General features: G+C 37.7%; 1 protein-coding gene and 1 long non-coding RNA gene across 4 annotated transcripts; one reads left to right on the forward strand and one right to left on the reverse strand.

The window, feature by feature from the left end:
* Positions 1-630: 630 nt before the first annotated feature.
* On the reverse strand, positions 631-45,001 carry RAB3IP (RAB3A interacting protein). 3 transcript variants are annotated; one of them, XM_073900676.1, is made up of 12 exons: positions 44,792-45,001; positions 30,649-30,924; positions 29,439-29,697; positions 19,239-19,334; positions 12,886-12,963; positions 11,836-12,039; positions 10,112-10,183; positions 8,921-9,049; positions 7,553-7,665; positions 3,350-3,449; positions 3,197-3,266; positions 631-992 (listed from the first exon to the last, which is right to left on the reverse strand). In XM_073900676.1, the coding sequence occupies exons 2-12, from the start codon at positions 30,897-30,899 to the stop codon at positions 910-912; spliced, it is 1,455 nt and encodes a 484-aa protein (XP_073756777.1). In that variant the 5' UTR covers positions 30,900-30,924; positions 44,792-45,001; the 3' UTR covers positions 631-909. The 3 variants fall into 3 exon arrangements, with proteins under 3 accessions (XP_073756777.1, XP_073756776.1, XP_025739181.1); XM_073900675.1 differs by lacking the exon at positions 44,792-45,001 and adding an exon at positions 43,955-44,684; XM_025883396.2 differs by lacking the exons at positions 10,112-10,183; positions 44,792-45,001 and adding an exon at positions 43,955-44,671.
* A 76-nt stretch (positions 45,002-45,077) lies between these two features.
* LOC141374113 (uncharacterized) lies at positions 45,078-53,473 on the forward strand. The gene is made up of 3 exons (XR_012380707.1): positions 45,078-45,782; positions 50,288-50,397; positions 53,409-53,473. It is a non-coding gene; the product is annotated as an uncharacterized lncRNA (long non-coding RNA).
* Positions 53,474-72,089: the final 18,616 nt, after the last annotated feature.

Below are 72,089 nucleotides of genomic sequence, written 5' to 3' on the forward strand. Positions count from 1 at the left end.
ACAATGCTGCTGTAAAAATAAATTTGTTCAACTTCTGTAGAGGACAATTGGCAAAACAGATCAAATATTTTAAGATACACATATACCCTGACCTAACAATTTTACTTCTAGGCAAGTGTACATGAAGGAAACAACCCAACACTGTGCAAAGAAGTATGCATAAGGATATTCATCACAACATTATGATATGAAAAAAAATTAAGCTAATTTCCAAACAAATTATATTAACATCCTATAATCAAAACCATGTAGTGAGTGATTAAAGACATGTAGAAAAAATATTTAAGAAGAAAGTCTACTTTTTGTTTCAGAAATATGCATATGTAGGTAGAAAATATCTGAAAGCTGGAAGGTTCTTCAGAAATACTAACAGTAGCATTCTCTAGATGGAGAGATTAAGCACTTTCTGGTTTCTTCTTTTTGCCTTCTTTAAATAAAATCCTTCTTTGAAGCCCAATCTACAAAACAGACAAAAATAGAGCCATTCTTGCAGGGGGACAGAGCTGATCCTGTCTGCTTAGCCTTCTTCCTTGCCTCTCAAAGGCTGCTGTGCAGTTTGAAAACTGTAATTCAATACATTCAGTTTACCCTACATGCCATGTCAGAGCTAGAAGAGAAAGCAAAAACATATTCAATCTAACACTGACGTATTTTATTTAGCTTTTTTTTTTGCAACTCTAAATTACAATCACTAGTACACCTATAATTCTTTATAGTGTGTTCAACTAGAGAGTAAGCAGACACAGCAGAGGTCAATTTAAAAGAAATCACAGTACTTCTTAGTGTAATCTGCAAAAGAGAGAAAACGTCTTGGGCCCACTCCTTGGAAATAAATATCAAGTAACCATAAAAATATTCAGCCATTTTCCAGGTATTCAGGGAGGTTCATGCATGGTCCCAGGCAGAGCATCAGAGTTCCTCTTTGAAATATCCCAGCTTTGCCAATGACATCTCTTTTCTCAACTGCATAACTTCCCAAAACATCTGATCAACTATACAAATAGAAAAGGAGACACGTAAATCATAAAGTATCATTTTAATTATTTTTTAGCTGTTTTTAAAATTTAACATTTGCTGAAGTGCCAACTGGGCATTTCCTAACGACATACCTAATGCCTCACCATTTTACTGCTAATTCACAGAAATTTTTTCAGGTATTTGTGAGCATACCAGTTTTATCAATAAATGAACAATATTCACCTATTTGTTAGATACATCCATGACCGCTTTAGCCCAGCAGCATCTGCTTCAGTGCCCTGAGTAAACGGCGATCATGTTGCCGTTTTAAGTAATTACACTCAATCCTCAATTATTCTAACTTAGGGGTCTTCTTACGTTAGTTTGCTACATCTTGGCCATTCCACTGTTTATTAACACCAACACAGAGTAAAACAGGAAAAAATGGAAAACAAAAGACAGTCCAGGGAACTCAGTAACATTCTTTTTGAGAAATAACCGAGAAAATGGTTTTGTATGTGGCTCAAATTAGAAATAAAAATAAATGTAGAGGCATTATCTCTACTTTGGCAAGCCCTCCCTGTAAGTGGAAAAAAGTTGGCTTTATATTTCAGATAAAAAGTCTTCCTTTGACATATCACCAGATTAGAGATTGATTTAGATCAGTGGTTTTCAACCAGTGGAGATTTTCTTTCCTCGAGGATACATCTGACAAAACGTCTGGATACATTTTTCATTACTGGCATCTACTGAGTAAAGCTCAGCAATGGTGTTAAACATCCAACAATGTACAAGATAGCACCCCCCCACAACCGCCCCCAACAAAGTTTATCCAGCTCAAAATGTTAATAGTACCAAGCTTCAGAAACCCTGCTTTAGATTTAGCTGCCCTAAGTCCTTTTTGGCACAAGGCATGGATAATACACATATTTTAAAATTAGTAATATTTATCTCTACAAACCCACACATTATATGAAATGTAACAAGTACCATGAAGTGGAAGAGTAACAGAAACCAGAGAAGAGGCCACTTTTATCACCATCACCCCCAGTACTACTCATGACAGTTTCTCCCTATTTTCATAGAGGAGATTATCTTTCATCTTCCCTACAAAAACTTATTTTAACAAGGAGAAAAAACACACTTGACAATTTAACTTAACGTAAATCATCTGTTCTGTAGCTTAAATCCTATTTATTATCCACCAACAGGTATTCAAAAATATTTCAATTTTATTAAAGTCATAAAAAGTATTGTACACTTTAAAGACTACGTTATGCTACTCAGCCTTTTGAAATTCAACATTGAGAGGTTTCACTCTCATTCTTTTAGGCATTAAAAATCTAATTATATGGGATTCTAAATAAATATAACTCTTCTCAACATACCAGACCTTTGAAATGCTAAATTAAGTTTTTATCAGCATGACTAACCTTTCCACAGAATTAAGATTCACTGGTTTACATGGTGGAAGATAGCAGGCTCCTTCTAGTTTTTAAATATAAAACTACTTTCAGTCCCTGAAAAAATATGAATAGGAAATTTCCTACAACTTCAAATACAAAATAGGTATGGACTTATCCCTAGCTTAGGATCTGCTACTTGTTTTAAAACAATCACGTGTATTCAAGAAACACTGCTTTGGAGTTGTTGGGCCATATTCATTCTCATGCCTGGCATTTAAGACATTTGGCTTCAGAATCATCAGTAAACATGAAAGACTATATTAAAAATATTCAAACACTTGCATGAGGTTGGCTCTCTCGGATATATCATCTATATGTTTCAGCTGATTCAGAATATAGTAATCTTTATTCCATTCGGACCTATCCTCATCACTGCTTTATTAATTCACATGTAAAAGTACAAAATACAGAAAAAATTATTGTTAGAGCAATAAAATAAATCTGACCATGTCTAGAGCTTACTCATTTTTATTTCTTAGGAGCAATTTCAATAAGCTTTTTACTCCCCTTTCGCCATGTGGTTTATCAATATACTACCCTTAAGAGTTACAACTGATTCTGCTTAAAACTCCTATCAGAGTAAAATGAGGCAGTTTTAAGGGTTAAATACATTTTAAAAGACATTAGTTCCCAAATCCTCCATACATTTTATAACTATGAGAGATTCAATATGAATGTACCAATAATAAAGTTTATTTGAGCATTACTACTGTGTTCTATACTTTTTGCTGAAGGTTTATGTAAATATTTTGTAACCAATGAAGAACACTCACCATCCTGCTGTTTCACGAGCCCCTGCTGAATATATCGAATGTATGTAAAAAAGTTACATACAGAGGTGATCTAGGCCGAAAGGGAAAAAGTCATAGTCAAACTTCTCATATCAAAATGAGTTTTGTTCCTATCAAAGTGGTTCAGTTACTTACCCTGTATCTGCAAAAAGGAGAAATATAATAATAGTTGCTTGAGTCCCCTAATTTAATTCTGTGTTTACAGGATTTACTCTGGCCAGTTAGAGCGCATTTTCTGTAAAACAATGACAAAATTTTAGTTTTTTTAAATTGAAAGGGGTGCCTGGGTGGCTCAGTCGTTAAGCGTCTTTGGCTCAGGTCATGGTCCCAGGGTCCTGGGATCCAGCCCCACATGGGGCTCCTTGCTCAGCGGAAAGCCTGCTTCTCCCTCTCCCACTCCCCCTGCTTGTGTTCCCTCTCTCGCTGTGTCTCTCTCTGCCAAATAATTAAGTAAAATCTTTAAAAAACATAAAATAAAATTGAAAGCATTCTGCTCCTACCTTCTGTAGAAGTTTCATACTAAGACAACAAATATTTGAGACCTAGTACATACCAGGCACTATTCTAGATGCACACGGGCCTGAGAAATACAAAGGAATAAGCCACCTTACAAAAATACTGACTCTCAATAATTATATAAGGGGTGCACTATATTCAGACATACCATCCTTTCTGTTTGCACACTACCACAGACTCTCAGACTTGGTATGATGGCTTTCTGGTTGGAATGAGGCTATCAGTCTCTAAAGGGCAGAGACTGTATCTAATTCAACTTTAACTGCCAGGCACTGAGCAGGTGCCTGGTACACACCAGATATTCAATGACTGTTGGTTAAGTGACGAGCCAGCCGTCACTCTACTGCTCAATACAGTGATGCTGGCTTGTCTATCAGGGCAGACTGTGAAGCAGCCCAGCTATTACCCTCCTAAGCTAGGACCATGGCTGAATACAACTACCATGCACTATCAAGCCAAAATGAGTACAGCTGTAACTAAAATAAAGTGGCCAACAGGATTTTAAATAACATTATAGGGGGTGCCCTGGGTGGCTCAGTTGGTTAAGCATCTGCCTTTGGCTCAGGTCATGATCCCAGAATCCTGGGATCGAGTCCCGCATTAGGCTCCCTGCTCAGTGTGGAGTCTGCTTCTCCCTCTGCCTGCCGCTCCCCCTGCTGGTGCACTCTCTCTGTCAAATAAATAAATAAAATCTTAAAAAATAAATAAATAACATTATATTTTTTTATTTTTTATAAAGATTTTTATTTATTTATTTATTGAGAGAGAGCGAGAGAATGGTAGGGAGAGAGCATGAGAGGGAAGAAGATCAGAGGGAGAAGCAGACTCCCTGCTGAGCAGGGAGCCCAATGTGGGACTCGATCCTGGGACTCCAGGATCATGACCCGAGCCGAAGGCAGTCACTTAACCAACTGAGCCACCCAGGCACCCAATAAATAACATTATAAATTACAAAGAAAAATATGTTACATGAACATTAAATTTCAGCTATACTTAAAAGAAATGATACAAATGTGCCCCCATATTAAGAAAACAAATGGAGACTGTGTATTTAAAATAGGATGATTCTGGGGGTGCCTGGGTGTCTCAGTTGGTTAATCGTCTGACTCTTGGTTTCAGCTCCGGTCATGATCCCAGGGTTGTAAGACTGAGCCTCATGTCAAGCTCCATGCTCAGGGTGTAGTCTGCTTGAGATTCTCTTCTCTCTTCCTCCTCTTTCTCCCTCCCCCAGTTCACACGCTCACTCATTCTGTCTCTAAAATGAATAAAATCTTAAAAAAAAGAAACTTTATAAATAGGATAATTTTGGAGATGGCCATTCCGACCACAAAAGAATTCTCATATTTTCAAAGGAAGTTTGCTTCATTGTTCCTTTCTTAGAAAATTCCTTTAATGATCTACAACAATATTTTTAAAACACTACTAGCTTAGGAAGGATAGAAGATCAAGAAATTAAAAAATGGCACAAGTGTTGGAAGTCCTTGGAACTTCCAAAAGTACAATTTACACAAGAAGGAAAAGTAAGCACTTAACTGATAAAAATCAATGTATACACTACTCTTCTGGAAAAAGACATATACCTATCTGTCTAGTATTCTAATTTTGAAAGGGCTTTGCTAAAGTCGTATTAAGCATCAACTTCTGAAATAATGAAAGTGTTTCTTACCTCATTTCTAAAGCCATCTTTGAACTGTCACGGCCAACACATTCTTATTTCAGCTAAGGTTCAATGTCAAGTCTTCTGATCTCCAAGGCCAGAGTTCTGTTAACATGCTACACTTCCTCAGTACCTCTTAGCAGCTCTAGTCCCCAGATTTTAAACCCTTACCTGGCATTTTCACTTGGTGATGTCAACATTGTCTAAATCTAGACCTGCCCAAACCAGAGCCCTTCCCACTAAGTTCCGAAATGTCACACCATTCTTCCAGTCGGCCATCTTTAACTCCTTTCCTGTTACCATCCCCACCTGAATCTCTTCCTCTCCAAAGTTCTCTTCAGATTTGTCGTATCTTTCCCTCCATACACTCACCAGCCTCTGAACACAGTTTGTTTCCAGGCCTTCAGTCGTATGTACTCTTCTTTACCCAAATTCCACTCCTGCTTCAAAAACCCAGATCAGATTTTCCTCCGAGAACACCCCTGATCACCACCCACGGGATGGGTCTTGGCTTCCCCAAAGTTCCTACAGCATGTGCCATTCACATTGTGATTATCTTCCCCACCTAGTCCATGAGAGCCTTGGCCAGGGCCGAACTTCACATTTCAGAGAAGAGAACATCTTCCTGAAGTTTCTCCAACATGTACTCCAAACACCTTGGCATCTAACCCCATTCCTTTAAGCACAATATCCCTAAACTACCTAAACTGTTCCCTAAACCTAATCTATGTGATTATTTTACTAAAATACTATATAAATCCACTAACTGATATCCTCATTTGTCATCATTTGATATTTGCACATGTGTTTTATATAATGCAAGTAGAAATTTAAAATTCTATAATAAAAACTGCTATATACTATATTTAAAGTAAGGTATACAGAGACCTTAAAAGCACAAAAACTGTTATCACTGATGATCAGAATAAAAATATTCGGGAGCTTGTGGAAAGAGTAGAATTTAAAGATTTTATTTATTTGACAGAGACAGCGAGAGAGGGAACACAAGCAGGGGGAGTGTAGAGGGAGAAGCAGGCTTCCTCCTGAGCAGGGAGCCTGATGTGGGGTTCGATCCCAGGACCCTGGGATCATGACCTGAGCTGAAGGCAGACGTTTAACTGACTGAGCCACCTAGGTGCCCCAAAGGAGCAGAATTTAGAAATTGTAAATCCCTTCCCCTAGATTCAGAGGGCACTGTGCCACAGTCATGGCATGGAAGGAGTGTGGCGGATGTTTGGCTCAGAAAGCAAACATGTGACCAGGTACTCCCCACAGACAGCTACCTGAACACTAACACTGTGTGATCAGGAAGAACCACATGACTCCTACAACAGGCTTTCACACAGACCTATTAGTTCATCTCAGTCAGACCTTTTCTCTTCTGCCTTTACTATGACCCAGACAGGAGTCAATTCCTGCTTTCTAGGAGCTTTCTCAGACTTTCCAGTCCCCTATACAGACCTAGTTCTTAACACCAACTAAACAGCTTCCTCCAACTCTTTCCGTCACTTCGCAAACAGCTTTGCCAAAAGTTCTAGGAACCACTGGTTTCAGTCTTTCCTCCTCCTAGGACTGGAGAGTAAAAAGCCTGCCCTGCTATGAAATATGGGAGTCTTACCTCTGAAGGTTTATAACTGCCAAGTGTCTGTCATGTATGAAAGATAGAACTGGTTATTTACCAAAGTGAGAATCCTTTATATGACAGAATGAAAGGGGAGGATTACAGAAGTCTTTTTGGCACCCTGTTTTCATGCTTGATAAGACCTGGTCTAATTCACTATCTTCCCAAACTATTTTTAGTGGCAACCCTCAGGAAGAAATATTTTACACCAAAACCTATATGTATGTATAATAAACAAAAATTCTGCTTATGACCCACTAAGCTGATTTTATGAATTGAATGAGTCACAACATATGGTATAAAAAAATATTTCTAATACCTAGTCCAAAATATATGTATATTTTTGTAATTAAAAGGGCTCTCCTTTGATGATAAATTTGAAATACTATATCTCACACTGAGGATTTGTCTTTAGGCTGCACAAACTAAACAGAAAGCTAACAAGAAATTTAATCACATTTAAAACTAGAAAAACTAAGTATTTACAACATATAAAATTTTTAAAACTCAGTGTCTTCCACAAGACATGGTTCTGAAAACGTACTTTGGTCCTCCACATTCGACTGCAGAAGCTTTCACAAATCGAACAGGCTGTAATCCCACCGGTTCAATGCTTAGAGTATTGTTTTCCACAGCCTCCAGAACAGCTGAAGCCAACTTCAAAAAAACAAAGTATCAGATACTATGCTGGCATAAGAATATTAAAATTGCATTCTACAGTAAACTGGATTTTAAAAAATGATTCTTTCCCCAAGCTCCACTAGTTTGGTCCTAGGCCAATGAAAAAGAAATTACATAATCTTGGTTTGAATTCCTTTATAATTCAAATATCGTTATGAAAGGCAATTCAGTTATAGCTAAGTAACTTTTCTCATTATTTAGAAGAGGATTGAGGGCATTAATTCCAATCTGTCCATCTCTTACCCACAATTCACATCCATTATTAATGCCACTTCAAAATGAATACCCTAATGTTTTATTTGCTAAATTTATACATATTTTTAAATACTGGTCATTCATAACACAGCAATATATACAATTACAGCTATGTATTTTCTGAACTTGTATTTATGTGCACAAGAGTGACCTACAAAGAACTAGCTGGATTATCAAATATTAAATGCCCAGATGGAGATGGTAGCAACTGATCAACAATAGATGAAACCGGCAAATTTCTTCAGTCGGGCAAGACTACTAATCTGGAAATGGACTACCCAAAAACAGACACAGAGCCACAATGAATAACATGTACCTATCAAAAGTGTCTTACTGTCCATTTTAACTTCTCCTTACAAGTAATGTTAAAATTAAATCTTCTACAGACTTAACATAAGATTCTTAGGATTACATTTCTTAAACAGTGATTGACAGGGTATTTATAGACAAGCCTTCTACATGTAAGAACAAATTAAAATGATGACTTTACATTTGTATAGTACCTTGTATTTTTTAAAAGTTTTTGTATGTACTTAATTCACTTCATTTCATCCTCTTAACAACCCTGTGACATAAGGAAGGCATTTTTTTTCCTGTTTTAAAGATGAAGAAATTAAATATGATTTTTTGTCATGTACAGATAAACCCAATAAACGCCTTGGAGTGTACAGAATTTCCCTAACACTGAACCTCAGACCGAGAATCAAGAAATAAGCCTGACCCCTGATTCACATTTACTACTTCACTCTGGTGCAACACATACTTCACTGGGAATGAGCCTCTGCTCAAGTTAAGCAAAGATGTTCAGTAACTGAATGCCAAGAAATGATTGTGATCTTTGTTTGGAATGGAGAAAATGATAAAACATGACATGTTATTATAACTTATTCATGTAAGAGAAAATATATAAACATGATTTAGCAAAAGGTACAGGAACAACTTTAATGTATTACTATTAAAATTAAAAAAAAATTACCTCACTTTTTGAGAATGTTAAACATGGAAAGATATCTTCCTGATAAATTTTGTCTAAGAAAGGACATGATCTATCCATTGTAGGATCATCCTTCCAAGATCTGAATTCATTATACAGAGATAAGTCAGCCTGACAAACAAACCAAAAGAAAACACAAAATCTTTTTAAAGGTACAAACATAAAATCACTTTATAAAACCAAAACCTAATATAAACATTACTGAAAAAGAAATCTTCTTCATTTAAAATAATGAACTGAACCATTCTTGATGAGTTACAAAACATGGTACCAACTTTTTTAAAAAAAAATCCAAACCCCAAATGACTGACTAGCTCTTTTCAATGGATCTACTATGGTGTCCAATGATCTACCTTGATCCCCACCCACTCCCCAAAAATGTTAGAGCTCCTCTAAAGCACATGTGCACACTTCTCTGAATATAAAACAAGTGATGAGAAGTCTTTCCTGAAAATAATCAAAAAGTAATCTGGAGCCAAGTTAATTAAATAGAGTGTCTGAATAAATGGAGACTAAATTGTGAAACCTAGTTTGGGTCAAAAATGACAATAATTGTTCTGCTATTACCTGAGGGCATTTTCAAAAGAACTCTGAAAATGTTTACTATATAAGCAGCAAGACTAAAAGCAGCACATATATAATCTCCTAACCTATCTTAAAACACACTTATTAAGATACATTTTGGCACAGCGACTGTCTGAATGACCAACAATAATGCAGGCTGGCACCCATCTTCCTAGTCCCTCTTCCAGTTGTTCCTCTTTTCCCCTCCTCCCTTTAATAAATTTTCCCCAAGTATTCTTCCCTCCAGATGCCCTCTACTTAGCTCAATCCTACCTGTCACATAGAGAGCCACACCTGCCCCCGGCTGCCCACTCACGGCAGTGCCCCTCATCCTCCTGCAGCCCTAAGCCACTCTCACCCAGAAGAGCTGGGCACACCATAAATGATACCCTGACCGCAGTTATGGCCTTTAGGAGAGCCTAACCTCACGTGCCGGTGATTCACATGATGGTAATAAAAGGCTGAGTGTATCTGAGCTTTCCTACAGACTTTCTTTTAAGGTGTATAATGGCAACTTCAGCGTGAATTTTTTTCATCCCAATCCATAAATTTTTTGAATCAAAACTAAAGGCAAAAGATTAAAAAAAACAGCAGACAAATAATACTTACATTTCCAAATTCATTTTCTTTGTAAAGTTTACGCTTCAATGGACATAAACCCCAAGGCAGGTAAGTGGTACTCTACGGAAAGATTCTAGTTCAAAGGCAGTCATTTAAACTATTAAGAGCTGACCCTGCACCAGGAACTGGCAAGCGCTCCACAGACACTTAATCCTCACAGCCGAGCAAGACAGACACTATGATCTTCATTTTTTTTTTAGATGAGAAAACTAGGGCTTAGAGAGGTAAATAACTTGCCCGAGGTTACAGATCAAGACACCTGTAAAAGTTCAAATTCGTGTCTAAGTGACTCGATCACAAAGCCTTGCATAACGCGTGTGCGTGTGTGTGCGTGTGCACTTGCACAAACGTGTGTTTTAAGTGCTTTCAGAAGCTATGCTGCAAATGTCGTTTCTGACTGCCTGTCACATTTTCTACAGAAACATGGACATGGTTCACTTTCTTTCCAAATGTTTTACCTTTTTCTAAGGCTTACACAGGTCAACCTTATGTGTGTCCTTTGTCTAATAAAACTTTTTGATAAGTTTTCACAAAACATTAGAATACAGAATATATCTGAAAAGCAGAAAGTTATTCTGAAGTTGCTTGCTGCCTATTCATATTTCGTGAGACCTCATAAATTAAAAACAAAACTTTAAAATGTCCCATGAGAAAACATTTAAATTTTGTTAGTGTAAACAACAGAAAACAAGGCATATAATCATACACACTGAGAAACTGCAGCAAAATACAAGTTGTACCAAGCAATTAAAAATGCTAATTAAATTCAAAGAAATTAAAGTTATGACTAAAAAAAGTTTCTGAAATATTTAACACCAACATGGATTTTAGATTCTGTCACATTCAGATTTGGCCACGTATTGAACTTCTCTCTCACTAGCACCTTTTTTATTAATAAGTAAACAAAATCCAATTCAGTTAAAGTAAGTAATGACCTTGATTATTCAATTTAATAAAATCCTGGCTTCCACACAAAAACTTAACCAAATGAGCAGATTCAGCTTCTTAAAGATCAATGATGAACCTGAATACAACAATGTAAAATACAGCTTTTCAGGAAAAAAAAGAGGGAAGGGCTCCATGATCAATCCCCTTGGAAATGCTTTCTCATAGCATGCAATGATAAAATGAAAAAATATTTTATAATTATACAATTTTTACTAAAAACAGCTCAAAATATCTCCACAGCATCTCAGTTACCTTCACAACACATCTTTTAAAAATGATAAGGCTACCATTAGTTCTACTTTTTGTTGCTTAATTATCTGAATTAACTCAAGACCCTCTTACTGATATAAAACTCTACCTCCCCCAGAGTTTAAGTAAAAGCAATGTACTGTTCAAGAAAATCACCTTATTTTCACACATTTCTTATATTCATATTGTTAGAGTATCTTACCAATAAATTCTGACTAGCCAGATCATTAAAGCCACCCACTCTCCTTTATACAACACATGACAGTTTGCTCCCTAAATGAAATATCAAGGTTAAGAAACTTACCAAGTTTCCAGCAGGTAACTCCAAGGTCAGCCAAGTAGAGAATGGAACTGAAGATTCCCTGAAAGCAGCCAGCTCTAGATAAAGCCTCCCCCATCTTAATATTGCATATTTTGTACTAAAAATTTTGCTGGCAAAAATCACAACTGACACCTCAGTGATGAGAATTAGTAAGTATCAACAGAGTCAGAGGGGACAGTCCTTGACGAGTTACCTCTTTGCAGTCTTTTACAATGGGCTGTATCACACTGAGGTCCTGGTGGCTGCCACTCATAGCACTGCTTGTACTTTTATTTCTTGTATGCCCCTTTTTAAAAGGTGTCTTTCCACCTGGCAGAGGCTCTTGTGTAGGTGATGTTGGAGAACTGGACAAGACAAGTGTCTTTAATGCAGCTACTTCAGCTTGAAGGACATCGATCTTGAAAAGAAATCAACATAGTTCCACGTACTAATTTATGTTTTATGACAGATGCAGCTAAATGCTAGCAATCTAGTCAAAACACTATCCTTTCAAAGACGATGTGTAAGTTTAATTTGTATTTGCTGTGGAGTAATAAAAAGAAAGTGAAACCAAGTTGTTTAATGTTTCTATATGGCTTAGTTTTGGAGGCTATTCATGATGTGAAGTGGAATTTTTAAAATTATCAAAATGTCTAACATATAATTCATGTGAATGTTCAAAATCTTCAAAATATAAACAGCTTATGAATAGTTGTGGTTCATTCCTAAAGTAAAAAAATCTAGGAACAGTTTGGTGGGTTTTTTTTTCCCAGCGACTTAAAAAATATTAACTTTAAAATGTGATTATATAATCCTTTTGATAATACATGTGATTCACAAGACTTAAAATCCTTTGGTTCTAGGGCGCCTGGGTGGCTCAGTCGTTAGGCGTCTGCCTTCGGCTCAGGTCATGATCCCAGAGTCCTGGGATCGAGTCCCACATCAGGCTCCCTGCGGCGGGAAGCCTGCTTCTCCCTCTCCCACTCCTTCTGCTAGTGTTCCCTCTCTCACTGTGTCTCTATCAAATAAATAAATAAAATCTTCAAAAAAAAAATCCTTTGGTTCTAATATAAATGAGCACCGACTGTTCACTATTTTATCTGTGTGGTAGCTGCTTTCTATTTATAGTTTCCTGTAGTTTCCAAATCTTCTAAAATAAGCCCTAGTTTACAACAGGAACAAAATCTAATAAATGTTTAAGTATCTTTAAAACAGTAATCACTGATTTTGCATTTTTTTTACTATTAAAGCAGCAAAAACTTACTTTTCCTTGTGCTTCCTTTAGCTGTTTTTCTGCGGCTGCCTGCTTGACATTTGCTTCTCTCACCATCTTATGAGCTTCCTGAAAAAGTTGAAATCTCAAATTTTGGAAACAAAGTATTTAGCCTTTGTTTTCAAAAATCTTTCAACAAATGTCTATGACTACAGCAAAAATACACTACCAAAATTTAACCTGAAAATAAATATTCAATGTCAACTCTTTAAATAGCAATTGTCATCTGATAGGTAAACTGGTAGGAATTAGGGTGTTAGGTACTTTCTTTTAGTACTAATATCACTGATGTAGCCAAGTTGCATTCAATCATCCTGATCAATGTTTGTGTAAAGACTGAATGTGATGAAGGAAAATAAATATCCCACGTGTCAAACCCAACTTCTCTGTAGTCAGGTTTCTGTAATTTGGCCACAATATATATATTCATATTATTAGTCATAGTAAAGATACACAGAAGGGACAAGTAAAAATATTAACACATCAATAATGTTGCAGTTTATAGCAATGACAGCTGAGAAGCCTTAGACCTTCCAATAAAAACATTCACGAAATGATATTGACAATTCTATGCAGAACAATCTAAAAAGGAAAATCACAGATTAGCCTTTAATAAGGTCTTATTTTTTCAGTACCATTTAAATACTAGACATCTAGGTATTTAATTCCTTTTTTTTTTATATTTATTCATCAAAATTTACTCATGACATCTCTTTGTGAGGTACTATTCCAAGTGTTGATAATATACTGGGAAAAAAAACAAGGTCCCTGTCTCTTAAGGAGCTTACATTCAGTTTACATTCCAATAATCAAATAAAATATCCAACTCAGAATTCTGGGTTTTACTGTAAGTGCAATATGAAACCTTATGATCTTTTAAGGAAGAAAGTCACTGAAATTACTTATATTTTTAAAAAATTACTCTGCTGTATGGAATAGTCCCATAAAAGATTAAGGATGGACTGGAACCATATACAGGGTGCTTGAGATAATCCCTTGGGATTTAAGAACAAGTATGTTAGAACTTCAATTTACAGTTTATGAGAGGGAAGAGAAGGAGGGAGCGAGGGAGGAAGGAAAGGAAGAAACGAAGGAAGGAAGCAGGGAGGGAGGGAGGGAGGGAGGTTGGCTGGCTGGCTGGCTGGAAGGAAGGAAATCAGTTTCCAAAGACGTTAACATGTTTGACAATGGCACCTTTACTAAGTCTATCAACTGTTCAGTGGAAGAGTAAACATTCTCCACATCAGAGTCGGACAGCGGCACTCCCATTTGCTTTTACAGTAGTAATGAATTGCGGCTTGTTTATATGCCCATGAACATGAATTTACAGATCACATTAGCTTAAATAAGAAATGCTTTACTATCAATGCTTTATAATGAGATGAGATTAAGTGTGAAAATCTTCCATGCACAATTATGCTGGTTATCTTGTATCAAAATCCTTAAGAGCTGCCAATTTAATGAGGTTTTCTTTTTAAAATAACAAATGTTTCAGATTTGCTGAATTTTTCTCTGATGACAAGTGGATGTCAACAGATCACTATTTGGCAGATATTTTCAAAATAGTAAACATATCTAATCTGACCCTTCAGGGTAAGTGACATTTCAACTATAAATGCAAAAGTAACTCATGCTAAGGAGAGATTATTTGTTTAAATGTTTGGAAATGGACTCTACTTTCCTTAATAGTGGACTGTGCAACTTGGACCAAACCTCCCATGGAGAACAACTAGAGAAGCTGGACAAAATTTTTTTAAATGTGTCTGACAGCATTAGAGAGCTAACAAAATGTGAAGAACCGGGGGACCAATATCCAGGAGAAGATGTAAACCCAGAGAAGAGAGCTGGAATTTGGGGTGACTTTTCTTCTAGAGGTATGAGGGACACAGTGAAGAGGTGTAACCTACACGTAACTGGAGTTCAAGAGGAGAGAAGAGAGCATGAGAAATGAGGCAGAAGTAGTAACTAAAAAGATAACGCACAGGATTTTGCAAACTGACAAAAGACATTAAGTAGTAGATTCCAAAAAAGTGAAAATTTTCCATCACTCTGTTATTCTAAAGGTGAAGATGATACAAGTATCGTCTATACCAGGAGTCAGGAAACTTCTTCTGTGAAGGGTCAGCCAGTACGCAGTTTGGGCTTTATGAGCCAAGCGGTCTCTGTTGAAGTGTGAAAGTAGCCACAGATAACACATTAACAGTGAATGTGGCCATTTCAACAAACATTTATCATCACTGAAATCTGAATTCCAGTTTTCATGTCACAAAGTACTCTTGGTTTTTTCCCCTAACCTCTTAAAAATGCAAAAACCTATCTTAGCTCAGAAGGCTGCACAGAAGTAGCCATAAGCTAGTTCTGCCCTGTAGGTTGTAGTTTGCAGACCTCTATATAAACATTCATGTCTATTCACTTACAGACTTTGGAAATGGAATTTTCTTCCTATCTGGTTAAGCAGGGATTCAAACGAAGAAGGTGTTTTTCAAATTCTTTCTTTCTTTAAAATAATGTTTAAACTCAACATCTTCTGATTAATTTGCAAAGACAATTTGTTGGTATGAGAGAAGACAAATTCACTACAGAGTATTCTGGAGAAACCTTCACATAACCAGCAATGGAAATGAAAATTGAGGAAAATGGTTTCATACAGGGAAAGATGTACTTCTTCCATTTGGATCCATATATTTGTAAGTTATCAGCCACATTACATCTGATTTAAAAAAAGGAATTTAGACCAGAACTTCATCTGAATCATAAATTGTTAAAACAAGATTTTCGAAAACAAGGTAACATGATCAAACATACTCTTCTCACTAAATATATACACACACACAATATATTTTAGTGAGAATAATTTTGTGCTATAATAAAAAACTTAGTATTATTGACTTGCTTTTTAAAACTGTTTTATAACTTACGTAACACATTAGTGTATATATATAATTTCTAAGTATATATGCTCTTAAAACAGTGCCTACCACATAGGTAACCCTCGATAAATATTACTTATTTTCATCATAATAAAGGTACATGCTCAAATTTTTCTTTTACAGATTGAGTACATGATCTCAACAAAAGTTGGGCATCTATTGGTCTAGGTAAGAAATAATGATGGTTTGTAAAATGCTGTTAGCAATATCACAGTAAAAAGGCAGACGGATTTGCCTTACATTCTGGAGGTACTGTCACGAGATTTTCCTTGTGAATGTGGGATAAAGGAGAGGCCTCAATGAGGACTCCTTTTCTGTGGCCCGAGACAAACGGAAGTACCACTTATGATTTTAATAGTACTTGAAGCAAGGATCAGGGTTATGAATTTGAATCCCAGCATTGCTCCTCAACCTTTTATGCCTCATTGTCTTCACAGATAGAATGACAGTAATTTGCTCTATATGCCTCATAACATTATGAAGAGAAAACTCGGCATCTCATAGACATTTACTAAAACTGGCTGACAAAATGTAAAAGAAAAAAATTTTAAGGCTACCTATCTTTTTCTTTTCCATGTCAAATGAAACTACTTTGTAAAGCATTCTTTCACCTGACTTCATTTTTATATTTATATATCTCAAATATTTTTATATTTATATATCTCAAAATCTGACACACTAGGTGGGAATATATATACACACACATACATATATATAATTTTAGAATTCTTGTATATAATTTTAAGACCCAACTTTGCTACAAAATGTAATTATATTCCAGATTATTCATACACAACAAATTCCTAATTTGAATTTACATGTTAAGCTTACCAAAGCTATACACATTGTGTTTATTCAAAATAATTTTTAATTCTTAAAAAACTATATATACATATACCTAAAATACAAGCAAAAAATCTTTTCATAAGACAATGGGAAACTGAGATCATGAACACACAACAGACCACAGAAAAACTTCTAGCATCTTTTTACAAAATTCATAAATAACTGGTCTGAATACAATTTTCTTCATTACTGAAATCATCTTTTGTCAGTGTAACTTCTTTCCCAGAAAGTATATATAGTGTCAACGCTATTAGCCATTGTCAGGTCGGGGATAGACCAGGGGCCCAAAACCTTTTTCTTTTCTTTTTTTTTTTTAGATATACCTTTTCACTTATTGCAAAAACTGCATTTCTGGTCCTTCACATTCTGCTATGGAGAAGGAGAAGTTTCCTCCCATTTGTTTTCTTCCTACTTCATCTAACAGAATATACGTGCAAGTGCAGACAAGAGGAACTAAGCAGGGCTAAAATTATGGGCAGGCCAGTGAGAAGCTTAATATATTTGCTTTCTTATCTAGTATCCATATATCATCATAAAATTCTCTTCTGGCCAGACAATACTGGAAGAAAAGTCTAAGGTTTCTGTCTATGCCTTCTACAAACAAAAATGTAATAAGTCGTATAGCTCTTGTCCTCTAGTCTTTGATGACTAGCTAACAAAATAATAATCAGTTTTTAAATGTTCATGAAAGAAAGTGACCCCCCAAAAAAGACAGAGGACAGGGCAAAGGGGCATGGAGCAGAGGGGGCATGGAAAACCCACATCTGAAGAAACCCACATGTAACGTGTTAACAGTGTTACTTGTAATGATAGAAATGGTGTAATATGCAGTTGGTGGGTTATGACTCTCATGACAATGACCAGGTAAATCAACATGAAAACATGTTATTTGAAGAAAAAAAATACAAAATATATTAGGATTACAATTATGTAAGAAAATATGCATACCTCTAAAACTGAAATAGATGTTGTATAAATAAAAATAACAAAAGGGGAAGAAAATTTTCTAAAATCTTTTACTACAAACTTTTAAAAAGAAATTTTTAGAGGAAAAAAAATTAGTATTATCATCTTTTTAAGATTTTATTTTTTTAAGTAATCTCTACACCCAACATGGGGCTCAACTTATGACCTTGACATCAAGAATCACATGCTCTACTGAATGAACCAGCAGGCTCCCCAAAAAGAAATTATTGACAATTGATAATGGCAGTAGTCATTCCAGTAACACATCAACTGTTTTGAACAAGGAACCGTTTTTGTTTTGTTTTTGTTTTTTTTTTCAAGTAAGCTCTATGCCCAGCATGGGGCTCAAATTCATGACCTCAAGATCAAGAATCACATGTTCTACCAACTGAGCCAGACAGGTGCCCCTGAATAAGGCACTTTTAAAGGCTCGAGGTCTTAACCCAAAAAGGGCATTCTATGACAGTGGTTCTTAATCAAATTAAGTACTGTCCTCTCCCCGCTTCCCAGGTTTACAACTTATAAAAGTTTTCAAAATGATCAAGGAGTATGACTAGCATTTTGGGGCCAAAGCCAAGTATGATGGTTAATTTTATGTGTCAACCTGACGAGGCCACTGGATGCCCAGGTATTTGGTCAAACATTATTCTGGGTATTTCTATGAAGATGTTTCTGGATGAGATTAACATTTGAATTGGTATGTTAACTAAGGCAGATTGTTCTCCATAATGTGGCTGGGCCACATCCAATCAGCTGACAGCCTAAATAGAACAAAAAGGCTGATCCCCTTGGAGTAGGAGAGAATTTTCCTGCCTTCACACTCCAAGTGAAACATCAGCTCTTGTTGGGTCTCAAGCCTGTCACTCTAGGGACTAGAACTGCACTATGAGTTCTCCAGTTCTCAGGCCTACGGACTTGGACTAGAACTACACCATCAGTTCTCCTGGGTCTCCAGCCTGCTATCTCACCCTGCAGATCTTGGGAATAGTCAGCCTCCATAATCACCTGTGCTCATTCCATTATTATCAGTCTCTTTCTATATACTGTGTATGTATATATACACATCTTATTGGTTCTATTTCTCCGGAGAATCCTGACTATAACATCAGAAATACAAAATGACAATGTCAACGGCACCCATCATGAGAAACACTGCTCAAGCTGGGCAGAAACTGTGGTCCTGTTGGCAGGCTGGAGATAAACAGGTGGGCCTTCTAACAAGTAGATGTGCCTTCTAACAATCCTCAAACCATCATCTCTCAGCTACCTCAAGGGCTTGCTATCTTTGTTGTGGAGTCATATTATAAGATTACCCTAAAGCAGGCCCTAAATACTTGATAAAAACAAAATTAAAATTTACCTCCTTTCTTTCCACATAGGCATTTTTAAACAACCCCGATACTGGTAGCCCACAGGGTCTTTTCCTTTTCCCATCATTTTAAGTTGTAGACTCTACATTTCTTAAAGATTTACTTTTTCTTAGATGACTTATAAATTATGTGTGAAGCTAAGCATATCTTTTCCAAGATTCCCTCAAAAAACAATTCTATCAATATATAAAAATCAAGATGTTGCTCTTGGCCAAGACGTAAAGAGACCAACCTCAAACAGACTAGCTGTGAGTTCCTCCAATTCCTGTCCAAGTTGATCTCGTACTTTAGAAAGCCTTTCACACTCTTCATCTTTTAACTTCAGTTCCTATGAGAAATCGATCATTTTATTTTGAATTTCCATAGTTTGAAGTTAGATTCAGCAGACTATATAATCTTTACTAATAAAATTACAAAGTATTAATACTCTCCCCTCCTACAATGTTCACACTGAAAATGTTCATTTAGCACTTGCTCTGTGGAAGACAATCAGGCAAATCTAAAATTATAAATAATTCTAACTCACGTATTAAATTTTCATGTTTCTTCCATGAGACATCCAAAGATTAAGTATGATTATATATTACATGTGAAAATAAACAATTAAATGACTTCATTCTTTTTTCCCTTTTCTCTGAACATATTTGTTTCCATCAAGCAAGGAATTTAATTGCATTTATCCATTTCAATAAAAACTCAGTGGGGTTTTTTCATATTTACTTTAAAATTTGTTCACTCATAGATAACTTTATGTACCAAATGGCAATTAGTCTAAAATTTCCACTAGGAGACTATACCCATTTAGTACTGCAACCAGAGGCAAATGATACATATTTGCACTTTAAGAAAAATGTTAACAATAAAATCACACCCTCATTTATACATGACTTCTCAAAAGGTATCAAGTAGATGTTTAAAAAATCCTTTAAGACATAAATAATATGCAATTTTGTATGTTGCCCTAAATTAATCTTTCAAATTTTGGGATTAAAAAATCCAAGCTTCCTATATATTGGTCACAATTACATTAATAAAATAATGGGTTAGTTGTATTGTACTTGTGATAGGAGCATAGTTTTTGAATCCCCCCAAGTCAACTCCTGAAAACCAAATATACCAACTGAAATATCAGAAGAACCCAAAGACCACATCATCAACAACACTAGGTAAGGGAATCCCCACAAATCTTAGACTACGAGAGAACGTGGCTACACTGCCAAGACAGCGGGATCAGCAACTATGCGGAAGGGACAGCATGAAGCAGAAGGGACTACAGAGGTATCCTACGAAGCCTCAAAACCCAAAAATCATTACATTTACCCCAAAAGAGAGGACTTGACCTTAGTGGAAACTGGGAGAACAAATATGAGAACAAATGGAGAAAAAGGAAAAGGGCTCCACAGGCTCCAAGCTGCAGGTGGAGTACGAAACCCTACTTGCAGTCCTGAAGCAGCAAACAGTACGGTAAAGCCCTCAATTCTCAGAAACTGCAGAGCATCCAGCAAAGAGACCCTTCCAGGACACAGCCCACCCCAAGGGGAAAATTCATGGAATCTGAAACCAAACTGCATGGCAGGAATAATGGAGACGGAGAGAGAGAAGGCTCAGACATCAAAGGAGAGAGAGGGTGGCAAGGTTCCAAAGCAAACGGATCACAGAAGGTAGTATAAAAGTATTTTTCTTCTATTTCTAGAAATATCATTTCTAGACATAATGTTAAACCTGTAAAGTTTACAGAGACACTGGGCTAGAGGAGAAAACCTTCTTGAAAAAAGCTTACCTCCAAGAGACAGAAGTGGCTACACAGATACACCAATAACAACAGAAGGGAAAGCTCTTGAACATAAAATTGAGAAAGCTATCTTGGGTTTATTCTACTCCTTCACAGGAGCCTCCTCCTAACAGTCCAGGGAAATCCAATCCATTTAAACATGGAAAACAAACACAAATATGTGAAGCTACCATAATAAAAAAGTTTAAAGGCAAAGCTAAGTCACCTCTATAAGGTAAAGACAATCAGACTGGTATTAAATGTCAATAGCATCTTATGCTAGAAAACAACAGAATACCATTTTGAAGATACTCAAAAAAATGGGAAATGAGGATTTTATATCCAGCCAAAGTGTCCTTCAAGTCCAAGGCCAGAGACAAAGAATTATAAACCTGTAAAACTCTAGAGAATATCTCTTGTATTAAGCATGACTCGGTGATCGAGTAAAGAACAGAGATTCACATAATCCAGAAGAAGCTGGTGAAGCTTTAACACTAAGGACTGGGGGTGAGAAGCAAATACATTTCACTGTAGAACTACAACTAAAAGATGGGCATATCAAGGGAATGAAAAGACAAGCCAGAGACTGGAGAAAATATTTGCAAAAGATGTATCTGATAAAAGACTGTTATAAAAAATATACAAATTCTTAAAACTCAACAGTAAGAAAACAAACAACCTGACTGAAAGATGGGCAAAAGATCTGAACAGACACTTCAAAGAAGATATAGGGAAGGCAAATACACATATGAAAAGATATTCCATATGTCATCAGAGAAATGCAAATTAAAACAACAATGATACACGCTGATTAGAATGGCCAAAATCCAGAACACTGACAATACCAAATGCTGACAAGAATGGGAAGCAATAGGCACTCTCATACATTGCGACTGGGAATGCAAAATGGCATAGCTATTTTAAAAGACAGTTTGGCCGTTTTTTAATCAAACTAAACAGACTCTTACCATACGGTCCAGCAATCGCACTTCTTAGTATTTACCCAAAAGAGCTGAAAACTTATGTCTACACAAAAACCTGCATACAGATGTTTATACATTCATAATTGCTAAAACTTGGAAATAACTAAAATGTCCTTCAGCAGGTGAATGAACAAACTAGTACATCCAGATAATGGAATATTCTTCATTAAAAGGAAATAAGCTACCAAGTCATGAAAAGACATGGAGGAAAATAAATGCATATTATTAAATAAAAGAATCCAATCTGAAAAGGCTACATCCTGTATGATTCCAACTATATGACATTCTGGAGAAAGTAAAACTATGGAGACCATAAAAAGATCAATGGTTGTTAGCATTTAATGGATGGGGAGGACTAAATGGACTATAGAGGATTTTTAGGGCAGTGAAACTATTCTGGATAATACTACAATGGTTGATACATGTCATTATACACTTGTCAAAAACCAACAGAACATACAACAAAGGGAACCCTAATATAAACTCTGGACTCGGGGGGATAATGATATGCCAATCTACGGTCATCAATTATAATAAGTGTAAAATTCATAGTGTTGAGGGGCTGTGCAAATGTGGGGACAGAGTGAATGGGAACCCTGTACCACCCTCTCAATTTTACTATGAACTTAAAACTGCTCTAAAAAATAAAGTCTATTTTTTAATAGGGATAAAGCTGACAAAACAGCTATTTAAATGTTATAAGCTTTAGAAATATAAAAATAACACATACAAACTATAAGAGAAAGATGAAATTAAATTCATAAATTTCTTAAATATTAATGGGAGGTAAAGGGCTATAACTTGAGATGCACAACTCCAGTAGTATAAACCTAAATATATCTAAGGGCATAGAGATTAACACTAAGATAAATTGACTACAATCAAATGATGTAAGAGAAAAACAGTAACTAGGTAAGTTTAGTATTGCTTATGGTAGGGCACAAAGGCAGTATCTAAAGGCCAAGACAGATAGATAGATAGACAAACTTCGATTAAAGAAAGGTAACAACTAGAATGGAAATCAAACCTTCCAAAACACCAAAGAGGAGGACACAAAGAAAACAGAGCACATCGGAAGAGGTCTGTAGACACACACTAGACATTTGAAAGCCCTGTGACAGAAACAAACATAGCATGTTTCTTTATCAATAAATGTGCACAGATGTAACTCACCTAATTAAAAAGAAAATAATTTTCAGATTGGCTTAAAAAAAGCAAAATCCATCTCTATGCTCTAGATAAGAGACATACCTAAAACGAAGTGTCTTCAGACAGATTAAAAATAAAAGAATGGACAGAAATATACTAAAAAATATAATACAAATAAAAATAAAATAGGAATCTGAATCTTGATATCAGACTAGACAGAATACAGGGCAAAAATCATTGAAAACAAAAAAACTTCATAATGCTTGAGACCACAATGCAAAATGAAAACTTTAATAAGATACTGCCACATACAAAAACACAAAGGTAGTCCTAAACAAACAGGAAGGACATACCATGTTCTTGAGTAGAAAGACATCATAAAGATGCCAATTCTCCCTGAGTTAATTTATAAATCTATAACTGCATAAATTTAATGCTAGGTTCTTTCAAACTCTAAAATTGCACTATTTTATAATTACATATGGAAACTAAGTCAATTCATTCAACACTTCCTGCTAGGTGGTCACTATGGTAATCCTCAAGCTACAAAACCAAGTAAGATACTGCTCCCTGAGAAATCTGCACAATCAGTTAGAGCAATACATATGTCATTCATGAAGGCAAAATTCTTGAATAGCTCCCTATCATCTATCAAAGTGGTATAAGCCTCACCCTAAATACTAAAAGCCCTCGACAACACGTGCTCAATTTCCCTTTTCAGAGTTTTCTGGGAGAAATCCATACTCTAAATACTCTAGATCCATACTCTAAAGCTAGAATTTAAACTGATCTGATTCACTGGTTTCACTCCCCAGCCTGAGCCCACCTGTCTGGTCTAATCTCTTCCCCATCAATATCTGACTACTTTCTCTCTATGCTTTGAGATCTATCCTCAACCTACCTCTATGAAGTTGAAATTGTATTTCATGTGAATATTTTTTTTAGAATTTGTACTTTTCATGATCAGAATCTTATATTGTAATATAGTTATTGAAAATTCATTCCTCCAACAAACATTAATTTTGTGTTGCTAGAATGTTAATTTTTCTGTTAACATCAGACATTCATCTAGGTGCTGGAGACACAAAAAAGGAGTGAGACCCAGTTAATGATTTTTACAAATAGCTTGCTGAGGGTAGCAAATCTTTGAACAGATTCACAGGGCAATTTGATAAGGGCTACAGTAGTGATGTATAAACACCAGAAAAAGTAGGAGTTTACCAAATGTAGAGGAAGGAAAGAGTAGGTTTTATGATGAGAAGGGATGTACACCACAAAAAGATAATGCCAGAAAATTAGGTTTATGGCCCATCCTAAAAAGCACTGGCTTGGAAATCAGGTCCTCCTTTAAAGACAAGGGGAGATTATCTCAAGGCCATGGGAAGTCACTGAAGGATTTTAAACAGGATAGCAACAATCAGATTTGCAATTCAAAACTGTTACTCTGAAGTATGGTGAGGTTGCTGAGGTTTAAAATTAAAAAAAAAAAAGACTAGAGAAAAGAAAGACAGTTCACTGATTACTGCTGTATTTTAGGCAATAGATACAAATTTAGAGTGGTTGTACCAGAGAAAAGAAATTTGAGAGATATTCAAGACAGAATATCAGGACTCTGATCAAGTATATTCCATCAAACTTAAGTCTGCGGTTTTTAAGATAAACATTTTTATATCAAGAAAGAAAAAATGCTGTCAATGAAACTACGATACAATTTTTTTTCACTAGAATTTTCATTTTATACTTACAGTGAGAACTCTTTTAAGCTGATTTTTTTTTTTAATACCTTTATGTTTTAGTGTCCTATCATAGTGAGGTCATTTTGAAGTTATTTAAGCCAGTAATTAAGACCAACAAATACAGAACCCAACTCACATAATTCAATTGTCTTAATCACAACATGAACAACTAAGACCAAGTTCACACACAAGTAGGCAATGATGAGTGTCATGATGGATAATATGGGAAAAAAATGTACAATTCAAATCAGTGAAACATGACCATGTATACATGTCTTTTCTCCCCAACTAGTAAACACCTAAAGACAGGGTCAAATCTAATTTATTTTTGCCCCCTAAAGGGCCTTGTACAATGTTGTTAGTACTATGACAGAGAACTATATCTGTTTATGAAAGAACATTGTACATGTTTATGAACATCCATGGCCACAAAATTGGTAGGACCATGCTGAATATGAATTTGACACAGATATGTGTTTCTGAGTGACTTTATCTGGCTGCAAGCTATTCCACTGAATTTTATTTTCCAAGTTATTTCATTCTCTTTTAAGGAAAAATAATTAAAAATTGGAAGTAACACATTATACCAGTAGGTATCACACTTAGCAAATACAAGAATGAACAAGGGAGTTTATTAAAAATGCATTACCCTCAAGCCTCAACACAATAATTTTATTTCAGCAGAATCTGGGGTAAAGTCCAGGAAACAACCTTTTAATAAAGGTAAACTAAGGCCCAACTTCTACCTCAGAAGTCCATCAAAACTGGTCTTCAGCAATGACCTGTGGAAGGCCAAATAAGTGAAGAACTACATCATCTCTGGAATCCCTGCACCTCAAAATCAATGATCACATGGGTATTCCCCCTATACACAGTATGGATTTTTTGCCGGGGAGTGATTGCCCAGCCAGGGACTACATTTCCCAGCCCACCACACATATAAGTATCAGCAGAAAACTGGTTTGCACCAATGGAATGTGAGCAAAAGTATGCGTCACTTCTAAGCCAAGGCTTTTTAGAAACAGGTGTGCCTTTTCCAAGCTTTCCTTTCCCTTCATCTCATTGGTTAGGTACAGATAACAATAAAATTTGAAAAGATTACAAAGATCCATGATAGAAAAAACACAGATCCCTGAATTATTTCATAAAGAACTGTGTATCAACTATGTGCATCTGCTGCAGAATGCTCAATAAATAAAAATTAACTTCTTTTAGATGAAGTCACTAAAATTTAGGGGTTGCTTACAAGCAGCTAGCATGTCCCTAAATATGTGTGTTTATTCTACAATAATGTAACTATACACACATGTATATATTCATTTAATCAACAAAATGTATTAAGAACCCATTATGTGTTCAAAATATAATCATGAGCAAAAAACACTTGCAATCTTTATCCTAATGAAGCTCAAAATTATTGGAGCATGTGTGTAAATGTATGTTTTTGTGTTTGGGTTACTGGGATGGTGCAGAATAAACAATACAAACAGAAATAGAACTTTGATTCCCAATCAAGATAGAGTAACAGGGATCATATTTACAACCCCATCTGACACAAGTAAAAAACTGGAAAAAATACATAAAACAATTTTTAAGACACTAGGCACCCAGCAGCAGACAGTGATCTTCCAAATATGAGAAACAAATTAGGTGAGCCCTACGATTTGGCCCAGCTTATCACCCAAAAAGATGAAAGCATTATTACACAAGGATTAAAACAGTTATTAAACTGAATTTCATATGTTTGAGAAGCTAGAGGAAAGACTAAATTTATTAAAAAGAGCAAAAAATATTAAAAAGACCCAAATCAAACTTTCAGAGATGAAAACCACAATGTCTGACATAAAAAATACACTGTATGGGATTTACAGATTAAATCTGCAGAAGAAAGGAGTGACACTGAAGAGACCGCAACAGAAACTATCCACAATGAAACAAGGAGAAAAAAAAAAATTAAAACATAAATGAACAGAGCACCAGTGAGCTATGGGACAACTTGAAGCAGTCTCTTGAATGTGTAATAGGAGTCTGGAAGGAGAGCAGAGACAGGGGCGGTATGTAAAAGTTTTTTAAGAAATAATGGTCCACACTTCCCAAATTCAATGAAAATTAACAAACTACAGATTTGAGAAGTTCAACAAACCTTAAGTACAAGAACCATGAAGAAAACTACACCAAGGTACACCATAATCAAACTGCTTAACAGCCAGTGCTAAAGAGGAATCTCACATCACAGGCAGAGGCCAAAAGGTAACACCTCACTTCTTGTGAAAAACAATGCAAGCTAGAAGACACTGGAGCAACATCTTTAAAGTACTAAAAGGAAAAACTATCAACCTAAAATTCTTTTGAAAATATCTTTCAAAAACAAAGGTGGGGAAAAGATACCTTTTCAGATACATAACAACTAAAAATAATTTATCACCAGCAAACATACACAACAAAAATGTTAAAAGATGTCCTCCTGGTAGAAGAAAAATAATTATCAGATGGAAATCAGGATTCACGTGGCAAAATGAAGAGCGATGGAAATGGCAGCTATAGGGGTAAATATAAAGATTCTTTTATCATCTAAATCTCTTTAAAAGATAATCATTCACTGCAAAAATAGTAACAATGCATTGTAGAGTTTAAACATGAACAAGTGAAATATATGACAACTGTAGCACAGAGGCTACAGACTTTTGTAAGGTTCTTACATTATATGAGAGGTAGTATTACATCATCAGAAGGTAGAGAGGAATAAGTTAAATATGCAAACTATAAACCCTAAAGTAACCACTGAATTACCACAACAAAGATATATAGCTAATAAGCCAAAGGAGAGAAGATAAAAATCATAAAAAAAAAATGTGGAATTAATCCAAAAGAAGGCATAAAAGAAGGAAAAAGAAGAAAAAGGAATAGATGGAACAAACAGAAAACAAAACAGTACAATGGCAAATTTAAACCAAACCATATCAATATCACATTAAATGTAAATGGTCTAAATATACCAATTAAAAGGTAGAGATTACTGGAACGGATAAAAAAGCAAAACCTAATCATTTATCACCTGCAAGAAACTCACTTTACATAGGAAGACCAAAATAGGTTAAAGGTACAAGAATAGAAAAATGGTAACTATCTGACCTCTCTTAAAAGAATAATCAGAATAAAGAGAATGGCTGTAGACATAATTTTGATTCACAAGTTGCTATAATTCAAGAAATACTTTCATATTCAAGAGACATTTTCAAGCCTTGAGCTCTAAGTATTAATACTATCGTGTACTCTTCATAATTCACCATATGTATGTGTTCACATGTCATTTTTATTTCAATTACCTCAACAGGAACTCAATACAGCAAATTAAAGATTTCAAAAGAAACTCTCAACTTGAGCTAAAAAACTAGCAATCTGTTCTGATCAATAAAGAACCACCAAAGTATTCTCAATGATGGATATACATACATGCTCAATAGTTTACCTCTATATAAACTGTGATTTCACTTAATACTGTATATTAAAACAACAGAGTGTGATCCAGATGACAGAAGCCAAATACAATCACATCTCAGCACACCCCTTCCCTCTGGAAAAAGATAAAATGGCTATTAATTTTTCTTTATGATAAAATATATTTAATCAAAATGTTTTAACATATCTGCATGGCTATTTAGTTATCAGCCATTCACTGAAGCATTAATAAGAAGACATATATGCCAGCCATCGTATTATATTATGCTAAGCACCAGGGATACAAAAATCAATGTTACACTCTTAAGAGACAAGTCTGGTAGCAAAGACGGTGGGAATATATGCTTGTGAAATGTCATAACATGCTAAAAATCGCACATATAAAATGTCCTATCTTCTCAAGTTTCTAAACGTGAATTGGTCCATTTGACCCAAGTTGTCAAATTCATATTATTCCTTTATTGTATTTTTGACATCTGCAGCATCTGCAGTGATATCCTGCTTCATTCCAGCTACTGATAATTTGTCTTTTGTCAGTCTTGTTAGATGTTTGTCAGTTTCACTGATTTTTTTTTTAAAAAATCAGCACTTTCATTTTCTCTAGCTTTTCGATTGTCAATTTCATTGATTTCTGCTCTTTATTCCTTCCTTCCTTCTGCTTGCTCTGATTTTGCTATTTTTTCCTAGGTTCTTAAAGTGAGAGCTTAGAATGCTGATTTAAGACTTTCCCCTTTTTCTAATTATAAATATTTGGTGCTGTAAATTTCCCTCTGAAATTTAATTACACTCACATAAAAAGAATAAGACATAGCCACAAATTTGGGAATAGACAGCAGGAACTTTAAAGATGACCAAATGGGAAATACAACAAACTACCAAGAAAAGAAAATTCTCCAAGATAAGATACAGAAAATATTCAAGCCCAGCTGAATGGCAAAGGTAATTATTACTAAACAATTCCTCAAAACAAAATGACTTGGACTAACTGACTTCAAGTGAAGGACCATAAAGTCAAGCACAAGAAGGGGAAAACCCACACATGGAACATAACCCACAAAATTTGCATTAATGATAAGTAAGACAGGGAGCAGGCAATGTAGGTAACACAAAAAGAGTTTCAGATTCTCATTTTTCCAGTGAGTACTCTTAGATGAGCTTCTTTACTAATCCATCAATTTCACAGATGCCTAGATGCTGCCCAACAGGAACTGAGGCTGTACACATGGGAAGATAAATGTAGAACTGCAATGACTTCATTTGGGTTGCCCCACATCATGAACACATGTTAATTTCAAATACAAAACAATGAAGAATAAAGCATCTTTTTTGCTTACCCTCTGAGCTTTTGCAAGTTCTTCTTTCAATCTTTCATAGCCCTTTTCTCTGACTTCCAAAACAGATGGGCTTCGTAAACGGGACAGACTATCAGTACTCAACCCAAAAATATCATCACTGCCTTCATAAGCCTCTGTTATAGTAGCACCCTGTAAAAACTCCCTCTCTGCATTACAGTTGTCCTTTCTGGTAGTTAATTTAGTTAACCCAGCTGTGACTCCAGAGGTAGAACAAGGCGCTGGATCTGTAACATGGATGCTGTAAAGATAAATTCAGAAAACATCAGCATATGCTCACACAGACCTGGCATAAACACAAAGGTCTAGAACTGCACTATTCAGTGTAATAGCCACTATCTTTAATTAATAGCATTAATTTAAAAATTAACTTATAAATTATTAATTAAAAATTAAAATCAGTCAAAGCTAAAGCGAACATATTTCAAGTCTAGCAGCCACATGCAGCCAATGCTTATCGCATTTTCATCATCACAGAAAGTTCTATTTAATGGTGCTACTCTAGGGGTGCCTGGGTGGCTCAGTCGGTTAAGTGTCTTGAGTCTTTGGCTCAAGTCATGATCTCAGGGACCTGGGATCAAGCCCCATATCCAGCTCCCTGCTCGGCCAGGAGCCTGCTTCTCCCTCTCCGTCTGCCCACCCCCGCCCCCCAGCTTGTGATCGCTCTCTCTCTGTCAAAATATAAACAAAATCTTTAAAAAAAAAAAACATAGTGCTACTCTAGAACAGGGGTCAGCAAACTAAATGCAGGCTAAATCCAGACTGCTACCTGTTTTGCAAGGCTCATAAGCCAAGATTTATTTTTACATTCTCAAATGGTAAAAAAAAAAATCAAAATAATAATATTTTGTGGCATAGGAAAATTATATGAAACTCAAAATTCAGTGTCCATATGTAAAGTCTGATTGGAATTTATTCATTTACGTACTGTCTGTAGCTGCTTTCACACTTTAACAGCAGAACTGAAGAGCTGTAACAGAGACTATATGGCCGACAAAGCCTAAAATATTTACCACCTGGCCCTTTACATAAAAAGTTTGCTGACCCCTGCTCTTGAACATTAACAGGTATTGCTCCTCTTCATGGACGAGCTTATTCAAAATTTCTAAAATATTAAAACTTTAGGCAACCAAGCAAACTGTCCCTTTGTTTAGCATGATACTCCAAAATAAGGATCTTCATGATCTCCTACCTGATATTAGATATTTCTGCACAATTTAAACGTCTGGGGGATGAATACACGGGTTGTGTGGGAAGGTCGGAAACATCTAAGGCATTAGCCTGAATAGGAGCAGAGCACAGAGCTGAAGGATGTGGCCGATAGATGACACTTGGTGAGGTAGTCTGCTCTTGAGTTCCTGATTCATACACACCAAGAAGGTCTGGAGAAGTAGGCGAAGCAAGGTTTACTTCATGGAAGCCTTCCAAGGGGTCATTAGCCATAGCAAAAGCCTCATCATAAGATAACCTATGTTAAAACAAAAAGCAGGCTATTATTTTGATAGTGATATTTAAAATTAAATTAAGACAAATAACTTATAAAATGTGTCTAACAGTCCATTATAAAGTATAAACTTAAAAGAGCAAAGAAAAAATACCATTATCGTTTAACATTTATTAAGTGACCTCAGAGTATAAATACTACAAAAGGCAAACAATCTAACTTGAAATAAACTTGAAAGTTATAGCTAATGCTGTTAAACTGAGTAAATTATAAGTATAATGAGGAAGAAATAAAAATTTGCTTGAAATTTTTAACTTTTCTATCATATGACATTGGTTAGAGTAAGTAAGAGAAGCAGCAAACATATGTACATACACACACATGCTTGGAATGAGATATTTGCATTGCACTATACAGTTGACACTTGAACAACACAGTGGCTGGGGCACCAAATCCCCCCACAGTCGAAAATCCGCATATAACTTTTGACTCCCCCAAATCTTAACTACTGTTACCCTCCTGTTGACCAGAAACCTTACCGATAACATAAACAGTCAACTAAATAACATATTCTGTACTTATATGTGTTATATATTGTATTCTTACAATAAAGCTAGAGAAAATATTAAGAAAATCATATGGAAAATACATTTACAGTGCTGTATTGTATTTATCCAAAAAAATCCACATATAAGTGGAGCCATATAGTTCAAACTCATGTTGATTAAGGATCAACTGATAATTTCAAATTTAGGTAAGAGTTGCAGAGTTTTTATATACCTTTCACCCAGATTATGAAACTGTTAACATTTTGGACCATTTGAGAATAGGTTTTGCAGACATGATGCCCATTACTGCTTAATATCTCAATATATATATCAAGTACAGAAGGACATTTTCCCGTCTAACCACAAAACCATCAAAATCAGGAAGTTAACACTGATCGATGATATGACCATCCAATCAACAGACTCCAGTCAAATTTCATGGACTGTCTCAATAATGGTCTTAACTTATAGGTCCAGGATCCAATCTAGGATAATGTGTTGTCTTTCTCTAAGCCTTAAATTTCTCCTCTGATGGGATAAGAATGGGAATGACAACACTCTCTCCATTCTCCAGAGTGCTGTAAGGATTCAGAGGGACAATCCAAATAAAGTACTTAGTAGTGTGCTGTGTACTTGGCACACAGTATGGCCTCAATAAACATCTGTTACCATAGTCAGCCATTAGCAATAACATGTACCCTTCAGTCTCTCCATAAGGAAAAGGTATTTCATAACTACGCAATTACATCACAAAGGTTACATTAAAACTAAAAAGTGTACCACTCAAATTTTTCACTTGAAGAATGTAAATCTTATAAATCCTTTATTGATTTTCCAGTGTCTACAGAATAAAGTCCAAATTTAACAGCCTGAGAATCAAGTCTTCTATGATCGGAACCCAAACTCTCTTCCCAACTTTTTCCTTCCTACAATAAAAATGTGCTAATCACGAGTGATAGCAGAACTTCCTAAATTCCCAAACACAAGCACCAATGTAGCACCTAATTTCTTCATAATACAAAAAGTTTCAATCATTAAACTGAAAAATTCTACTCTTTCATATCCTTAATAAAAAGTGTTTAAAATAAGACAAGTAAGAGGGACTCCTAGGTGGCTCAATCGGTTAAGCATCTGCCTTCAGCTCAGGTCACGATCCCAGGGCTCCGGGATCGAGTCCCACATTGGGCTCCTTGCTCAGCAGGGAGCCTGCTTCTCCCTCTGCCTGCTTGTGCATGTGCACACTCTCTCCCTCTTTCCCTCTCTCTGACAAATTATTTCTTTAAAATAAGACAAGTAGACAACAAAAAGCCTGCAGTAAAGCTGGGAAAAAAGAGAAGTGACCCAATATTTATACTCTTTCAAAAATACAATTACAACATGTCACAAACCTTCAAGGATATATATGGACAATGAAAACTATAACTATTAAATCTGCAACTGCCAAATTTCAAATCCAATCAATGTTTTCTTTGTTGCAGCAAACAGTCTGAGTCCTCAAAATGAAACTAATTCTTGTTTTTTCACCCAAAATATTCACTTGCCAAATGGAAGAGCATATTAACAAGGAACTTAAAGTGTTTAATGCTCAATTTATTATTTTTCATCCAAAAGAATATTTTTCAATCCTTATTCACAATACACACAAACAAACCAAACATCCAACCCTGAAAATTTCATTTTCACTTGAATATAATTTACTGATCAATTCACTTTGAAGTTGAAAATAGGTCTTCATTAAACTTTGACATTTTATCAGTAACTATTTGATACTTCCTTTCTTTTAATTCACATCTTTACACCTTACAAGTTTACTGAATCATAGAATGCAAAAGCATTTGCATTTCTGGAAATGCAAAATGGTACAAATCCTATGGAGAAAAATTTGACAATATCTGGCAAAATGACATATTCATTACACCAACATGCCCACTTTCAGGGCTTTACCTCAAAGATAAACTAAGGGGCGCCTGGGTGGCTCAGTCGTTAAGCAACTGCCTTCTGCTCAGGTCATGATCCCAGGGTCCTGGGATCGAGCCCTGCATCGGGCTCCCTGCTCCGCGGGAAGCCTGCTTCTCCCTCACCCACTCCCCCTGCTTGTGTTCCCTCTCTCGCTGTGTCTCTCTCTGTCAAATAAATAAAATCCTTAAAAAAAAAAAAAGATAAACTAAAATAAAGAACAGATACATGCATAACGCTAGCAACATTAGCAAAAGACTGACTACAGTCTTGTTGTAACAAAAGACTCAGTGAGCTAATGTACATCTTCATAAGGAAGCACTATACAATTGTAAAAAGAAATGAATCATATCTACATACTGCTATGAAGGGACCTTGAGGATATACTGACAAATTAAAAAACAAGATAAATAACTATGCACAGGAAGCTATCTTTTACCTAAGAAAGGAGAAAATACAAATTTATTTCTATGTACACATATAATTGTAATTGTATGTGTATATATGACATATAGATGTATTACTATGCGTACAGACTTACATTTAAGAAGTAGAAGGATAAACCAAGAACTAATAGAAACAGGGAACCTACAGGAAGAGGGAGAGAACAAGAGGAGGAGACAGGCATAAAGCTAGACTTTTCCAAATGGACCTTGCCTTGTAGCTTTGAATTTGAGCTTAGAACCATGTAAGTGATAAAACAATACTAAATTTTAAAAAGGAATGCCTAAAAATAAAACAAATAAACTTAGCTGTATATTGAGACAGTAGCTTAACAACACAGAAAAGAGCTATTGCAAGTGGATTTAAAACATAAAATTGTACACGCTTACCGAATATATTCTAAAGACAAAAGGATGTGAAGAAAGTTAACTATTTTCAGTAATCATGTTAATATTGCTGTTATAAAACTACAATATTAAGGAAATAAGTTATTATGTTAATGTCATTCAGAATTAAGATTTTAGCATACGAGAAGAGATACAAATATAAAATCAAAGAAGTAAAAACTCTGAAGTTCTAAATATGAATCCATCAGGAAAAAAATTTCTATCAAAACAAAAAATTCCTAAATTTATCCACTGGGGTGGTAATAACAACGGTAACCAACTCCGGAGCAATGAGTAAGTACCCCTTGTGCCCAACGTAATACCATTTCCTACAAAAAAAGAACAAGGGCTCCTCAGAGAAAATGGCTGATTTCCAGGCCAAAGGCAGTAATGTACAAAAAGACCCTGGAACATCCTGTTATACCAGGAAGCAAGAAAGCTATCAAAGACTACTGGAGTGGTATCAAAAGGATTCCCACTAACCAAAGATAGGACAATGTGAACATCAAAAAGATAGTATCTGTAAGGAACCGAAACAAAAATATTTTTAAATCGCTGAATTCATGATGATACTAAAAATAAAAACAAAATCTCACTGGTCCCCTTTGATAAGTGCTAGGGAGTCAATTCATTACTTTGAAAACTGGTAAAATTAAAGAATCAGGTACAAGTAGGAACTAATGAGAAAGACAGCCCTTTCAAGGGCTTTTTGGGCATGTCTAAGGAATGAAAGCAAAGCCATTTATGGAGAATACAAATATGCTATAAACTGAAGCAAAAGTTGTGAATATAAAATGCAAGTCTCAAAGAGAGGTGGGTTTGAAGCCTGCTTCTGTCAAATTATTGGGCCAACCTGTGCCTAGGTTCTCTCATCTGGAAATCTGTGCCTGGGTGGTTTTGTTTTGTTTTGTTTTGAGAGAGAGAGCACGCTCGAGTGGGAGTCATGAGGAGATGAGGGAGCGAGAGAATCCCAAGCAGGCGCCACAACCAGTGTGCTGCGGGGCTCCATCCCACCACCCTGAGATGATGACCCTAGCTGAAATCAAGAGTCAGGTGCTTAACTGACTGAGCCACCCAAGTCCCCTATACCTGGGTTTTCTACCTTTCATGATGAGAATGAAAAAAAACGCCCATAACACTTAGGACAGCACCTCTGGGCAGTGCCTCTCCCTACAGTGTTCTCATTCTGGAGGATACATTTAAACTTTGTTTAAATTCAAGTCACTTCTGAAAAGATTATTTTAAGATTAAATTCAGTCCCTTTTTCAAGCATATGCAATTTCCATAAAATGTAACTTAGCTGGTAATGAGCCACCAATCATACTCATCTGAAAATCTTTTGCTCTTTAAAATATATGGAAGCTTTAAGATTTATTTCATATTCAAAGTTTTTATATGAGTAAAATAAGCTGCTATTTTTAAGCAGTCAAGTAATGAGTAATTCAAAAAAAACTAATTTCTTTTGGAGATTATCCCAATTCATAAACTAAACCTGTTAAGGATCACTACCAATGCGTGAAAAAGTTGACCACATTATATTCTTATGGGTGAATTACAGCCTATCTGGCTTTATTATTACTGAATTCTAAGCAATAAAGCTGACATTGAATCATAAGGAAAAGTTGACCAAGACAATTTGCTTCTGATCACCCATATGTATTTCATGTTATTTCTTCTTTCTACAAGTCACTATTATCATAGCAAAAACAGCAGTCAGTATTTACTGAAATACTGTTGCTACGAATTTCACATGTATTAACTCATTTAATGAATGCCTAGAGAAATCCTAATAACATGTTATAAAATTCTTTTTTCTAATTAAAATGAATTTTCTAACTGAAAATAAAAGGCATCCTTAGGGTAACTCAAGAAATTAAGATGAATTGCTGATACAGTATTTTCAATTAAAAACTTAAGCACTTGGATAAAATGGATATGCGTATATAACTTAAATGAAATCAAGAAATTCAATTTATACTAGTCCAAAATTAGTCCAAAAGAACAAATAAAATCCATTTTCCCACAAAAAGCACATTCCCCTTATTTGACTTACTTAACAAGTGAGAAACAAATGATTTACTTCTAGGAAAAAAAAAACAACCATACTTTAAAGCTGTAATCTTAATCTTTTTCCATACCAATTTAATATCTGAAAATTAAATAATTTTAATTCTATATTTACTACAATTCCTCCAAGCACAGGCTTTGGAAAGTAAATTATTTCCAACTCGGGAGGTTATATGCGTCACAGCAGAACAGAAACACCAGTACCTGAAGAAAAAAGCTAAGGTTTTAGTTTTGACCAACTTCTAACTTATACCTGCAAACTTGGGACAGGTCATTAAACTTCTCTGAGCCCAAATATCTTCATCTATTTAGTGACAAAATTGGACCCGAAGATCCTGACTGTAAGGTGGTAAGTGTTATCTCTGTCTGTTAGAAGGAAGACCAGGGTCTGACTTCCCCATGGGGAGAATTAACTAGTATTTGCTACCTCACCAAAAGCCCTGTACTCTGGAACTGGACTCAAGTCCTAGCTTGACCAGTTACTAACAACGTGACCTCAGAGCTCTAAGTCTAAATTTCTCACCTGAAAAATGGGGTTAATAACTGTACCGATCTCATAAGGTTGTCTGAGAATTAACTTAGACAATACTCATCAAGGGCTTAGTACCATGGCTGCCACTGACCAATTAAAATTAGCTATTACTAATTATAATGATCTCTAAGGTATCTTCTGCTTAATACTTGCCAAATATTCTGTCACACTATCTTAGCACAAACATCGTCGTCATCAAAGAAAAAAAAACAATGGTGGTTTGGTTTAAAAATACTGTTAAAATTATAAGAGTATTGTCTAAATGTTCTTCCTCAACAGAGCAAGCACCTATATATTATACTATATGTGTGTGTGTGTGTGTGTGTGTATATATATACCATATATAACAGACATAGATGTTTGCATATGTATTATTTTTCTTTTTCAATTTATTGACAGACTGCTGGAGGATGGAAGGCAGGGAGGAAGGTCCAGATGCTTTTATTAATTCCCAAATGACTTCTTAATTTAGCACGAATTTTGGAAGAAACAGCTTCTGTCATTAAAAATTAGACTGCTATTTCAATAGTGTATAATGAACTCAAGTGTTACAAATTCCAACAATTAATTCACCTCCTTAAAAACCATTAACATTTAAAACATTTACTAAATACATTTTATCCATATATTAGTGCATTTAATACAATTTTTTTATCAATTGTGTTTATTCTATCTAGAATGGAAGAATGATCGCCAGTTTCAGCTCCTCAGGGCAAATCCTGGCACCAAGTTCTAAGAATGGCGCTACGAAAATGGACTAAAGAGACGGCAAAACAGCCTGTTGTGAGCCACTGAAGGATTACCCTGAGGGCTTGGGGAGGAGAGGTGGGGGAAGGAAATGTTTCAAGGAGAGGGAAAATATAAGTTAGATTTTAAATGCTGAGTAGGAATCCAATAGATGGACAAGAAGGGCAATAAAACAGGACAGTCAGGGAATAATAGTTTGGCACTAATGAAACTAACAAAGGAGAGAGTGACAGAAAATCAGGCTGGAGAAGCAAATATATGACAGATCATTAAAAGCTTGCTTCATTTAACATGGAAAATGCTGCTTGTAGTTTCTCCTGAAGAGACGGTCAGATCTACATTTTAGCAAGTGCAGATACACTGTGGTGTAGTCATTAGAAAAAAATGACGGCCAAGGTAATAAGGACTTTAGAGAGAAGAGACTAGAGGCAATTGGTTAAGAGGTTCCTGCAACAGGCTAGCCCAGATGTTATAAAGGTCTGGTCTTTTTTTGTTTGTTTATTATGTTGTTAGTCACCATACAGTAATTAGTTTTTGATGTAGTGTTCCATGATTCATTATTTGCGTATAACACCCAGTGCTCATTGTCAAGGTCATACTTTGAGATTGGAAGGGATGGAGGCACACATATACATATATATACACACACACACATGAAAAACATTCGAATAGTGCCATCTATATTTATACATACACACATATACATAGTATACATTATTCTAGTTATTCCTCAGAGCATCCCTTTGAACTGGGATTTTTTTTACAGAAAAAGAAATAGGCTCGGAGAAAATAATTTTGTCAAGGTCAAATGGTCAGTAAGTAACAGCTAGGATTCAAACCCTGGTGTGTCTGATTCTACCACCTGACTCCACTACATCCAAGAATCACTTCAAAGGGAAACTGACTGGGGAGAAGAGGCAGGATTCAGATGAAGGGTAGGTCAAGACAGAGGCTCTCTAGGGCAGGTCTCACTCAATGAACCACGAGTGAGTGCACATTCTAAACAGAGTACTGTTTAATCTCTGAACCCCTGTCTTACTTCCAGAAAGGCAAAACTAAAGTTTCTCTAACGCACGGCTACTGAAATAAGCATTCACTACTGCTTTGTGTTCTATTCTTTTTTCCTATATTCTCTTTGCTATCATCATTTCCTCCTCCATTTAGCTGCTCTGTGGGATTTAAAATACTTACTCAGCCTCTTGTAGAACTTGGGTGGGGGGAGCATATAAGTAAAAATAAACAGAAGCTTGATTTTACTATTGTGGTCTTACTCTTATGTGAAAAGTGTGGATAATTCACGCTAAGAAATTATTGTTAATTTTTTAAAGTGTGTAACAGTATTGTAGTTAACTACCTTTCATTGTTTAAAAAAACATACTGAGCTATTTACAGATGAAAGTATACAATGCTTGGAATTTGCTCAAAATACTACAAGAAGGGGCGAAGTAGATGTGGCAGGACTGACCCTTCTTGCTGAGTCCTGGGCTAAATGACAGGAACTTTGAGGTTCACTACGTTTTTGCATCTACTTATTTTATTTGAAATTCTCCAAATTTGACAGCTTTCAAGTTTATTCAAATACTATATAAATAAGGGAGAGGAAAACAAAAAAGTATGTATGTTATATATACATATATATATCATTTTCTCATTAACATTCACTATAATTTTAATGTTGGCTTCCGAAAAATTTTGTTATTAACAAAAAAAAAATCACATTTATATTTTAAGAAGCATTCTATGTTGGTAAGTGTAAATTTAATTAATAACCAAAGGGAAAAATTAGTAAGATGGTCAATCAAGCTACACAATCTTCCCACTCTTATTAAAACAGACCACAAATTAAGTTCCATTTACTAATTCTACAGGACGCAAATGCACAACCTGACATATTTTAGAGGTGCTACTTATTGCAAATTCTTTTAAGGATTTTCAGAAAATGCTCATAACTTAGCAACTGGCTTACTAATATTGTATTTAACTACAAATCCTTAGAACAGAAACATAAAAAATGTTTTCCAAGTTTCTTTTTCTTAATAATGGAAGCCACCTTATTTTGCATATGCAAGAATATATGTGAACATTCAGTAGACACTGAGGTGTATACTGACTGGATAAATAAACAGTAAGAGTCTTTAGGGAGAGAATGAATAGCAAAGCAGAAAGAGTAGAGAGAGTGATTCCAGGCTACCTCTGTTTCAAAAATAAAGATAAAACAGTAAGTACCTTGAGAGAATATCAAGACTAGAGAAACTGACTTTTTAAAAAGTTTGGAGAATCTGGAGCATTTTATTAAAGTATTTTCAGAAAACCTTTCTAGCTCAGGTCTTCTCATTAGCCAGCTGTGTAAACATGCACAAGTCACTTAATCTCTCTGGGTCTCAGTTTCAGCATCTATAATGAGTGGTATTACCTGCCCTGCCCGTATCTGACAAAATCAAATGACTTACCTATCAGTGTAAAAATGTCACGCAGACTGCAAAGCACAATACAAACGTGTGCTATCTGTAAAACTCTAAGACGAAATACACAGTAGTGAAAATCTAAGGGGTCTGTCTTATAACCAGAAGGGATCCTTATTTATCTGACTTAAAAGAAAAGAAAAGGGAAAACAAGATTTTTTTCTGAGGTATAGAGTTCAAATACAATTCTCTTCCTAACAGCAAATTAATGCACTTTTACTTATTGTTTTTTGAACTTATTTTGGTTGTTTTTTTATATTTTACCCTGATCTGTCAACCTAGGTGCTCCCAACAAATACTCAGTACTATTATCTAGACACATCCAATTACAATTCACTTATTTAACTTGCTCTAAGCTATCATCTGTATGCTCTTTTAAACTTCTAAGGTACTCTCACATTCTTGCAGAGTTTCTTTGTATCAGATTGTCAATTCATTTATGTAGAATTCTGTCAACTTCCGTTATGCTTATGTTTACAACCCTGTTCTTAACTACAAGAAACAAATCCCCCACAAACTTGAACTACTTCGAAATCTTCCATTCTTTTCCTCTGATCTAAGTAATCTCAGCTAATGGCTACAGCTATCTAATTTTCTGTTGCCAATATTCTAAGATAAATCAAGATTACTTTTTCACTTTTTTCTAACCATGACTAGGTAGAATTTAAGCTTATGAAACTACCTCATTTAGTTGTAAACTGAAAGGGAAAACAGAAGGGAAAAAACAGAGATGGCAAGTTAATGTTGGCTGCTGGAAGTATATCCCTCTCCTCCTTCCCTTAGTTCCTGCAATTCTAACTCAATACCGTTCCATTACTACTGCTAGATCAATTTCAATACATCCTAACATTCTTCCACTGACACCCATCACCAAACACAGCCCAGTACCTATGGGTTCCAGGCCCAGTGCTAAAGCTATAAAATGGGGGGGGGGGGTATGATGGACTTACACCCTGCCTTCAAAGCACATGTACACTAGAGGAGGAGAACTCACTGTCAGCATTTACAAGGCAATATGAATACCAAAACTAATAAATACCAAAGGTGAGGCATGTACTCGGTACTTTGGAAGCATAAAAGAGAGAAATAAAAACAAAACAAAAAACAAAAAACAAAACTACTACCTGGCAAAGCCAGGGAGAACAGCAGAGAAAAGGAGGAATTAGCTACCAAGGAGTTTTCAAAAGCTCAGATATTTTATTTTTAAAAAAATATCCAAGTGTGTTTCGGGGCACCTGGGTGGCTCAGTCATTAAGCGTCTGCCTTCGGCTCGGGTCGTGATCCCAGGGTCCTGGGATCGAGCCCCGCACCGGGCTCCCTGCTCAGTGGGAAGCCTTCTCTCTCTCCCACTTCTCCCTCTCCCCCTGCTTGTGTTCCCTCTCTTGCTGTGTCTCTCTCTGTCAAATAAATAAAATCTTTAAAAAATAAATTAATTGATTAAATTAAATATCCAAGTGTGTTTAAGTAATTAATTTAGTAACCTACTACCCTTTAATGAACTACACCTTAACCAAAACTCTAAGACAAAGCCTTACGCTTGAAAAAGTGTACTCCCTCAGAATATCCTGAAAGTTTTCGCTCATTACCTCAACACACAGTACCTCTACCCATGACTCAGCCTTCCTCCCCACTCTCCAACTATTCTAACGCTTTGCCTTATTTGGCATGCATTAAAATTACAACAACAGATATATGTGACACGTGCCTTCTAAATTTTGAGAACCTTATAAAAGATACAGGAATGATTATAAGGCCTGCCTTCCACACTCCATGAATACTTTCCTCTAACCGCCCCCCCCAACTGTGACTTGCAGAGTAGATGCTCAATGAATATTTGATTTAAAAATCTCTGGTGACACGTAAAGAATTACTTATTATACTAATATTAAGTATCTCATAAAAGCTTAATTAAAAACAATTCAGCATTACAACCTACACACGAAGTAGGAGAGCATAGTGGTGAAGAGCATGGACATTAAAGACAAACTGCCTGACTTTTCTAGTCTGTCGCTTAATTAGCTGTACGATCTTAAAGCAAAGCTACATAACCTCTCAGTGTCTCAATCTTCTCAACTATAAAATGGGATAAAGCATTAGCTAACTCTTAAGACACTGCTGAAGTAAATGACTTGGTGTAGCGCTTAGAGCAGAACCTGACGTGTGGTAAGCTGTAAGCTCAAAAGTAGGAGTAGCAGTGATGGTATCACCGTCACCAGAAAACCTGGACACTTTTTAACCAGAAATACAAATGACAATAACACGTTTCATCTGCTGTCTCCTTATAATTACAAAATTATAATATCTTTTACAGAAGATGTAGAAAAGAATGGAAGGATCAAGCGTGTGAGGAGTTCAATTTTGGGGAGCCACTCAGTGTTCAATCCTGGCTTGGCTCTGCCATTAATCATCCATATGACCACTGACAACTAAGTAACCAGAGGAAAGTTATTTTACCTTCTGAGCCTCAACTTCCTGATCTGTAAATTGTGGTAATACCACCTATATCCCAGGAATGTGCTGAGGACCAAAGGAATCAAAGTATCTAGAGCAACACAGTGTATGGCCCACTACCAAGCTAATATTTGTTCATTTCCCCCACCCCTCACATCTCACATGGAGTATCTCATTTAATTCTCATCCCACCATCATGATGTTCATATTAGTTTGAACCATGTTAAAAACAGTCGAAAACTGGCAGTCACATGGTTTGACCTAATACTCTATCCACTCACAAATGGAGAAAATAAGCTCTCAGAGCTTAGATGTACTCAGGGTCACGTGCACAGTTAAGTAATGGAGCTAAAACTTTAAAAGCTATTAATAATTTTTCATATCGCCAGGTAACTAATTGGTTCAGTCAGTCCTGCTCAGGAAAGAAAATAAAAGGTGCACTAACTACAATAATACATGCAAAACCACTGTCACCTACAAGTTTTTGCTCTGCCATATTAAGAATTGATGGGGACCTAGATTTCTAAGAAACTTTCCATTGTAAAAATTATTTGTGGAATGTCTGTGTATGTGTTGTGTGGAATTGAGGGTTTAGAGAAAATCAGAGGAAAAATATACTAACGGAAGCATATGCATAACTATACTAATTCAAAAAGTAAAAGTGTATCTAATTAGAAAACCCACAAGTGGCCAAACAGCAAATATCCATCCTAGCAAAAGGTGAGAGGTATTCAATACTACAGTTGAATTGTTTGCCACACAAGTAAGAGTTATATTAATGTGTCCACTTTGGTTAATAAATGTATGGACTAGTATATAACTTTACTGTTATACATATACACACACATATATTTGTTTATACACACACACACACACACCATAAGAAATACACCGTTGTTGTAAAATTGTAGAACCGCTAAACTAACTTCTGTGAATTCCACAAGGACTTTAGGACTAGATCACATAAACCATAGCTGGGATTCAATGTCTGTCCAAACATGAAAAGTTCCATCAAAATGCACAGGACTAGTAAATAAATAACAAATGTTAACAGAACAAGGCCCCATAAAATTGGTGGAATATTTAACAGTATCAAATATTTACTATGATCAGTCTACAAATCTATTCTGCCTCTTTTCTCCTTGATTTGTCATTCACCGTTTTTTTAAAGACACCGTATGAACAACAAAATAAGAATGAGGATAATGAACAGAAACTGGGTCTTTCAATCGATTTACAAAGAACAGTTTTGTTTTAATCCGCTTATCGGTCTCCTCCAATTATGTAATCATTCCATGGCAAAAGACTACACGGCTTTTTTCCCTACACTGAAAGGAGAGAGTTGGAGGGGGAAACAGGAGTGTGAAACAGGTAGCCTCGGAATATGCTGTGTTTCCACGAAACTAAATTGCTTCTTAGGGGTCAGTATTAACTCAGCATTCTTAATTTTCAAGACCTTACCCTTTAGCCATTACAGATGTTTTCTTAATGCCATAACAACTGGCAACTCTTCACGTGCTGCAGATTCCACCTAACATCATCACTTCCAGAGTCCATTAGAGCTGGCTGGTCCCCGGGCGGTCGGAGAGACTTGTCAACGGTGGAAGGGCAGTGTAATTACAATTACGTCCGCGCAGCTCGTCTCAACTCCCCGAAACAAAAGTCAGGCCGAAATGCGCGGCCACCTAAGGCGCGACTCCTAGAGCTTGCTCGGGCCCCGCAAGTTTCGCCGAAACCCTGCCAAGGGTGACCTCTACGCCTCAGCACGGAGCCTCGCTTATCCTTTACTAAGACTCCAGGTCTAAGCCTACTGCTTCACCCCACTCCAGATCCCGCGCAGCGCCGGGCTCCACACTTGTTCGGGAACTCTCTTAGAACCAGCCCCCCCCACCCCCGCTGCCGCGGGCCCCCTGCTCTGAGTCGCGCGCGCGCCCCGCCGACAGGTAACCGGGATTCGGGTTCACAGCCGCGGGCCCTCGGGATCGCGCAGTTAATGAGTAACGCGCCGGCCTCCGGGGGGCGGGGGAGGAGCCGCAGCCGCCCGACGCCCCAGCGGCCCCGGACGCTCCGAGGCGCCGAGCCCTGCCGCCGCCTCTGCCGGAGGTCCTAGAGCCCGCGTGCCAAGCCGAGGGAGCGCGCCTGCTGGGCCGGGGCTGCTGGGCCGGGTCCCCGCGCGCGGCACCTGCACCTGCCACGGCTGCCCCTCCAGGCCGGCTCGCGGGAGGGAAGCGGGCGCGCGAGCGCCGAGGGGGGCGGTGCTCCGCGCCCGGGGCCTCTCCCTCCCGCGGCTGCACTCACCTGACGAAATCACCGCGGCCACTGCCCGCGCCCAGGGGCGCTCTCGGCGCTGTACGGAGCGCGCCCTGAAGCAGCGAGAAGAGGAAAAGGACGCCCGGCCGACGCCGCTACACTCAGCCGCGGTGGGCGCACTGCGCTGAGAGCCGCCAAGGGAGCGCGGGACTGCGCCTGCGCCGGAAGCGGGGCCGGGAGCCAGGAGCGGCCTGGCCCGATGGGGGGGGGGGGCGGGGGGGGGGGGGGGGCGGGGGCGGGGGCGGGGCTGGCGTGGGGCCGGCGTGGGGCGGGAGGAGCCGACGCGCTCCCGCGCCCCCTGGCGTCAGGCGGGACTGTTCGCAGGTTCCGGGGCGCGTGCCCCAGGCGTCTCCGCAGGCTGTTGCCCTGGGAACGAGCACTCGCCTCGCTGGGCGGTGTTTCCCTGGGCTCGACAGGCGGCTTCGAGTTAACTTCGTGGTGGAGTGTCCAGGAGTTGGAAAATGAACCTTCGATGTGAGTTGAGGACTGCTAGAACCACTTGAAACTTGGCGTCCATATATGTCACAACGTGTGCGTGCGTGTGCGACTGGGGATGGGAGCAGAGGAAGCCTGATAGAACCAGATTCCATCATGTGAGCAGCGGCTGGAGCATTCGAGAAAGTCCTTCTGTACCTGCCCTCTCTCATCTTTTGTGTCAACTTTTTTTTTTTTTATCAGACTTCCACCCCACTTTAGGTTCTCCAGGTAGGAAAAGTGGAAAATACAGGACCGAGCTCCCAAAATCGGATCAAAAAGAGGCGATCACCGTATGCGTCTCTATGTTTAGTAAAAGACATGCAATTTATGTGACATTGAATAGGATCATCATTCTAAATATTGATCACATTTGTTGGAGGCAGTGAAGAAGAGTAGATTATGTGTATGACTACAGAAATCAGAATTCTTGGGATTGAAATCGCTGTTGCTAGCTGGGTGACTTTGGGCAAGTTGATCTCTAATAGTCCCAATTTTCTCATCGGTAAGTAGGAATAAAAAGCCTATCTTCCTCACTGAGGCGTTGAGAGATTAAATGGTCTAATACATGTAAAACAGTGTACTGTATGATGCAGACTGCCTAATGAATATCAGCTGTTACTACTAATAACATTATTACTGTTATTGTCTACCTATAATCCAAACAGAAATCTGGAAAGTCATTATTTACTCTTTTATACCCCATTGCCAATATAGCAAGTCTTATCCATTCTAATTCCCAAGTAATTCTTAAATCTATCCCATTTCCTATTCACTGTCACTAGGTAATAAACTTCCTCCATTAATGGACTCCTAACATTCTCCCTTACCCCCTGTCATTCATGTCATGTCCTAAATGAATATTATTCATCGTTTGCTGTGCTCCATCTCTGTGCCTACATGGGGACAAAGAAACCATTACACACAATCTCCACCCCAAGAACTGGAACATAGCAAGGGAGACAGGCATAACAGTAACTAGGTGGAATAAATAAACTCAGCATGCAGCAAACTACTTGGGTTCTCCAGTCTTGTCATACTATCTCATACATGTCATGTTTACATATGCTACTCCTTTTTCTTAAGTCTTGACCCTCCTCCTTTTCCTTACCTAACTAATTCCTGCTTATCCTTCACTATTCAGACTAAGCATCAATTCTGTTGTGAACCCTTTTCTGTTGGCTTGCCACCCAACCCTATCCCACCCCAGTATGGGTTAGGTGCTCTTAACTGTGCTCCCATAGGACCTTGTCTCTTTCGAGCACTTATCACATAGAATGATAATTGTAGTTTTGTCTATTTTCCTAATAACTATGAGCTTCTTGAGAACAAGCATAAGACCTGACATGTAGTAGGACTGGCTCAATATATGCAGTTAAGTAAATGACTTATGTGCAGATGTGCTGTCTTGGTATATAAATGTTTAGAGGATGGGCACTTTGGTGGCTTAGTTAGTTAAGCGTCTGCCTTCGGCTCAGGTCATGATCCCGGGGTCCTGGGATCAAGCCCTGCATCAAGCTCTCTGCTCAGTGGGGAGCCTGCTTCTCCCTCTCCCTCTGCCTGCCACTCTCCCTGCTTGCTCTCTCTCTCTCTGTCAAATAAATAAAATCTTAAAAAAATAAATAAATGTTTAGAGGACAGGCCCTATGATATGTTCTATGTAGGAGTTAAGACATGGAGCGTCTACAGGAAATAGTAAGCAGTAACCTTATGCCTGAGTCCCAGGCTGGTCCATTTGCAAATCACCTAGCATCCAAGAGGCTCTTTGGAATGTACTTAGAGGTGTTTCCTCTCACATACTTAACCTGTGAGCACTGTTTGAGAATGAGAAGAGCGATCTGAGTAGTTACCTATAATAACATTTCATCGTCCTTGCAGCAGAGACCAAAATATATTACAAAGTTTGAGACACTCAGAATCTCAGCCTGCAAAGTGTATAAAGTGTTGTAAGCATCTTAGGTTAGATTGCTCACCCATATATTAAAGGGACAGACCCTTCACAAACTTTAAAAAATGTGATGATAGATTTTGTGGTGTGCTTAAATTTGCCTTCTTTTTCTTTCATTAAACAATAAATTATACAATTAATGTCAAATACAACATGTAAATAATATTGTATTTTTTTAAGAAATCTTAAGACTTTCCCATCCATACCTGATGCCAGAAAATGAAGATGATTGCAAATATGTAGAAATTTTAAATTGAACAAGTCATTCTAGGGTTGTTATCCTTAGTAATGATTTTTTATTACTTGCTTGCCTCTTTCGTTTACAAAGTCCAGAAAATTTACAGGGTACTTTCCAGTTTCAAACTGACTTCATGCTAATTATCTCATGACTCTTTTACAGAGAACAATTTGACATAGGTAGAAGGGTAGTCTTCCTCTTTACAGATGGGGAACTTGGGCTACCAAAGTTAGGGCCTGGGTCTTCAGTACAGGGTAATATCTTACAAACAAAATGGAGTTAAAACTCTAACAAGCAAACTGGACTTCATGTCCAGTAGGATGACAGACTAGAGAATGGCTAGTTGTCCCACCAAAAGCAACTCAAAGTGCTAGGTAAAATAGATAAAACATCTTATCAAACATTTCAATAAGCTGACAAGAACGTAAGAAATCCTGAAGGGCAAAAAACTAGGTAAACACAGGAACCCAGACAGTAAATAAGAACAATGCAAAATGCAAAAAACAAAACAAAAACAAAAGAAGGAAAAAAACGCTGGTTACAGGGAAAAACAAACCAAAAATAATCTATCATTTCCTTGTCTAGCAAAATAAGTATTTCTGAGCCAGTGTTGGCATTCCCATAAAAATTTGCTTTGGAAACTCCGGTACAAAAACAGAACTGTCTCTGAAATGTCTTTTATTAGGTCAGTTATGGACAACTCTGCATTTCAGGCCCCTTTTCTGATGTTGGAATAAACAACTGCAAAAAATTGGAGAGCTTAGAGAAAAAGGTTAACAGAAGAGCTTAGACTCTGAAGAGTATGGTTCTCTTCAAAAGAGTCACTTTAACAAGCTACATACGTAAAGGAAAAGTTTGGTAATTGGCTTCAGATCCATATTATCTCACTGATACCCAAATTGCCATCTATTAAACATATAGTTAGTTATTGCTTCGCTCTGCCAGGTGCATAAATAATCTGCAGTGAGAGAGAAGAGAAGGAGGGGTGAGACACAATGAGGGGACTTTGTGGCTTCCGCAGAGTCCCAGATTCCACTCTGTTCCTGAGGCTTCCTTCATCCCCACCCATAGGTTCTGTGACAAATCCTTGTATTCTTAAAAGAATTGCCCCATTTTGCTTAGATTTTGAATGGATTGCTATCTTTGGCCACCAGAAAATTATCCTAAACAATGTATTTTAATAGAGGGGTTGGTTTCTGTAGCAGTTAAAAACCCCAAATAGCAGTAGCTCACACAAAATAAAATGATTTCTCTTATGTAAGTATAGACAGTTCAGGGTTGATACGATGGCTCTCCAATCAGCACAGACACAGGCTGTCTTTATCATGTGGCTTTACCATCCTGAGCATGCAGCTTCTACCTTATGATCCATAATGGCTGCTCAGGCTTCAGCCATCACATCCTTATTTCCAGCCAGCAGAAAAGAGATGGGGGTAGAAAAGGACACACCCGTCTTATTTAAGAACACTTGCAGGGGCATCTGGGTGGCTCAGTCAGTTAAGCATCTGACTCTTGGTTTCAGCTCAGGTCATGATCTCACTGGTCTTGGGATTAAGCCCCCCATCAGATTCCATGCTCAGCGAGGAGTCTGCTTGAAGATTCTCTCTCCCTCTGCCCCTCCCCCCACTCACTCTTTCTCTCTGTCTCTCTAAAATAAATGAATAAATCTTAAAAAAAAAAACAACCTTCAGAACTTGTATACATCCCTACACTTGCCCCTTATTGGTCAGAACTTAACTATAAGTAAGGTTGAAACGTGTCATTTCTATTGAGTAGTGATGTGCCTAGTTAAAAATCAGTAGTTCTAATATGAAAGAAAAAGAGAACAGATATTAGAGATAACTAGCAATCTCTGGCTCATCATCTGAGATCAGACTTAGGAGGAGAGAAATGGTGATGGGGAAGAACATACAAATAGAGCAAAGGCATTATAACGAAAACACACAATGTATTCAGTGATGGGGAGCACTGCAGATTAGGGGCACATGGAACAAGAACAGGTAGTTAATGCCTGGAAAGATATGTAGCAGCCAGACCCTGGGAGATTATAAATGCCAAACTGAGGAACGTGGCATTTGGGAGTCAGAAGAGAGTTCCTAAAAGATTTTGGGTTGAAGGGTGAAATGATGAAAACAGTGCTTTAAGAAGAGTAAGACATGTATCACATGACCTCACTGATATGAGGAATTCTTAATCTCAGGAAACAAACTGAGGGTTGCTGGAGTGGTGGGGGGTGGGAGGGACGGGGTGGCTGGGTGATAGACATTGGGGAGGGTATGTGCTATGGTGAGCACTGTGAATTGTGCAAGACTGTTGAATCACAGACCTGTACCTCTGAAACAAATAATGCAACATATGTTAAGAAAAAAAAAGAAGATAGCAGGGCGGGAAGGATGAAGGGGGGGAAACTGGAGGGGGAGATGAACCATGAGAGACGATGGACTCTGAAAAACAAACTGAGGGTTCTAGAGGGGAGGGGGTGGGGGATGGGTTAGCCTGGTGATGGGTATTAAAGAGGGCACGTACTGCATGGAGCACTGGGCGTTATGCACAAACAATGAATCATGGAACACGACATCAAAAACTAACGGTGTAATGTATGGTGATTAACATAACAATAAAAAATTTAAAGAGAAAAAAAGAGTAATGTGGCAATGCCTAGAATATACTCAAGGGGGAATGGGAGGAGAGAAAACAAGATAGGAAGCTACTTTGAGATAATGAGTGCCTATGCTGTAATAAATACAGGAAAGGAGAAACACTTCAAAGGATGATCAGATGTGATTAAATATCCTCTTTCTTTCCCCCCCCCCTTCATGTTCAGCATCCATCATACCTTTTTGAAATCAGCACAGTGATTTTATTTGGAGAAGTACCCTTTCACCATGTTCAGTCCATATGATTCAAGTGGAACTGAATTCTGCCTCTTCAAGGGTGAGTGTGTGACCCAGGCTTAACCAATCAGATAAAATGTCAATGGCTATAGCTGTCAGAAAACATCAACAAAGCACACTTTCACACAAGTAAGTGACTTACCTTAAGGGCAAAACCAACAATCCTGCATTTGAAACAAGGGGATCGAGTATATGGGCTGGCAGAAGTGCCTCCAGTCAACCTGATTTATTATAAAAGAGAAGAAGACAAGGCACAGTTGAAAGAGGAATGTTCAAACGTACCATATACTCGGGAAGCATTCTGTTGGTGAGGCAAGATGGAAAAAAGTGCAATTGAGCAGTCCTGCAACTGCCAGTCTCTTAGAAGGAGAAATGAAAGGTAGTCATGCACAATGTTTGTATCATAAGGATTTCTGTTAGTCTGGGACATGGTCCAGGCCCCTCCTCAGCACAAACTTTTTGCACATAGCATATCTTAGAAAACTTGGAAAACCTGTTCTTCAAGGATGAGGAATCAATCAAAAAGGAACCAGCATGCAAAGATACCATAAGAAAAAAAGAAGGAAACAGGAAAAAAAAAAGCCAAATTAAAATTTTCATTTAAAAAACTTGCCATTGGGCACCTGGGTGGCTCAGTAAGTTAAGTGACTTCCTTTGGCTCAGGTCAAGATCCCAGAGTCACAGGACTGAGTCCTGCATCAGGCTCCCCGCTCAGTGGGGAGTCTGCTTTTTCCTCTGACCCTCCTCCCTCTCGTGCTCTCTCTTACTCTCTCTCTCAAATAAATAATAACTTCTTAAAAAATAAAAAAATAAAAGAACTTGCCATTGAGCAAAAGAAAATTTTAACCAAACATATAGCCCAAATCAAGAGTTGGACACTTAACTGACTGAGCAACCTGGGTGCCCCCAGAGAAGTTTATTTAAATACAAATGTAATATATGACATTTTTAAACATGCAAGCAGTATGGTTTTCATGAGCCCTTTTGTAGGACAGGAGTAGAGAACGAACTTCAGCCAAACAAAAGATGAATTTAGGACCAACAAAACAAAACAAAAAACACAAAAAAACAACTGACAGTGATCATTGAATCCATTTAATTGTAGAATTAAATCTAAAACAAGTGTGACAATTATGGTCATAGAACAGAGAGTAAATAATAAATCCTGACAATGTAGCAATGAAACAAAAAGAAGTTGAAAGGGAAAAGAAATAAGGTGAACACTACAAAAAATATATATATATATAATTAGGGAATGGGATAGGAGGAAGAGGAAATACACTGCTTATTCCTTTGGATAATATCTAAAAATATAGTTGTAAAGTTATTAAGATACCCACTGAAACAGAAATACATGCCTTCCAAATTCAAAAACATGCATACCAAAGAGTATACAGGCCATATAGTGACAAAAAGTTAAACAAGTAATATAAACTAAAAGTATAACAAAAAAAATGATAGGTGAACTAAAAATAGAGTGTAACTTTCATTTCGATAAACCTAAAAAGATTAAATTTATCAATTAGTTGAAAATTTTTCTCAGATGGAATATCAAATCAAATCTCAACTATATGCTATATACATAAGATAATGAAAGCAAAGTGCTTTAGAATGGAAATAAAACGAGAGATGAAAGTATACTAAGCAAATGAAGCCAGTATCAAAATTTTATCTCAAACAAAGCTTAATTCAGGGAAAAAGCATTAAGTGAGACAAAGACAAGCACTTTATAACAATAAAGCATGAGATACAAAATTAAGATGTCACACTTATAAATACGTATATACAAAATTGCATAGCATTTAAATTTATAAAGAAAAAACTACAGCAGTTTCAAGGAGGAATCAATAGGAAACATGACAAATGTACCTCTCATGCAGAACAGATCAAGTGGTAAAAAATAATAAGGACAGAAAAGCCATAAGTAACATAATTAATATGGTAGATTATATATATATGTTTATACATTTATATAAATAGATGTGAGAATAAGAATATATCTCCTTTTCATATACTTATGCCCTATTCACACACACTGACTTTCATACAGACCTTAAAGCAGGGATGCATTTTTGCTCTCCGCCCCAGTTTAGTGCAGTTAGCTGCTCTTCATTTCCCTTACATATTGAATTTCCAGATGTCAAAAGAAAAGTTTGAAAACCACTGTGACACACATACACTTAACAATGTAAACATACTGGTTTTATTTTAAATTTAAGATGCATAGCCCACCTGCCAAACGTATGGAATGGAATGTTCTAAAGCAGCATCCCGCAGGTGACCTAATTGACCCTGGTTAGCTAGAACACAGAAAGCTTTCAAGGGCTCTCTCTGCCAGCAAGGAGTTTGGGAAGTTTGGCATAAGCACGGGTGTTTAGGTGGGGCATCTGCAATGACATGGGGTGGGAGGGAATGCTTCAGTACTAACCCAAGACAAAGGAGAATTCTGATGCTCCTTGCAGCCTTCATCAGGCAAGTTCGTGACCTGAGCTGCGTAAGATTCTTTTCCCAGTGTAAGAATGGAGGTTGTCATGGTTGTCAGCATGTTTTATGCCTGTGCCCTTCACCATCAGCTGATTGGACGAAGACAGAGCTGTGTGTACAGTTGGGTTTGTTTTAACGCAGTCAGGCTAGATAATGGGAACTAGTTAAAGAGATGTTTTGAGGTCAATGACTTTGGGGAATTGAAAGGGCTCTCACAGGCCCAACTTACTCAGCATGCTGGGCCCAAGAGATTGTGCTTTCTTGCTGATCTAATGAAACACCTGAAGACACTGAGCTTGAAACCAGAGGGGAAAGGAAGGGCTTTGGTTTCAGGATATGAAGAGCTCAGGCTCAAACCAGGCATGGGAATTGAACTTGTGGCAACTGGGCTTAGTGGAATTATAGATTTTGAGGAGTCGCTGTACTATTTTGGTAGGCATAAAGCCCAGATTTCCAAAGACACGTGTTTTGATGAATATGAACCATATTTTACATTTCTGCAGCTGCTTTTGGTACACAAACCTCAAGATGTGTTTGAATTACCAAGTAACTCTTCTATTTGTGCAGCTTGGTGACGAGAAGAATTTAATTTCACAGACCTGAAAAGAAACTATACTACCAAAAAAGACACCATTTAATTAGAATTTGAGAAGTGGCCTATGAATCACAAAATTGTCCTAAATTTCTGTCTACATGGCTCTCTTTCCTGAAACTATCGTAATCCAGGTTGATGGCAACTATCAGTAACAACAACTTGGAATAGAAATAACTGTACGCTGCTTGAATACAGTCCGGACATCTCAAGAATTGTTCAGTCACATCCCTAACTATATCCTCATTGTCATAATAAAAGTTAATGAGTGAGGGGCGCCTGGGTGGCTCAGATGGTTAAGCGTCTGCCTTCGGCTCAGGTCATGATCCCAGGGTCCTGGGATCGGGCTCCCTGCTCAGTGCAGAGCCTGCTTCTCCCTCTCCCTCTGCCATTCCCTCTTCTGTGCTCTTCTCTCTAACTCTCTGTCAAATAAATAAATAAAACCTTTAAAAAAAAAAAAAAAGTTAATGAGTGAGTTTCTGTTTTAGGTAAATATTTTTCAGGACCAGATACTCTGACGTCATCCCCATGTGAAATAAATCTTGCCAGACAAGCAGACACTTTTGGCTGCAAGGAATGGACTTCTGTCCCCAATTCAGCGCCAGCAATGCTCAGTACCCAAACAATTCAGATAATTGTAGAATCTGACCTTGAGGCAAACTGGAAGTAGTATGGGAAATATCTGAATACTGCTTAGCACAGTATTTTAGAAAGGGTAAATGAATAATTATAATATAAACCCTTAATTAGTCTGTCTCTTGGGGTCTTGAAGTTTCTAGCATATCATAATTCTGAGACTTTAGTAAGGCCTAGCCAATGAGTCATCCCTAATTTTGGTAGGCTCTTGCATATTTTCTTAACAGTTGACTAAGTAATTTTGAAGGACTCTTTTAATGTTTTCCTAAAAATCCCTAATTTTGAATACCATTAGGAGAGAATTCAGGCCACGCACATGAGTTTCTGATTATCCATAAAATGTGGATATCACGATTCTAAGGAATTAGAACTTTTGGTATAAGCATGACTAGCTATATTAGTATTTTCTTTTTCTATCTTTGGAAATCATTTGAGAGTGGCAAGGATTATAAACACAACCTACACCTCCCTTCCCCCAAATCCACAAACCATTTTTTTCTTCTTTTGCCAACTAGGATTCTAGTATACTGCCCAGATTCTAGAACATGTATAGGAGTTGCCAAAAGCAACTGAAGTTGAATAGAAATTATATGGGAGAAAGTAGACAGAAAAAAACACAGGGATGGATCTCAACAGCAAGAAGACCCAGCTAGACACTGCTAGCAAAAGCATTAACATGTAAAGGTAAGGAACAGAGCCTGAGCTAAAGAAATTTTATCCTTTGTTTTGCAAAAGCGGGTAGGGAACCTGGGGCAAGCCATGCTGGGATGGAGCCCTGTATCAGCTTCTGCACTTAGTGAGGAGTCGGCTTGAGGATTCTCTCTCTCCCTCTGCCCCTCTCCTCCTAAAATAAATTTTTTAAAAAATCACACAGATAAGCCATATTCGCAGGGAGCGATCTGTTCATGTGGTAGGAGAAGAGAGCCCATACCTAGCGAAAATGAGCTCCCTCCCACCCTTACTGGAAACTTAAAAATCGCTTGTCCAGGAAAACACATTTCATTCACTGATGAGAAATAAGAAAGGAAGTAACACAGCACCAACATAAAGAAACTATACACAAAAATCTGTCAGAAAAGGAGCAAAACTTAACATGGGATGCACACTTTACCAGTAAAATGTCACTATGACATAAATTTTTTGGAAAACTATCTTTCCCTGGGGTGCCTGGGTGGCTCAGTTTGTTAAGTGACCGACTCTTGATTTCTGCTCAGGTCATGATCTCAGGGTCATGGGATCGAGCCCCGTGTTGGGCTCTCGCTCGGTGGAAAGTCTGTTTGAGATTCTCTCCCCCTCTGCTCCTCCGCCCATTTGTGCACTTTATCTCTCTCTAAAATAAAGAAATAAATAAAATCTTTTAAATAAAAGACAAATAAATGAATCAATCACCTCTATGAAAAGAAAACAAACAAAAACATAAAGCAGAAATGCAGGACTTCAAGAACGATCATAGTGAACGTCGAGTTAGCATAATTCAGAAGAGAGGCAGTAGGAAAAAAAAACCTTCAAAGAAATAAAGACAAAAATAGAAGGAAAGTAAAAGAGAAAAGAAACTTAAGATAACAATATAGAGAAAAGAAATGGGAACAACAAGCAAAATCAAATGACAGAGTCAAAAAGATTAGAAACAAAATAATAGATATGGAAAACAGGCAAAGGGCATTTTACAAAACTTATAATTTGTGTCCCTCCCTCCCTGCCAAGAAAAAGACTCAACATAATGGAAGAAAATAAATATTTAAAGATACAATTGAAGACAACTTTGTTCAATTAAAAAACAACTCTTCAATTGAAAAACTGTATTACAGTCCAAGGACATTTTACCTAGAATAGCTGTTGACTACACAGAGAAAAAAATAATCCTTTAGGGAAGGTTACAAATAATCAAGTCACTCAAAAAGGGAAACTATCAGGCTGGTCTTATATTTCTATACAGTAATGTTCATTATAAGAAGACAGTGGAGCAACATATATAAGATACTCAAATATAGAAGGTGGACACAAAGACTGTAAGTCCAGCCAAACTGTCTTTCAAGTATCAAGACTAGAGACAAAGAGTTTTTAATATGCAAAAACCCAGGTAACATTGTTCCTATTAGCTTTTCTTAAGAAAACTACTAGAAGATGAACTTCAGGCAAAAAGGAGCTAACTGGCCAAACTATAGCAGAAGTTCTGCTTGTGAACATTGTGTAGGTAAATGGAATCCTTCCACTGTGCCCTCTGGAATTCAGCCATCATCAACCAAATTCCCTGTATCCTCAACCTCTTCTCTCAGCATTTCATTTGCCTCGTTGCTCTAGAAACCCGGCTCTTCCCTGAGGCTACTCCTTCCCCTGCCACAATCATATGTAGTGACTGTTTCTCTCCCACGGTCATATACTGGGGCCTCGGGTGGGGTAGGCCACCTCTTTGCTCTCATTGTCACTTTCAGACTTTTCTCACTCTGCTCACTAAAATTCCCCAGTTTTAAAGCCCTTGTTATCAGATTAGTTCACCTAATAATGTTCATTTTTACTGTCATCCATTGACACTTAGGTCATTTGCTCTTGTTTCTCAGTGATATTAGCTACAATCTGGTACTCTCTCTCTTTAGTCTTAATTCTCGGGGATTTTAATAAATATTGTTGGTGATCCTTCCAACACCATAGTCCCTCAGTTTTTTTCATTCCTCCACTCAAATAACATTGTTCTCACCACACCTCAGTCACTCACCCCGCAGTCATGCTCCAGACCTTGTCATTATCAGTAACTTCATGATCTTAACTCCATCATTCTGTTTTCTGACATCTCACTTCCTGTCTTTCCAACTTACTGCCTTTAGTGCCCCGACTCCCAATAATCCTTTGATCCCGAATCAAGGAAAAAAAATGACATATATGAAGTTATTCACTGCAGCATTGTTCTTAATACAATACTGGAAACAAACCAAATGTACATCTTTAAAGGCCTCATTAAATGATTTGTTTAAGGAAGGAGGCAGTTACTTGAACTAGGAACAGAAAAAGGACTGTATGGATAAAGCTGCCTGACAGGAGTTGTCACCTGACAGGGGATGCAGTCAGCCTGTGGTGACCCGCCACGGAAGGAACTACGGAGGTAAGTACCCACCCTCCCGCTCTTATTCTCTGCTGTTTTCTACCATTGACTCAGAATCCAATAATAATTATTAAATTGCCCTTTTAAGGCCCCTATAAGAAGAGTATCAGGCAGGGTACAAGTTTCACAACATTCGTACCATCTAGGAAATGTCAAACCTACCTAAGAAAATGGCTACCAACCTGGGGTCTCTGGAAACTTGAAGATGTGCAAAGGTGATTACGGGGGTCAATAAACAATTTTCAACATTTCAAAAAACGTATCACATAGAAATTGTATCACAGGAGAAATTTCTCCTGCACAAGCAAATAGAAATGTTATGCTTTCTAGCTCGAGCTGGTACAGTGCGAACTCATGCTGGTCCGAAATGTGATAGGTGATAGGCATTTCCTCATCTTAGAAATCACTGAATCTAGAAGGTACAGTCTATAATTTTTGAAATTATTTTATCACTAAGAATCACAAAATATATTCCATAATTAAACTATCCTAAAAAATGGTTGTTGTAATTTGTTCACCTGAAATTATCAACTAATTCTCCAGGCTTAATATGATAAATAACCAATACAGCGGTATAAGATGCGTGCGTTAAAATATTAAATGGTATCATATAAAATAAACACATACTGTTTTGGTTCTAAATTCAGGGGTCAGATTTGTTTTTTTAGAATTGTAAAAGCATTCTTGGGTTCATTCAACATTACTAGTCAAACACTTTTAAGGGCTAAGTTACACTAATAATTTTGTCTTTTCTATTTGGTCTGATCAATTTTTTAAATGGCTTCATGTAAAATTTGATTTATATTTTATAACAGGCCCATGTTATTAAGATTCTCTGAGAAAGAAATCAAAAGGATACTAGAACAAAGACTAGTTTGTATCCTGTAATATAATTAAATCTACTGTCTGAAGGGGTTAGTTGACTTTTAAAGTAAAGCGGTGGGTTTATTACAGTCAGAAAAATTGCAGATTTGAGAAATGCCATAGTTAACCACTGCAGGATTAGTAAGGATGGACACCAGAGTGATCTTCAGAGTGTGTTGCGGTGGGCTGGAGACCGACGGGGATGAGTTGCCTGGAGAAGAAAAGCAGATGGAGTCCCTGTTGTTCCCCATCAGGGGTCATTACCTTCAAAACTGTCAAGATGTCAAAGCATTAACAAGATAGGCAAAAGAGTTTTCTTCCAACATATGCCTGAAACCGGAGATAGAAGATATGTAAAATTTTCCATGTGGTGTTTTTCTTATCAATGAACACTTCAAACCCCTGGTCAGAGAATGCACAGTCTGGTCCAAGTTCTCACCCGTAGGCCATTGCCTGACTAATTACGTCTCCCTAGATGATAGGGCTTGGGAAACCCAGGCTGGGCAAGTCAGAATGCATAGAATTTCATTTCTTTATTTATTCAAGACACTTATTCACTGGCAAAATAACTCAAGTGAAAAGGCTTTGGACATCTGCAAAAATGGAAAGTAATCTCCTCTCTGAATTAGGAGCCTCCCGGGAGGGTAGCATGCTCTTATCAATGTGGCAGGCCTCCATTTGAAAAGCCAGCAGACTGCAGTCAGGGGCATAAACTCAGAACTGCCTGACCCTGGGCAAAATGCAATAGGGCATAATTCATGTAGTCACAAGGATCAGATCCGTAAAGCTCCAGGAGAGTGTGGTGACTGATTTTAAATAAGATCTTTCTTTTCAAATTATTTTTAGCACTTTCAATATGTCCGCCAGAGAGACTCATACATAGTGCTTAAGGATAATTACTATAATGTGGAAAATTGGGAACAACGTGAATGTCCATCAATAAGGAAATGGCAAAATAAATGACAGCGTATGCATTGTCTGGGATCTTAGGCATTTGTTAAAAAGAATGATCACAACATACTGATGGGAAAAAATGGTTGTGACTTTTTATTTATTTTATTTATTTTTACTTTTTGGCCATGACTTTTTAAAATAAAACAAGTATTAGAACAATAAATGCGATTTCATTTTTGCAAAATTTCCATTTTGCAAAGCAAGGGTATTGGATGCAATCTTTGTGCACCTTCTCAGATTTCCTCTACTGCCTCTTCTTGCTGAAGGTAACCCTGACACCCCTATTGTATTTTTAACACAACCATTGCCTTTGCTGAACTCCCTGAGCTGCCTGGAATTCAAGTTGGAACCCTGGTCCTGCATAGCCCTTACTCCCCACACTCTGAGCCTTATCGCATCAAGTTGTCTCTCTAGATTTGGATGAAATGCCACACCACGGAGCATGGGAATTGGCATCCTGAGTGGCTGCCACGGGCTGAAAATATAAGGATTACCTCCCAATAGGGTGAACACTGGCCGGTGGGAAATGAGAGACAGAAGGGATCTGAACAGAAAAATCTCCCCCGCTGCCTTCTTGCAGAGGATTACTCTGAAGTATTGCTTTATCTTGCAGCCTTTCCAGAGGAGTCTGCATACCAAGCAACACACCTGCCAAGCACCTGCCATGTCTTTGCCAGGCCTGTTAGGAACCCCTGGCCAGTGTGGTGACACATCACGTCCCAGGGCTTTGCATTTTATTTTTACCTCGTTTCTGTTGTTTCTTCACCCTCACTATCTTTGGCTAGCACCTTCCAGGTAAAGTGGACACACTTTCCTCCTTGCCCCTGACTGTCTTGTCGTAGAGGACCCAGACTAAGATCACAGCAAACTGAATATTGAAGCTATACGGTAGTCCCCCTTTATCTGTGAGGGATCCCCAGAGGATGCCTAAAACCACAGAAAACACCAAACACTATATATATACTATGTTTTTTTCCTGTAAATACATACCTATGATAAAGTCAATTTATAAGGGACAACTCCCCTTATCTGTGGTTTCAATTTCCAGGGTTTCAGTTACCCATGGTCAATGTCAGGCTGGACAGACGATCTTCCTTCTGACAGATGGTCAGAAGGTCAGTAGTACAGTAACGCTACGTCACAGGGCTGACATCATTCACCTCACGTCATGTCATCATGTTGGCCTTGTATGATCTCACATCATCACAAGAAGGGTGAGTACAACACACTCAGATATTCTGAGAGACCGCATTCACAGAACACTTATTACAGCTTATTATACTTGTTCTATTTTATTACTAGATTATTATTGTTAATCTCTTCTGTACCTAATTTATAAATTAAAGTTTATCATAGGTATGTATATATGGGAAAAAAGATAGCATGGGAATACAGTCCTGTACCATCTGCAGTTCCGGGCATCCCTGGGGGTTTTGGAACGTATCCCCCGCAGATAAGGGGGGAGGGGACTACTGTAACCAACTCAACTCAACTTTAAAAAGAATTCTGTTCTTGGTAGGGCAGCCCTAGTGCTTGAGGAGAAGAACACAAATAAGATGTCATGACGGCCGAACTTGACAAGTCACCAACAAAGAAGTGAGGTTGGTGGTAGAAGGAGCAATTACCGCCCATGAGAGCTAACATTTCGTGACCTGGAGCAGGGCCCTCCCCCTAAACCTGGTCTGACAGCCCTCCTCTTGGTAGCTTCAGAACTGCAATAACAAAATTAGCCAACTTTAAATTACAGCCATGGGTGGGGAAAACAGGCAAATACTTCTCTATGCAATTTTTATTATCCTGGTACTATGTGCCAGGAAATGTCTAAGTGCTTGCGCTTCAGCGGTGAAGCAAAGGACAAGAACCCCCCCCCCCGACATGGAGTTTATGATCTAGAATGGGGGGGGTTGGTTGCGAGGGAATATAACCAAAAATTACAAAAATTAATTTTAGCCCTTAGTTTCCTAGCAAGGCTAACTCTGAAAAAACTTGTCAGAACAACAGAGTTCTATTATTTTCTCCCCCCCCCCCCCTTTATAGCCCTGTCTGCTCCCTTTTGCATCCTGCTTGGCAGCTTCCCCACCCCCATCCTGCTTCCTCGGGGCTGTGTCTAGTCAACTGAATCTCAGGCTCTTGGGATGAAGCCCACCAATCTTTTTTTCCCCCCTAAAACCCTCTCCAGATGGTTCAGATGATCAGCCAGCCTGCTTCAGTCCTCTCTCTCCTCCCTGCTGCCACCCATCAAAATTTGCCCAATTTGTGGTTTCTTCCCCCCAGGACTGGGGGAAATGCTTGCTGCATTCCAAAGTGATGCTATTAGCTAAAGCTAATGCATTACTTTATTTTAAAAACTTCATGATACTAATAGTCTCTGATATTTGCAGAGTGCTTTTGTATTAGCAGAGCATTTTCATATACAGTAATCATTTTGGTCACATTACTACCCCAAGGAATAGGCAGGGTAGGTTTTGTTCCCCTCTTTTTACTGCTGAAGAGACTGAACCTCAGAGCAGTTGAGTCCTTTGCTCCGGGTTATTCCGCTCGGAAGAGCAGAGTCGGGATGAAGAGCCTTCCAATTCCTTAATTGTCCTCTTTCCCCGGTTCTCTTGCACTGTTCTCTCCAGATGATAATTTGAATTATTTTGCTAACATTTCATTATAACTCTAAAGGTGGATATGCCAGGCACCAGAGTGGGTTGACAGGAAAGAACCCTGGGACGGGTGTGTCTTTGGCGTCTTAAATCAACTAGACAGATTTTCTGGTCCACCTCCAAGAAGAGCCAATGCTGTCGGAATCAAAATCACTATCAAGTGATAGATATATGGCTAATTAGACGAAGTGATACAGCCGTGGGCCAGTGTTTATTGGCAACTGGGCTACTATCTGTCCCTTCAGCGTGCTACTTCTGGCTCCTTCTCTGGCAGGCTGGCTGTCAGGAGCCAACTGTCCCTCCCACACACCCCCTCCACTCAAGAGTCAGCGTCCAGATGGTACCACTCTTTCCTCCCCTCTCCCCGTACCCGAAATCGCCAGGGTGACCATGTAACTCATTCTCTGAAGCAGAGCAATTTTGAGAGAAAATGAGGGCAGTATTAATAATTATGCCAGGACCACAGGTGTAGACCAGGATTGTCCCAGATAAACCAGGACCCTACTTCTCACCACCAAATAAGTGGTGAAAACTTTTTGAAAAGCAACTGACTGAATCAAAATTTGTTTTTTTCTTTCTTGGTGCGCTTCTGATAAAGATGCCAGTACATACAAATGTATCCTCACATCACACAGAAAGAAAATATTCCTGGGACGTTGTGTGCTATAGAATGCCTGAGAAATCTGGCTAGTTAAGGAAACTTGTGAATTCTTTGGAAATGTAAAAAAAAAAAAAAAATCGTTTCACAATGGCTTTCCCGTGTCCTGTATAAGGTTGTGAAATTTAAATTTTCTATAACAGCGTCTCACCAGGTAGCAATCTATACTGGCCACAGTTACCCATAGTAGAATATTTAATTCTCACAAAAACCCCGGAGAGCAGCATAATATGGAGCACACAGACAGGACTCCGCTTTGCTGAGGCATCCTACCGGAACGGATACTGCTGCCCATCCTAGCAACGAAATCCTCAGTCACATAGCGTTTGCTCTGGGTTTTAATATTATAAAATAGTGTGCACTCATTGTGAACAAAAATTGAAAAATATGGAAAAGTGAAAAGCAGGAAAACAAATCATTCATAATCATTACCTCACTAGTAACTATTATTAGCATGCTGTATATTTAGTTCCAGATATTTGTATTTTTTATAACTTCTTTTTTACTTAGTTGGGACTATTCTATATCATTCTTGCTTTTCACTTAAATTATATTACATGTATTTTTCCATGTCACTATAAATTATAAGCGTAATTTTAAATAATTGCACAGTAATCCATTATGTAAAGAACATCTTGTTCACTTAACTATTCACTTAACAGCTTATAGGGCATGTAGGTTGTTTCCCACTTCTTATAAATAATGCCACAATGAATGCTTTATCCTAAAAGGTTTTTCTGTGCTTCATGTTGTTTCTCGAAGCTAGATTCCAGAAACAAATTATCTTCAAATACATGAACATATTTAAGATTCTTGTTATATGTTATAAAAACCTTCCAACAGGCTTTTATCCGGTTTATATACCCATCAATAATAAATATGACCCTCATTAGCTCAGAATATATTCATATGTAAAACATGATATGTCTTTTGTTTTGCATTTCTTTGATCTCTAGAGAGGCTTAGCTATTTCCCATACATGGCTAACTAATTGTATTTTCTATTACACAAATTGTTTATATTATTTGCACACCAGAATTTTTGCTAATGTCACAAATTAGAAACATGTATAGTGTATGTTAAAAAAGCTCTGTATGTTCAGTATTGATAAAAATAGCAAAAAGATCCACTAAGAATTATTATGTGGATTATAGAATTAGAATAATATACAATTTTCTACAGAGAGCATTCAAGACATAATATATAAGCAACAAAACAGTGATGGTCAGTGAGATCCATCTTCATCAAGAACTGGCAAAACTCTGAGCCAGGGAGGCAGCGAGGACGATGCTGTCAGTCCTGGGCGTTGTGTGTCACATTCTAGACTCATTGTCTCACTTCCCTGAGTGCCTTCCTCTGCACTTGAATATTTGATCATTACATGCCTCCCGTCTGAAGCAGGTGTTATCGTCATCTTTACGGATAAGAAGACCAGAGTTCAGAGAGGCATGTAACTTGCTCAAGACCACGCAGCTAGAAGAGTCAGACGCTTTCTGATTCTAAACCTCATGATCTTTCCAGAAGTCAGATGCTTAAAAGCATTCAGAAAAACAAGAAAGCAAGGGAGCTGAAAATGTACTACAGTAGCAACTATCAAGTATTAGAGATGCCCTAGCCAGACTACACTGAGCATTAGTAACATAAAAACATTCATTTCACGCTCTGGATTATACTTTTCAAATGTTTATAAAAATTCCTACCTAGCCAAAGGCTGGCTCTTCTGGGCACTAGCTTACCTGAAAGGCATATAGGACAGTGGATAGGGTGCAGGCTCTGAAGCCCACCTGCCTGAATCTGAGTCTCCACTTTGCCATTTGCCACATTATAACCTGGGAACATTACTCCAAAGCTTGCCCTCAGGTTCCTCGTGTGTAAAAAACAGGGAGAAGGTGGTAATAACAGGACTTACCACACAGAGTTCTAGGGAAGAGTAAGCATAGTAATACATGCAAAGCACTCAAAGTGATACCCGGGACATAGAAAATATTCAAGTAATGTCAGTTGTTGCTGTCATTATATGTATTAAGTCGTTTAAACTCATTACAACCCTGTGACTTTATGCCTACCCTACTGTGATCTCCCATTTACTGATGAGAAAATGGAAAATTTATACTAATTATAAAAACATAACATAAACACTTTTCAAACCTAAAAAAGGATCCCTGGCTATAGGTGTGAACCAGATTAGAAAAACAGTATATTTTCACTTCAGTGAAGTATAAAATGTGAAGGGAAAAAAAGTTACATTTTACATCAAAAACAAAATTAAGTAACATTAGACACTAACATAAAGGGGTTTTTTGCACATTCAACATTGAATGTGCAAAAAAAAAAAAAACCCCAAAGAAAACTATTAAATGTGCAAGAAACATTGCAGAGGTTTGTAAACGGTTTTCTCTGAAGTCACTGACCTGGAGCAGTCAAAGGGATGCTGGCAGATCTATCAGTCATCCTTCTTTGTCCTATTTAAATGCCACTTATCCCTATTCTCAGTAGGCTTGAATAGGCTTGATTTCAGATGCCTGTGACTCATATTTGTACATACTAAATGTATTAAAAACATATTTTGTGCATCAACCTATACTTTCACTTTGAATGAAAAGTGCACACACACCCAAGCATTTTTTTTTATTTTAAATCTTTATCCTGAGAACAGCCATACATCAAAATCCTAGGGGAAGTCAGTATAACTAAAATATTTTTATGAATGCTGTTCTTAAAAAATACGACGCTGGGGGAAATGGTTACACTCCTCTCCTGCCTCCTCTTTCAAATATGGGGGTAACCTCAGCTGGTGGATGGCCTCCTGTCCTGCACTGGGCACCCCAGGCCTGGCTCAGGAAGGCAGGGAAGGGAGGGGAGCAGAGGATGAATTGCAGATGTGAAGACCTAGAAGAAGTTACCAGTGACTGGCAATCCAAAGGTGAGAAGCCTAAAGAAAGGAGACGGTGGTCAGTGAAGAAAGAGGAAGGATGCAGCAGAAAAAATGAGAGGAATGGATAGAGGTGAGGACTAAAATGGCAGGCAAGCCACAACAGAGAGGTGAGATTCACCTTTGCAAAAGGAAATCAAGTTACTGAAGAGACCTTTGGGCTGTGCTGGAGACAAATGAAGGGGTTTCTTTCTAAGGGCACTGAAACTCTTACGTCCAAGCCAAGAGGTATAAAGTATGGCAAAACAAACAAACAAACAAAAAAACAAAAAAAACCCACAAAAATAAGCTTCTCAGCCTATTGCTGTGTGTTTACAAGATTTACACACGCCACGTGGCAGCAAGCAAACTACTCATCCACTGAAGTTTACTTATACGTAAACTTGGCCTGTGGTTACTCCTGGTTTTCGTCTCCTGGAGTGATTGAATAGATAGGACATCTGTATCTGCAAATCTACACAAGGAAATGTTATCACCAAACAACCCAGCTGCATCGCGGGTTGTAACCTAAGTGATTTCTTGAACCATTTGGCTTCCTCAATTCCCTTTAGCCATCCTGGAGATGATTGAATTTCAAGTCAGTATTGAGTCTCCCTGAGAAGTTAGTCTTGTGTAGAGGAAAGGGAAGAACATTCAGATGGGTGGGGCTGGAGAATGGGCCGTGTGAAGAGAGCAGGTTGGCTAATACACCGCAGGGAGGATGGCTCTCTCCTCCTGACCACTACCCTTCGGTCACACGGACCCCCTGAAGTTCCCTAAGTGTATGCTATTTCACACCTTTGTGGTGTGAAATGCCCTGCCCTGGGAGAGCAGATTGTAATCTCTCCCCACCTGACAATGACATGTTCGTATGCCTGACTCTCCCTCTAGACAGTGAAGCCCTTGAAGGAAGGGAGGGAGCCTTACTCATCTTTGTATCTCTAACTCCCAGCACCAAGATGGACACATAGCTGTTTCTCAATATCTATTTGTTGAATGAAGGAATCAAATGCTTGAATACAGTTTTTTTAACCTATGAGAATTTTGTTTATGCAACTTTCTTAAAGCCTATAAAGCAAGATGGAGTGCATTGTTTTGTGTTTAAAATCACATTGGCCCCTGTGGCAATCAATGGAAATTTATGTAATCTGATTATTTACTATGTCACCAAACCTCTAGAGTTAGACAAAGACTGGAGGGTGGACCCAGTTAAGAGACAGAGAGACATATGAGTACTTCACACAAGTGATAAATTAATATAAATAAATTTAAAAGCTATTAAAATTTACATCTTAAAGTTAACCCTAAAGTAGGTATTCTTAATTTGGGGGCTAGGGATCTTTAGCAAGGACCCTTAGTAAGGATGAACTTTGAGGGGTGTTATCTAGGAACCATACAAAAAAGTCAGTCAAAATGAAGTCTATGAATATGTGTATTTCGCAGGGGAGCTGGTACATAGCTCTCATGAGATTCTCAAAAGTGTCTACAATCTAAAAATAATACAATCCATTAATGCAGAGACACTTGCAGAAACATGAAAAGAAATATGCACAAGGATGTTTGTCACAGCATTTTTTGAAAGTGAAAAATCGGAAACAATCTAAATGGACTTCAGTAAGGGAGTGTTGAATGCATATATAAAACATGTGTGATGTGTAGCATACATATCTAGGCATATTGTTCAGTGAAAGAGCAGATTACCACACAGCATGTATAATAAGGTCTTATTTATGGAAAATAATGTGCATGTGTATCTAGGCATAGAATGTGTCTGGAAAGACCATCACCAAATGTTAACAGTCACTGTTGATTGGTAGAATTTGGGATGTTTCTGTCCTTCCTTTTTACTCTCCTGAATTGTTTGAATTTTTCAGGAGCATGTTATCATTTTCACAAAACAATAATACTATTTTCAAGAATTGAAGGGGATGTTTAGAGAAATGTAAGGAAGGCGGAATCGTAATTGACAACTATTGAAACCTTGGAAATTATTAGCCGTAAAGTTGGCATCCGAAGAGCTCACTGCTGCTCCTCAAGTAGACCCCAGAGTAAGATAAATTGTAAGGCTGAGCCAGCATGGCTATTCCTATGTCTGAGTTTAAGAGTGTTCAAAGGAAATGACAACTGGTCTTGGAAACTCCTGGCTCCATCTAGCTCACCATAAACTTGTTTTTCTGTGAAGACGCAAGAGCTCTGTACGATAATAAAACCATGTGTGTAAGAAGTAGAAACAATTGCTTATTACCACTTATGGTTGTGCCAGTCAGCCCGGTATGTGGCACAACCTGTTCCTGAAAGAGTTCAAGTTGCTCATCATCTGAATCAGAATCAGTTTAGAATCTTTTTTTATGTTTTTAACAGCTTTATCAAGGTATATTTGACACAATTTTATTTTTTGATTTAAAAAATTTTTAATTCCAGTATAATTAACGTACAGTGCTGTATTAGTTTCAGGCATACAATATAGTGTTTCAACAATTCTATACATTACTCAGTGCTCATCACAATAAGTGTGTCCTTAATCCCCATCACCTATTTCACCAATCCTCCCACATGTCCCCTCTGATAACTACCAGTTTGTTCTCTATGGTTAAGAGTCTAGCCTTTTTGTTTGTCTCTAGAACCTTCTTTCTTCCTAAAAGGACAAAGACCTTCTTTCAACCTTAGGTTTGAAATGTGAAATGTTTATTTGTAAGATTCAAAACCTTCGCAGAAAGACTACGTATGAATGCATATTTGACCTGAGTTAACACATCCTGGTTGATTTTAATTCTTTATTTTGGGGGTATGTGAAACGGCACCATGGTTCTAAGAGTCAAAGCCATCCAAAACTACAAAACAGAGTATCAGGTAAGTGTCATTCTCCCAACCCTGCTACCCATTCCTACTTCCTCCTTCTTCCCACCCCACTCCCACCCAATCCTGAGTAACACATCTCATTAGATTTAATCCTTTTATATCTTTTGCACAAATGAACAGATACATGTATATTTTATCTCCCCCTTTTCTTTCATGAAAGGAGGTGCACTATAGGAACTCTTTCTTCTATTTTTGAGATACAATTCACAGAATATAAAACTGTCCATTTTAAAGTGTACAGTTCACTGGTATTCAGTACCTTCACATGTCATACAAGTACCATCTCTGTTTAGTTCCACAGTAGTTTCACTACCCCAAAAGGAATCCCCATAACCATTAAGAAGTTACTCCCCATTTCCCCATAGCCCCTGCCAATGACTAATCTGTTTTCTGTCTCCATGGACTTACCTAGTCTGGCTATTTAATGTAAATGGAACTAGACAATATGTGTGACCTCTGGATCTGGTTTCTTTCACTTATCATAATGTTTTTGAGGTTCATCCACAATGTCGCATGTATCAGTACTTCATTTCTTTTTATGATTAAGTAATATTCCATTGTATGGATTTACCACATTTTGTTTATCTGTCCATCAGTTGATGAACAGTTGGGTGGTTTCCACCTTTTGGCTAATGTGAATAGGGCTGCCATGAACATTCATGTACAAATATTTGTTTGAATATCTATTTTCAATATTTTGGGGTAAAAACCTAGGAGTAGAATTGCCAGGTCATAGGGTAACTTCAATGTTTAACTTTTGGAAGAACCACCAAACCGTTGTCCCTAGCAGCCACACCATTTTACATTCCTACCAGCAATGTACAAGGGTCCCAATTTCTCCACATCCTTGCCTACACATGCTATTTGCTGTGTTTATTTTTTAATTATAGCCGTCCTAGTGGGTGTGAAGTGTACCTCATTGTGGTTTTGATGTGCATTTGCCTAATGACTAATGATGTCAAATATCTTTCCACATGCTTATTTGCTGTAGGCACTCTTTTGCATTTTGTTTTTTTTTCACCCAATACACCCTGGAAGTCACTCCCTATCAATTTATAAAGATCATTCTTATTCCTTTTTGCATCTGTGTAGTACTCCATTTTGCGGATTACCATAGTTTATTCAACCACTTGCCTACATATAGGCATTTAGGTTCTTTCCAACATTTTGCAGCTGCCAATAATGCTGCAGTTGATTTCTTGGTACATATGCATTTTTGCATTATTGGAGGCATACTTCAAGATGGATTTTTGGAAATGGGATTGCTGAGTCAAAGGGGAGTTAATATGTAATTTTGTTAGATATTAATGACGTATGCAAAGTACAATCCTGATTCTCTTAAATAGTCTAATGATAAATACAACAAAATTAAACTTTTTAAAGATGGGTTTGCAGAAGGGAAGCCAAAGAGAAAGAAGCAACCCCTTAGTTTTTCCATGAGGGAAAGGAAACTGTATATAACTTACCTTTTTCTTTGGTCTTCTTATAACGAGATAATGCTATACTAAGGAAAAAGTAGCCTTGTCCACACACAAGCAGATCTCATTTTCCTAAAGGCAAGATTTATGTTTTTATAGGATGCCATGAGGTCTATGAGCTGAATTCTAGGAGTTTGCTTTTATGCAACTCCCTTTTGTGCTTTTAATTTAGTCTAATCATGAGTCTATGTGAAAAACAGATATGAGTGAATATGAGTCATCCCCAAACTATCAGGGTATGTAGAGGGTGGGTAAGGAGTGAAGACAAGACTTAATTCTCAATTTACCTCCATTTTTATGTCACAGAAATATTGAAATATATCTGAATGTGCTCTGAAGTACCCTTTAACAGAATATCTACACCCTTCATATACTATTACTCTGCTATTGGGATGTAGTCATTAAAATTCCACTAAAGGACTTTGGTAACTTAATCTTTACCAAGAATCATATCCCCTATCCCAGAAGGGCATTCAAGGTCAAGAACCTCGAGGCCCCTTATGTGCCACAAGAATGATATCACCACCACCTAGACCATCATTAAAGAACATTTACTGTATTCATCCTTTCATTACCCTGTTATTTTAATGGGTGTGCAATGCATTTGTCACCGGCAAAGTGAGCGCTCAGTCCCGTGCCTGGAACAAAATGATGCTATGGAGTATTCAATAGGAAGTAGAAGGAATCGATTTATTCCTGCCTCTTTCCTCACAGCTATTTAATATACAGTGGTATCCTCATCTGAATCTCCTTGAGCTCAGTTTAAAAAAAAAATGTAAGAGGCAGAGTTACAGATGGATGCCTGGAAGAGGCCATTCACACCCCTACTCTCTAAATTCCTGAGTTAGCTAAGGATACAGAAATTCAGAAGAGAGGTGACCACATAATGCAGGTGTAGCATTCCACAGTCCAGAGAGAATGCAAAGTCAGTACTCAGAGGTCCCTAAACGCTCTCAGTCTTTAGCTTTCTGGAGTGCTATAAAACCGCTGCAGGAAAAATACTGAGTCTCTTCATTTTCATTCTATAAAAAGCATATGAAAAAGATGGGCTAAACATCTGAGTAAAAATATATGTTCTCTTATTCATATCACAAATATTTATTGGGTGCCTATTAGATGCCAGGCACTTTTCTGGGCGTTAGATATAAAGCAAGTAACAAAATAACGGAGTCGGTTCTCAAGAAATTTACATGAGAAAAAGTGGGAACCTCCCTAGTCTCTTTTTAAATGTATTCATTCAATAAATATTTATTGAACTAGGCATTGGACACACTTTGTTTTCATCGGTGAGCAAAACAGACAGCCCCCTGCCCTCGTGAAACTTCCAATTTAGTAGGGACGAGTAAGGCAATAAACACAATAAAGGTGTGAATTAGGTGGTATATTTAGAGGGGAAATGGCTCCCTGCCCAGCGGGGAGCCTGCTTCTCCCTCTCCCTCTGCCTGCCTCTCCACCTGCTTGTGCGCTCCCTCTCTCTCTCTCTCTCTCTCTCTCTCTCTCTCTCTGTCAAATAAATAAATAAATAAAATCTTTAAAAAAAATAAAGGACATAAATGGCGTGGATAAAAAGCAAAAGGATAAAGGGGACCCAGACTGCAACGGGGACAGAGGTGTGCTGGGTCAGTATGCAACTTTAAGTACAATTATCAGGTCATTGAGAAAATATTTGAGCAAAGATTAGAAAGAGTGAGGGAGACAACACCTCAAATACCTGTAGGAAGGGCATTCCAGGCACAAAGATGAGCCATTCCTAAGGCTTTAAGATGGGACCATGCCAGACATGTTCCAAGAAAGACAAGAGACGAATGTGACCCGTTGGATAGAGAAGAATAATAGGAAATGAGGCCTGAGAGGAAATGGGGCAAGCCATGAAGCTTGCAGATGGTTTAAGGACTTGGGCTTTTAACAGGGAGCCATGGAGGGGCTTTGAGCAGAGGAGCGACACCACTCACCTGATTTACCTTTCAGTATGAGCACTCTGCCTTCTTGTCAGAAGACTGAAGGGAGCAGGTGCAGAGCAGGGAGGCATGCCGGGAAGCTGCTAGAATAAGCTGGGAGAGCAATGATGGTGGCTCAAGGGAGGTGGGAGAGGAAGAGACAGGGATGTGAGAAGAGAATGAGATGACAGATTCTGAGTCTATTTGGACAGTGGAGGATTTGTGGAAGACTGGACTGTGGTATGAAAGAAAGAGAGTAGCTGAGAGTGACTCCAAGGTTTTTACCTCTTGGCAGGAAGGAATTTTCATCAACTGACATGAAAGGTTGCAGGTGGAGTATTTTTTAGGGAAAAGATTAGGAGTCCAGTTTGAGGCATGTTGGATTTGAGATGTTGATGAGAATATGACGAATATTCTGGAGTTGGGGGAAAGATCTGAGCTGGAGGAATAGATTTGGAAGTGATATCAAATAAGATTTTTTATTGCATATGATTAAATATGAAAATATGGATGTTATTTTAAAAATACAAAATTATATGGAGCATAAACTGAAGTTTCTCCTTCATTCTCTTACTCCAAACCCACTACCCTCCCCAACAGTAGCCATTAAGCAA

The sequence above is a fragment of the Callorhinus ursinus genome, unplaced genomic scaffold (genome assembly GCF_003265705.2).
Source record: "Callorhinus ursinus isolate GAN/ISIS: 27379988/994484 unplaced genomic scaffold, GSC_fseal_2.0 scaffold14, whole genome shotgun sequence".
Lineage (NCBI taxonomy): Eukaryota > Metazoa > Chordata > Mammalia > Carnivora > Otariidae > Callorhinus > Callorhinus ursinus.

Excerpts from the sequence above, each read along its gene's own strand:
- RAB3IP (XM_073900675.1), bottom strand. Across the intron at positions 29,698-30,648 it reads GCAGAAATATCTAATATCAG|CATCCATGTTACAGATCCAG; the intron begins GTAGGAGATCAT and ends TTATCTTTACAG. Across the intron at positions 3,267-3,349 it reads CTCCTTTTTGCAGATACAGG|ATCACCTCTGTATGTAACTT; the intron begins GTAAGTAACTGA and ends CTTTCGGCCTAG.